This window comes from Hylobates moloch, unplaced genomic scaffold, assembly GCF_009828535.3.
Source record: "Hylobates moloch isolate HMO894 unplaced genomic scaffold, HMol_V3 SCAFFOLD_8, whole genome shotgun sequence".
Taxonomy (NCBI): Eukaryota; Metazoa; Chordata; class Mammalia; order Primates; family Hylobatidae; genus Hylobates; species Hylobates moloch.
Window position 1 is genome coordinate 43,104,692 of NW_026652283.1, and position 70,445 is coordinate 43,175,136.

The 70,445-nt window shown below is 52.5% G+C and overlaps 1 protein-coding gene and 1 long non-coding RNA gene across 3 annotated transcripts in view; both read left to right on the forward strand.

The window, feature by feature from the left end:
• LOC131384025 (uncharacterized) overlaps nucleotides 1–5,586 on the forward strand; it is a 94,008-nt gene extending 88,422 nt beyond the window's left edge. For both annotated transcript variants that reach the window (XR_009214500.1, XR_009214499.1), the window contains exon 3: nucleotides 5,484–5,586. This is a non-coding gene — a long non-coding RNA (uncharacterized LOC131384025). The remainder of the gene's footprint in view (nucleotides 1–5,483) is intronic.
• A 26,932-nt stretch (nucleotides 5,587–32,518) lies between these two features.
• Nucleotides 32,519–54,929, forward strand: FOXO6 (forkhead box O6). Its single transcript, XM_032160466.2, has 2 exons — nucleotides 32,519–33,429; nucleotides 52,764–54,929. Exons 1-2 carry the CDS (start codon nucleotides 33,016–33,018, stop codon nucleotides 54,018–54,020), a joined length of 1,671 nt encoding a protein of 556 aa, XP_032016357.1. The 5' UTR covers nucleotides 32,519–33,015; the 3' UTR covers nucleotides 54,021–54,929.
• The last annotated feature ends 15,516 nt before the right edge of the window (nucleotides 54,930–70,445 follow it).

A 70,445-nucleotide genomic window follows, 5' to 3' on the forward strand; every position in this document is an offset into this window, starting at 1 on the left:
GCATCCTTGGTGAAGCAAGGAGGCCAGCCATTGACTGACGGGGTCTTGCCTAATAAGTCTTGAAGAGACATACAGGATGGAAATAGAGATCAGGAAAGGCATTGGGGAGAAAGACAAGAAAACCCGGGACTATCTGAGTAGAAGGAGCAGTGTCTGCATGTCAGGGCACATATGTGTGTGTGTACGTGTGCGTATGTCCCTGAGAGCATGTGGACCGGTGTGTGTGTGTTCATTTGCATTGTAAGAAATTGTGTGTTTATTTCTGGGTTATCCATGTGGGCAGGGGGAAAATCTCTGCTGGCTCTGTTAGGCTTTGGCTTGAGTGTATGTCCAGTGTATGTTGGGGTGCTTTGCTGCTGGTGCAAATGTGGCACTGTTGTGCATACTGTACATATACAGATATGAGAGATAGGTGAGAGGTGTCAATACTGTGTGGCTCAGTGTGTCTGTGTGCTGTTAGGTGGTCTGTTCAACATGGGTAATGTCTCTGGGCTGTGTGTGCCTGTATGTGGGCAGGAGTCCATGGTGGGCATGTGCTGATGGTACTGAGTGTGAATTGTGTGTGTCTGTATGTGGGGAGGGAGCCCATGGTGGGCGTGTGCTGATGGTATTGAGTGTGGGCTGTGGGTGTCTGTATGTGGGCAGGGAATCTGTGGTGGGTGTGTGCTGATGGTATTGAGTGTCTGTTGGAGCCCAGGCTCCCCTCCCTTCCCCCACTCTTCTGATAACCCAGGCTGCCAGTCTCGTTTATTTCCATATGTTGTCGTCTCTTCCAGGCCTATGTCTGACTCTGACCAAGGGCTCTTATACATGACCCTTGGAGGTGGAGATTGGGACAGGCAAAGTCCTTGCTCCCTTCCTCTCCAACCCTCCCAGGCTCCAGTCAGCCCTAGGCTGCTAAGCCTCAGGATCCTACTTTCTGACCTGAGGAGGAAGAGGTCTTGTGGTTTAGGGATGGCCATTGCCAACCCATGTTCCCAGCTTACTTTGGTCCTGTAGAGGCTCCGCATGCCTCTCTGTATCCTTCCCATTCCCTGGCCCTGGCCAGCCTGTCTTTCAGCTTTCTCCTGGTCCCTGTGGGGAGGCTTGGGTCAGCCTGCTCATCTCCAGCCTCCTCCATCATCCTTCCTGCCAGCCCCAGGCCCCTTCTCCAGCTTGTTCAGATTCAGGTCTCTGGACCAGGCTGGCTCATGGGGAACAAGTGTCTTCCCCAGTCCTGCGCTTTCCACAGGGGCTGCTTGTCCTCTGCCCAGGAGCCTGCTGAGGGAGTTCAATGGAGAGAAAGAAATGCGGTGGGGATGAGACGGTGTGTACAATGTGAACAAGGGTTCCCCCATGAGTGGGTGTTTGTGAGGCTCTGCAAGTTGGGGCATAAGAGGGGGGTGTCAGTGCTGCCGCCAGGGCCCATGCATGCAGCATGTGCAGACAGACTGGGTGGGGGCGGGGCCTCACATTTATCCAGCGCTCACGCCTCGTCAGTCAGGATGCTAAGTGCTTTACTCAGATTATCTCATTTAATAAGTGTGACAGTGTGTGAGAGGGTGACCGAGACGGGGCAGAGAAGGGCAGGTGGTCAGGAGGCGGCTGCTTGCAAGTCCCTGGCAGAGTATTTCCTTAATCCATCCCAACAGTGTGCCCTGCTGGGTCTGACCCAGGCCTCAGGCTGGGGAGCAACCTCTTAGCCCCTCTCCATATGGAAACACAGGAGGTGAGAGCAGGCTATGCCCCAAGTTCCCGGCCCACCTCCCTGCCCCGCCCCCAGCCAGAGGATGTCCCCTCCCAGAACACAGGGCTGCCTGCTCCTTGCCTTTTCTCCTGGGTCTGCTCAGTACAGGGCCCAGCACAGCAGGTGTCTAATCAGTCCCTACCCCTTAGCAGAGGCCAGGCCGACCTGAGGAGTTGTCTGTACATTCAATCACCCCGGTCCCTACTCTGTAAATCTTACATGGAGGAAATGAGAACCCCCATGGCTCAGAGAAGCCACGCCCCAGATATGAAGGAAGCAAAGGGGTCCAAGCTAAGGCCAAGACAGCTCACCGGTCATTCCACTGGAGGGAGCAGGGCTGCAGACCCCACCAAGCTCTCGGAGTCCTGCCTCCGACACCCCCTGCTTCACTCACTCCAATTCGTTGCTGGCTTTTAGGTAAGCTATTATTTGCCTGAGGGTGCTTAGAAGTGAGGACTGGGGTCTCTTGTCACCCAGGTGGGATCATCGCAGAGGTCTGATGGCAAGGATGCCATGGATTTCTAGAGGAAGAGGGACAAGGAAGGAAGGGAGGAGGGAGGGAGGGAGACCATGAACATGAATGGACTCCCTCCTATGCACAAACTACCCCAGGGGACCAAGCAGCTACCCAGAGACACTCAGACAAGTATCAGAAGACCGACCCTGAGCCGCAACAGAGGGAGGCCTTCCAGGAGGAAGCGGGCCTGGGACCGCAGCCTGGAGGGATTGCCACGGTGAGGAACACTGGGGGAGGAGCTGTGGGAGTGGCAAGGCAGGAGGAGGAACACAGCCTTTCGGAAGAGCACAGCGCCCCCACCTTCCCCGGAGCTGCAATGATAACAGTAGCTATAAGCACCGAATATTTCCGGGAAAACAAAAATATTAGCCATTATTTAAGGAGTATTTTGGGGAAAATGCCATTGTTATTCACCCAAAGTCTGTGGCACCACCAGGTACTCAGGCTGAAAACCTCAGTGACTGTCCATGTCCCCCTCCACAACCCACTTCCACCCACTTCCAAGCAGTCACCAGATCCTGAGTATCCTCTTTCTCAGGGATTGGGGTCAGACAGACCTGGGTTCCATCCTAGCTCCATCACTTGTCTGCTGTGTGATCTTGGGCAAGTCACTTAACCTCTCTGTGCCCCAATTTTCTCTACTGTACTGAGAGGATGATAACAGTACTTACAGGTTTGTTGTGAGAATTCAACAAGTTAATGTGTGTAAAGAGCTTAGCACAATGTCTAGCAGAATAGACACTTAGGAAACATGAGCTATTTTTATTTCCACTAAACTATGTGTTTCCCCAGATCAAAACTGTGCTTATAACACTGTCCTGCTGAGGAACCTGCCAGTCCTGCCTTGCACCTTGCAGCCCAGCAAGGTGGAACAGCCAGGTCTTCCTAAATGCATCATGCTACCTATATTAATTAGTCTTCCACAATGAAATAACACAGGCTGAGCAGCTGACACAACAGAAATTTATTTTCTCACAATTCAGGAGGCTGGAAGGCCAAGATCAAGGTGTTGGCAGGTTTGGTTTCTCCCAAGGCCTCTCTCCTTGGCTTGCAGAGGGCTGCTTTCTCACTGTGTCCTCACATGTTCTTCCTCTGTGCACACCCAGCCCTGATATCTTTTTATGAGTCCAAATTTCCTCCTTTTATAAAGACACCAGTCAAGGCCAGGCACGGTGGCTCATGCCCGCACTCCCAGCACTTTGGGAGACCAAGGCGGGTGGATCACTTGAGGCCAGGAGTTCAAGGACCAGCTTGGCCAACATGGCGAAACCTTGTCTCTGCTAAAAATACAAAACTTAGCTGGGTATAGTGGTGCATGCCTGCAGTCCCAGATACTTGGGAGGTTGAGGCACAAGAATTGCTTGAACCGGGAGGCGGAGGTTGCAGTGAGCTGAGATCGTGCCACTGCGTTCCAGCCTGGGTGACAGAGCAAGACTCTGTCTCCAAAATAAATAAACAAATAAACCAGTCAAACTGGATTGGGGCCCACCTTAGGGCCTAATTTTAATGTAATCACCTCTTTAAATGCCCCATCTCCAAATATAGTCACATTCTGAGGAACTAGGGGTTAGGGCTTCAACAAATGATTTTTGGGGCTGGGCATGGTGGCTCACACCTGTAATCCCAGCACTTTGGGAGACTGATGCTGGCAGATCACCTGAGGTCAGGAGTTCAAGACCAGCCTGGCCAATATGGTGAAACCCCGTCTCTACAAAAAAATACAAAAATTAGCTGGGCGTGGTGGCACACACCTGTAGTCCCAGCTACTGAGGAGGCTGAGGCAGAAGAATTGCTTGAACCTGGGAGATGGAGGTTGTAGTGAGCCAAGATTGTGCCACTGCTCTCCAGCCTGGGCGACAGAGCAAGACTCTGTCTCAAAAAAAAAAAAAAAAAGATTTTTGGGGGGTCATAATTCAGCCCATAACGCCACCTTCCTTCTCTGCATCTTTCTGTATGTTGCTGTTCTCTCTCCCTGAAACACTGTCCACATTTTCTCTTCTTCTCCAATGAAGGTCTCCTACTCATCATCTAAAACCTAGACAGAGCGTCACCGCCTCCAGGAAGTCTTCCTGGCTAGACTGCTGCCTCCTCTGGGCTCCCACAGCCCACTGTGTTGACCTATATCATGACATGTATCACACTCTAAGAACTGTCATTTGCTGGGGTGGATGCCTGTTGTTTTGATCTGTACAGCATCCCATTCCCTCTCTGATAACAGCATCTTCTTCTCTTTGAAGAAGTGACGCCCCCTCACCCCCTCCACTCCTGTGACTGTGGCTCAGATGACTCAGTAAATTACAGTTGCTGCTTCTTGCCACAGGAATGAGCATGTGATGAAGCAGAGCCAATCAGTGTCCTTCCTTGAGATTTTTATCTACAAACGCTGGGCAGGAAAATGCTGATCTTTCCTCTGGGGTCCAGAATGACGTAAACTTGGAGCTTTGTGTGGTCATGGCCCAGTCTTGTCCTGCCAGGAAGGACGTCTATCTGCAGGGGAAAGAATCAGGCCTATGCTCAAGGGAAGCACCTATGAAGAGCTGGTCACTTTATGTAAATTTTAAGCTTTTCATATATAATTTTTTGTGTGTTTTGGGCAATACATTTAAAAGGTTCAAAAATCAAAATAATACACAAAGCTATACAATAAAAAGTTTCAGTTTTATCCTTGTTCCTGTTAACTCACCTCCTATCACATGGGTAATCATATTTTAATATTTCTTGTGGGTCCTTCCTATGGTTCTTTATGAAAATATAAGTTGCTGGTCACGGTGACTCATGCCTGTAATCCCAGCACTTTGGGAGGCTGAGGTGGGCAGATCACGAGGTCAGGAGATCGAGACCATCTTGGCCAACATGGTGAAACCCCATCTCTACTAAAATACAAAAAAAAAAAAAAAAAAAATTAGCCTGGTGTGGTGGTGCATGCCTGTAGTCCCAGCTACTCTGGAGGCTGAGGCAGGGGAATCACTTGAACCTGGGAGGTGGAGGTTGCAGTGAGCCGAGATCACACCACTGCACTCTAGCCTGGTAACAGAGCTAGACTCTGTCTCAAAAAGAAAAAAAAAAAAAAGCAAAGAAAAATATAAGCAAATAATAATCTATATTATTTTTCTCTCTTCTTGGAAAAAAGAAGAATATTATGCATTCTGTTATACACCTTGCTTGTTTTTATTCATTTAGCAATATACCCTGGGGTACTTTTCATAAATTACTCTGTGACCTTTCTCTCTCTTTTCACAGCTGCATAATATTTCATTGTATGGATAAACTACACAGTTCCCAGTGATGAAGACCAAGATTGTTCCCAATCTGTTTGCTACTATAAACAGTGTTGCAACAAACAGGCTTTGTGTGTATCATTTCATATGAGTACAAGAGTTTCTGTAGACTTGACAATAAAAAGATAACCCAATTGAAAAAACAGACAAAGGATTTGAACAGACATTGCTCCAAACAAGATATGATGAGTACATAAAAAAGATGCTCACCATCATTACCCATTAGGGAAATGCAAATCAAAACCACAGTGAGATACTGCACATTCACTAGGATGGCTATAATCAAAAAGGCACATAATAACAAGTGTCTTAGTTCATTTCAGCTGCTATAACAAAATATCGCAGACTGGTTGGCTCAAAGGACAGAAATGTTATTTCTCATGGTTCTGGAGGCTGGGAAGTCCAAGATCAAGGGGCTGGCTGATTTGGTTTCTGGTGAGGCCTCTCTTCTGGGCCTGTAGAGGACCACTGTTGGACTGAGTACCTAGGACCTTTTTCTTCCTCTGCATGTGTAGAGAGAGAGAGACAGAGGGACAGAGAGAGAGCACACAAACGTATGCTGGTGTCTCTTTCTCTTTTGTTTTTATCAACTTACTTTAATTTTTAGATTTCAAATTATGAAATATTTAAAGAATACAGTAAAGTACAGAAAAATATAATTGACCTCTATATAGCCCATTCACTTGATTTAACAGATGTGTGGTATTTTGCCACGTTTACTTCAGAACTCTCTCTTTTTGTAGAAAATAAAAATATTAAAAGCATAGCTAAAGCCCAATCTCATCCCTTCCTGCTCCCTCTCCTCGTGTTAACCACTGACCTGAAATTACGTTTTTATACTTTTATTGCATATTTGAATGAGATCATAAATAATATATTGGCAGCTTTTTTCCAATGTTTTTATTGTGCTAAAATACATACAACATGAAATTTACCATGTTAACCATTTTAAAGCATATAGTTCAGTGGCATTAAACACATTCATAAAGTTGTGTAACCGTTACCCCCATTCATCTCCATAACTCTTTTCATCTTATAAAATTGAAACTCCATTAAACAATAACTCCCCATTTCCACTTCCCCCTAGCCCCTGGAGATCACCATTGTACTTTCTATCATTATGATTTTGACCACTCTAAGTACCTTATGTAAGTGGAATCATACAGAATTTGTCTTTTTGTGGCTGGCTTATTTCACTAGTATAATGTCCTCAGGGTTCATCCATGTTATAACATATTGCAGAATCTCCTTCCTTTTTTAGGGTTGAGGAATATTCCATTGTATGGACATATCACCTTTTGCTTATCCATTCATCCACTGATGGACACCTGGGGTGCTTCCACACTGTAGCTATTGTGAGTAATACCGCTATGAACATGGGTTGATAAATATCTTCCTCTTCCTATAAGGGCACCTGTAAGAGCCATATTAGGGCCTCACCCTTATGATAAAGGTATAACTTTTATCACCTTCTCACAGGTCCTATCTCTAATACAATGACATAGAGCTTCAACATATACATTTTGAAGGGACACAAACATTTAGTCCATGACAATGGATGAGAATACGGAGAAATTGGAACTCTAATACATTGCTGGTGGGAATGTAAAATGGCACAGCCACTTTGGAAAACAGTTTGGAAGTTCTTCAAAATGTTAACATAGGGTTATCATGTGACCCAGAAATTATCCTGGGTATACAACTAAGAGAAATAATAACATGTTCATAAAATTGCACAAAAGCTTGTACATGATTGTTCATAGCAGCATTATTCATAATAGCAAAAAATAAAAATAATCCAAATGTCATCAACTGATGAATGGATAAACGTGGCATATCCATACGATGAAATATTATTTGGCAATAAAAAGAAATGAAGTACTGATACAGGATACAACACAGATGAACCTTAAAAACATTATGCTAAGCGAAAGAAGCCAGTCATGAAGGATCACGTATGATTCCATTTATATAGAGAAAGTAGATTAGTGGTTGCCTAAGGCTGGAGAAATTGGTAGAAAATGGAAGTGACTCCTAATGGGTATGGAATTTTAGGGGAGAGATGAAAATGTTTTAAAATAAATTGTGGTAAAGGTTGCACAACTCTGAAAACAAACTAAAATTTGTTGACTTATACACTTTAAATGGGTGAATTGTGTGGTATGGGAATTAGATCTTAGAAGAGCTGTTAAAGAAAAAAAGAGTTTCTTGTAGAATAAACTCCCAGAACTGGGACTGTTGGGTCAAAGGGAAAATGCATTTAAAATTTTTTACATTTTTACCCTCATCAGCAATGTATGAAACAGCAAGGCAGGTACATTTCATTCAGGAGGAAACCGAGGCATGGACAATCCAAAATCACATAATTAATAACACCCGAGCTGTAACTGAAATCAGGTCTGTTGGACTCCAAAACATGTGCTCTGCTGCAGACAATTCACTTGGTATTTTTCCAATAGTCATTTGATCTTCTTTAAAAAAAAAAAAAAAAAAAAAAACCACGTAACTTTTGATTGCATTGATTTTCTTTGTTGCTTTTTTTATATCATTTATTTCTGCTCTGATCTTTATTTAATTTCCTTTTTTCTGCTGATTTTGGTTAAATTCACTCTTCTTTTTTCTATTTCTTAAGATAGAAGCTGATAACACTATTTGAGACCTTTCTTCTTTTCTAATATAGGTGTCTAGTCCTATAAATTTCCCCCAAGTGCTGCTTTAGTGGTATCCTACAAATTCCGATACTGTTGCATTTTTATTTTCACATGGATCAAAATACTTTCTAATGTCTCTTTTGATTTATTTTTTTTTTTTTTAACTTGTAGGTTATTTAAAAGTGTCTTATTTTGTTCTCAACTATTTGGGGATTTTCCAGATCCCTTTTTGTTATTGATTTGTAATTTAATTCCACTGTGGTCAGAGAACATACTTTGACTAATTTTAGATGTATTGAAATTTGTTTTATGGTCAGAATATGGTCTATCTTGATAAATGTTTTTATGTACACTGAAAAGTGTGTATGTATTCTTCTGTTGTTGGGTAAAGTGTTTTATAAATCTCAGTTTAGTTGGTTGATAGTATTGTTCAAGTTTACTATATATTCTTGCTGATCTTCTGTCTGCTTGTTCTATCAATTATTGAGAGAGGGACATTGAAATATCTCCAACTATAATTGTAGATTTGTCCATTTTTCCTTGTAATTCTATCAGGTTTTACTTAATGTATTTTGAAACTCTGCTATTAGGTATATAAATGTTTGGCACTATTATATTTTCTTTATGAACTAAACACTTTATCATTATGAAATGACTATCTCTGGTAATATTGTTTACTTGAAATCTACTTTGTATTATATTAATATAGTCATTTCAGTTTTCTGTTGATTATTGTTAGCACAGTACATATTTACTCATAATTTTTACTTTTAACTTATTTCATATTTAAAGTGGATTTCTTTCTTTCTTCTTTTTTTTTTTTTTTTTGAGAGTGAATCTCGCTGTGTTGCCTAGGCTGGAGTGCAGTGGCACAATCTCGGCTCACTGAAACCTCCACCTCATGGATTCAAGCGCTTCTCCTGCCTCAGCCTCCCAGGTAGCCACCACACCTGGCTAATTTTTGTATTTTTAGTAGAGACAGGGTTTTGCCATGTTGGCCAGGCTGGTCTTGAACTCCTGGGCTCAAGTGATCTGCCCACCTCAGCCGCCCAAGTTGCTGGTATTATAGGCATGAGCCACTGTGCCCAGCCTAAAGTGGATTTCTTATAGGCAACATAGAGTTGAATCTTGCTCTGTATAAACAATCTGACAATATGGCTTTTTAATCGTGGCATTTAGACGATTTATATTGAATGCGATTAGTGATATGATTAGGTTTAAATCTACCTGCTTGCTATTTGTCCCACGTATCGTTTCTTCCCTTTCCCCTCTTTTTCTGCCTTTTTTGGATTGGATACTTTGTGCCTTCATTTTATCTCCTTTATTAGCTTAATTAGATACAACTATATTTTAGTGGTTACTTTTGGGTTTATAGTGTACATCCTCAATCCCAAACCACTTTGAGTAATATTATACCACTTCACACAGAGTAAGAACCTTGCAACAGCATGCTTCTCCTTCCTCCTTCCCAACCTTTAGGCTATTGTTGTCATGTGTTTAATTTCTGTATATGTTATAAACCCAGAATACTTGTTGTTTTGCTTTAACCAATAAATTATCTTTTAAAGATACTTTTAGAATAAAAAAGTGTTCAATGTTTTCTCACATAACTACTTTTCCAGAGGCCCTTTATTCCTTGGTGTAGATTAGAATTTCCATCTGGTGTCATTTTTCCTTCTGTCTCGAGGACTTTAACATTTCTGGTAGATCAAGTCTGCCAGTGATGAATGTTTTCAACTTTTTATGTTGGAAAAAGTAATCATTTCTCCTCTGTTTTGAAATATATTTTCACTGGGTACAGAATTCTGGCTTGACATTTTTTTCATTTTTTTTTTACCTTCTGTACTTTAATGATGTTATTCCACTGTCTTCTTGCTTGAAGTATTCCAATTAGAAGTCTGCTGTCATTCATTGTTCTTTTGTATATAATGTGTCTCTTTTTCTCAGCTACTTTTCAGATTTTCTCTTTATTACTGGTTTTAAGCAATTTAATCATTACATGCCTTGGTGCTTGATGTTTGTTGGTACTTTTGAATCCATGGTTTATGGTTTGTATCACATTTGGGAAATTATTGGTTATTTATTTAAATATTTTTATGCTCCCCTCCTCTTTAAGAGACTCTAACTGCACTATGTTAGACTGCATAAAATTATCCCACAGCTCATTGATGAGCTGTTCATTTTACATATACATATATATCATTATATATATTTTTCTGTATTTTATTTTAAATAGTTTCTATTAATATGTCTTCAAATGTACCAGTCCTTTCTTCTGTGTTAATTCAAATCTGCTGTTAATGCCATCCAGTGTCATTTTTCATTGCAGACATTGTATTTTTTTACATCTAGAAGTTTGATTTGGGTCTTTTCTCCCCTTTCTCTCTACTTACATGATCAGTCATTACTCTAGTTTTCTGAGCTTATGGAATACAGTTATTATAATTGTTTTAATGGCTTGTATACTAATTCTATCTTCTGTGCTATTTTGGGGTATGTTTCTTCTTTTTTTTTTTTTTTTTTTTTTTTTAGTTGAAGTCTCACCCTGTAGCACAGGCTGGAGTGCAGTGGCGTGATTAACTGCTACTTCCTGGGTTCAAGCAATTCTCCTGCATCAGCCTCCAGAATAGCTGGGATTACAGGGGTGTGCCACTGCACCCGGCTAATTTTTTGTATTTTTAGTAGAGACACGGTTTCGCCATGTTGGCCAGGCTGGTCTTGAACTCCCGACCTCAGGTAATCCACCTGCCTCGGTCTCCCAAAGTGCTAGGATTACAGGCGTGAGCCACCACACCTGGCCAGGTATGTTTCTATTGCTTAATTTTTTATCCTCATTATCAGCTGTATTTTTCTGTTTCTTTGCATGCCTAGTAGTTTTTTGTTGGATATGAAACATTATGAACTTTACCTTGTGTGCTGACCATTTTAATATTCTTAAATATTCTTAAACTTTGTTCTGGGACGCAGTTAAGTTACTTGAAAAGTTTGATTTTTTGAGGCTCACTTTGCAGCGTTCTTAGGCAGGACCACTACGTTTCCTCCCTCTGTTAAAGCAATGCCCTTTTAAGGACTCTACATGACGCTTTGTGATTTATGAAGTTTTCCACTCTGGTTGACAGGGACGCAAACCACTCCAGGTCTTTGGAAACTGGTTCCTCTGCTCCTTTGGGATATTCTTTTCTTAAACCTGGGTAGTTTCCTCACATACAAATACTGTTCAATATTCCCCTGAAGGCTTTCAGGGGCCGCTCTGCAGATCTTTGGAGCTCTCTCTCGGAGAAGCTCTCCTCTCCAGTTCTCGGCCCTGTGAACTCTTGTCGTGTTGGCCTCTCAGACTCTCTGTTCTGTCTCCTCCACTCAGGGAGCTCTAATAGCTTGGATGCTACTCCTGTGCTGCAGCCTGGAAACTCTCCCCAGGTAGAAGCTGGCAAGTGTAGGGCTTACCTCATTAGTTTCTTGTCTCAGAGGAATTGCTGTTTTGTATTGCCTTATGTTCAGTGTCTGAAAATTGTTGTTTCATATATTTTATGTAGGTTTTCAGTTGCTTTAGGAGAGAGGGTGGATCGACTCCCTGTTATTTCTTCTGTCCAGAAGCCCTGTAACTACATTTCCACACTTAATTATCACAACTATCTTGTATATTAGGTATGACTATCCCCATTTTATAGATGAGGAAAGTTGAGTCTTAGGGATTAAGTTGTAGTATACTAGAGTTGAGAGGTAGAAGAATGTAACAGATAAAAAGATGGACTGTGTGGCCAATCAATCTGGGTTTGACTCTCAGATTTCCCACTTCTTAGTTATGTGACCTTGTGCAAATTAACCTCTCTGTGCCTCAGTTACCCCACCTGTAAGAATTGAGATGCTAATGATAGAAATGACCTATAGGATTGCTCGGGGAATTAAATGAGTAAATATATAACTGGCTCATAATTACTATATGTTAGCTATTATTATCAGAGTGAGTAGTTAACAATCTTCAGCTGGGTGACAGGAACACCCATTTTGAACTCCAGCTCCATCACTATCTTACTCTGGAAACTTGGCCATGTGTATCAGTCAGGTTTCAATCAGAGAAACAGAACCACTAGGGGATTCTAACCTGAAACATACAGGAAAGGGAATTCTGGGAAACGTAGTTCAGCTGAGCCTAGTTGACAATTACGAAGACATCACACCATGCTACCTAGCTGCTCTGAGAGCTTATTTCCTTGTTGGTGAGATGGGACAGTAACACCTCTCTGGATTAAATGGGATAGAACACATGAAGCATTTGGGTCTGGCACAGGGAAGTGTTCAATAAATGGTTCTTAGCATAGCTGCTCAGGATCCTACAGATAATAACTGCCAGAGGAGTGATCTGAACTCACAGTTGTTGTCCCTAATGCCTAATGCTCCTCCCACTGCACCCTGCCGCCTCCTGTGCTGGGCCTGAGAGTGTGGAAATGAGTAAGACAAATCCTGGCTCACAGGATCCCATATTTCAGTAGGGGGTAAGCCAGGGACACAAATAAATACAATATATGTCAGGAAAAGGAAGGCAGACACCATTAATGGGGGATTTCTACAAGACTAGCTCTGAACTGGACTCCCTATACAGGGGAAGGGAAGGATGCAAGGGTGGCGGGGGGAATGGTTTGCTGCATAGATCCTCTGTGCCAGGCTCTGTAGTAGGAAGTTTACGTGATGATCACATTTAGTCTTCACAATTAAAGAATGAGCTAGATATTATTATCCCCGCGATACAGATAAGAGAACTGAGACCCTGAGAGATTAAGTCATTTGCCCTAGGTCACAGAGTGACCAAATGACAGAACCCCTGCATCCCAGGAGATGGCTAGAGTGCAGTGGAAGCTGCAGCTCAGGGTCTGTCCCCGGGTCACTGCCAAGGAAGGGTACTCCCCCTGAGCTCAGAAGCCAGGGCTGGCTGTTTAGCCCCCTCCCGGGCCTGCCCCTTGCACCTGTGTGTGCCCGTGGGCGGTGGGCCCGTGGTGGCTGCAGTGCCGTGGTGGTGGCAGCAGCGGCGGGCGGCAGCAGGGAGACAGTCACACCTCGCTGTTTTGTAAACTGTTTCTCACAGCTTGTTTGTTCCGGGTTAGGGCTGGAGCGGCACCGTATGGAAGTGTGACTCATTGTTTAATGTGGCAGCTCATTAGCAGAGCTTGTTGCTGCCTCTGATTTCTCTGCTCTTGCTAATTGGAGAGCCCAGTGGGGCCCTGGCTTCCCGTGAAGAACCAACCCAGCTTCCCCAGGGCTCTAGCTGGCCCTTGCCCCTCCAGGCTCCCTGAGGAGGCCACCCCATGCCTGTGGGCCCTGGGATCAGCCAGACTGGGTTCAAATCCCAGCTCATCCTGGCTGTGTAACCTGGGATAAAGCATTCCTCCTCTCTGAGCCTCAGTTTCCTTATCCACCTAATAATTGGGAAATAGTACCCACTTCCTCGGGGTAGGCGAGAGACACAGTAATAATATGTGTGAAGTCCCGTGGTATGTAATAGATGCTCAATAAGCAATTGTGTAGTGTTATTATTACTAGGCTGAAACCTCAGAGAGCCCCTCTGTTTGGCCTTCCTGGGGCAGCCACCCAGCCCAGAGGTGCTCCAGAGGCTCAAGGTGAGGACCTCTTCCACTGCAGATAATCCAACACATTTCTTTCTTCCGTGCTTCACCCCTCCCAAGGCAAATCGGCCAAGGGGCCCCAAATGCCATTCCCTCTCTGTGACCCCAGAAAAGGAAGCACAGCCTGGCTTTGGAGGGCCCTGGGCCTTCCTTAAAGTGGAAGTCTGCTCCCTGGAGCTCTCCCTCGAATCTCAGCTCTCCTCTTTGAAGCCACACAGAACACATCTGTCCCCAGTGTCCCGTGACTGTCCTTTGCTATTTGAAGACAGTGATCACATCCCCTCTCCAAGTCTTCTCTCCAGGTGGAACACGTCCAGTTTCTTCAACTGTCCCTTACATGACATGGCTCATATGCCTGCTGGACCATGCCATCAGTGGTGCCCTTAGAGTTGTGTAATGCTGTGACCTCATTCTGAGTCCCTTCCCCACCCTCCTCATGCTCTGAATCTACTCCTCTTTGCTTAGGTGCCTCCTGAGATGTGCAGTCTAGGATTCAGTTCAGTCCTCTGAACAGGATAGGGCAGCCCCATCTCCTACTACACCAAGACCTGTGCTGTCCAGTGATCATATAATGTGAGCCACGTGTATAATTGTAAATTTTCTAGTGGTTACCTTAATAAAAGGAGCTGGGCATGGTGGCATGCGCCTATAATCCCAGTGCTTTGGGAGGCTGGGGTGGGAGGACTGCTGGAGCCCAGTAGTTCAAGGCTACAGTGAGCTATGACTGTGCCACCGCACTCCAGCCTGGGCAACAGGGTGAAATCCCATCTCAATAAATAAATAATAAATAAGCATCCATCTTTTTTAAAAAGTAAAAAGAAATAGGTAACATTAACTTAAAAATATTTTCACTTAACCAAATGTAGTCAAAATGTTATTTCAGCATGTAATCAGTATCAAAAATCATTTATGAGATACTTGAAACCTTTTTTCATACAAAATGTTCAAATCCGGTGTGTTTTTACACTTAACAGAGCATCTCATTTGGACTAGCCATGTTTCAAGTGCTCGGGAACTCCACAGAACTAGTGGCTCCAGTGCTGGGCAGTGCAGTCCAGGCTCTACCTTTGTTAACATGATCTGAACTGCTGTGGTGTTGTAGCTGACACATCACTCTGGTTCAGGAGGAAGGGGTCATCAAGTGCCTAAGGGTTGGGGCCTCTGGGTGGTAGGCAATCGGGATCACTAGTTCTCTATGTATGTGATGTTGCTCTTCCTTTCCAGGCCTCAGCATCCTCATCTGACAATCACGAGGTGAAAAGAAGAAAGCAGCGCCTGCTCGGTGCCAGGAACCCCCCGGGGTGCTCCCCATGTGCTGTGTTACATGTTTCTTGGAAAGCCCACTGTTTCAGGTTTTCTTATGTCTGTTTCATTCCCACTTGACCCTGAGACTTCCTCCAGGGCCTTGTGGACTCATAGCTGGTGTGTTGGTTGCTTCTGCCCTCCTGGCCACCATGGATACCAGTGGGCTCAGTTTTAGGCATGCAGCCCTCAAACCTCTTCCCTTCCTTGTCGTGACTCCTTCCCTAAGTCGTAGACTAAGGACAGTGATGGCAGTGTTTTGATACATGTCTGCAGATGGTGGGCTCCTGCTAGATGGAAACGCCTCTGCCTGCCCAGGTGTCTGGTCTGTCACTTGCAGAGCGGTCCCTTCATGGTGGTGGTCGTGAGGCCAGGTCCCAGCCCCTCCCTGTGCCTGGTACTGTTCTGCTAGAATGTATCAGAGTGAAACCCAGACATCACGTTGCCCACAGCTTCCTCCCTCATTGGCTTCCTCCCCAACTCCTCACATCCAGCTTACTTCTCCTTCCTGACCACAGGCACTCGTTCCCGTCCAAGAGCCACCTGCGTGACTTTGAGAAAATCACTTCACTTGACAGAATCTCCATGTCCATGTGTGAGATAGAGGAGAATTCCATCTTCCTCCTGAGGTTGGTGAGAGTGACAACTGAGACCGTGTGATACGTGATATGTGACCGTGCCTCGCTCAGTACTTGGAGTAAATGTTAACTGTGACTGAATCTTTACCAGTCATTTTAAGAACAACTTAGCCTTACTCTCCTAACCTGAACCCTGTCTGGGGCTGCTCTGTGAGCTTCTGCATGGCTTTCCTCTCATTCCCCAGCCATCTGGATCTTTCTAGACTAGCCGGGAAAGCTCCCCATCACTTCTGAACAGGGAGCTAATTGGCAGATGCCCACTTCCTTCCAGCAAAAACCACTAAATCATGGTGCTGAAGGGGAGCTTGGTGGTCATGCCAGGGATACCCCATCACCAAGACCAACCGTCTTCGAAAATAAGACAGATGTGACTTCTACTGTGAATCTTTCTTTTCTTTTTCTTTTATTTATTTTTATTTTTATTTCTATTTATTTATTTATTTTTGAGACAGAGTCTCACTCTGTCGCCCAGGCTGGAGTGCAGTGGCGCAATCTCGGCTCACTGCAAGCTCCGCCTCCCTGGTTCACACAGTTCTCCTGCCTCAGCCTCCTGAGTAGCTGGGACTACAGGCGCCCGCCACCATGCCCGGCTAATTTTTGGTATTTTTAGTACAGACGGGGTTTCACCATGCTAGCCAGGATGGCCTTGATCTCCTGAGCTCGTGATCTGCTGGCCTCGGCCTCCCAAAGTGCTGGGATTACAGGCGTGAACCACCACGCCCGGCCTACTGGGAATCCTTCTAAAGTCCATTGCACCCTTCCCCGTGTTTCCAAAAGAAGCGTAACTGACCTGAATGTAACTTTTTCTTGGTGATTCAGGACCATCATTAGGGATCAATATTTTTATATTAAAATAGTGGAGAACACTAACCTTTGAGTGCCCATTGTATACTGGGTATCTTATGATGTCATCCAATTCTTATACAACCCTCATATGAAGTTTGGATATTATCTCCTTTTTGCAGATTAGGAAACTGTCTCAGAGCTGTTTAGAGGCCTGCCAGGGTTTCACGGTCTCATACAGAGTGGTTCAGCCCCTCTCCTCCTCTACATTGCCTTTCGAGAGCCTTGAGGTTCCGTTTTGAGGGCCCCTGGCTGACTCACAGTTCTTACGTGAGCTTCACAGGTTGGCCTTGCTTGGCTGGGCACTGGTAGTCCATACTCAGGGCAGTCACTGCTTCACTTTTTGGCCTGCCCTGGCCTGAGAAAGCATGTACTGTAACGTGCTTTTAGGCCTTTGATTTCTTGACCTTTCCATGACATATGTGCTATTTACTAGTTCCTTCTTCTTTAACCACTCTCTCCTGGTTCTCATGAGTTCACTCTTTCTGAGCTCACTGGCTGCTCCTTTCGAGAAGCTTCCAGTCTGCCCTGACTTTGCTCCCCCTAAAATCTTGGTGTCCTCCAGCAGCCCCCTTTGGCTCTCTGTTCTTTTCATATTCTGCTCCAGCATCACCCCTGGGGTCTTCACTCCCCACCAGCTGTGGTTTCACCACCTCTGTGCCAAGGACTTCCAAATTTACATCTCCTGTCCAGACCTTTGCCCAGAGTTCCAGACTGTGGCCTCACGACCACCACCATATCAACTGCCTGCCAAATGGACTTCTTCCCTAGCTGACCCACTGGCACACAAACTCAGCTCCCCCAAACTGAATCCATCATCTTCCTCTGAAGCATCCACCCCTTCTTGTGATCTCTGTCTCAGTAACCACCCCTCCCCTCTGCCCCATGCCTTATAATAATACGGGCTAATATTTCTCAAGGGCTTATAAAATGCAGCCTCCATGCTAAGTGATTCCATGGCTCTCACTTGATCCTTCATCAGTCCGGAGAGGTTGGCATTATTTGATTGTCATCCTCATTTCACAGATGAAAAGAGGGAAACAGAAGTTCCTGGCACATGGTAGGCACTTGATAAGTGCTGGTTCTTTCTATGGCTTTTGGTTTCCCAACTATCTAAATTCATAAATTAAATCCACTATTCTCTTTTTTTTTTCCAGGTCTGTTTTTTTATTTTATTTTAATTTTTGGTTCTGGGGTACATGTGCAGGATGTACATGTGCAGGTTTGTTACACAGGTAAACGTGTGCCATGGTGGTCTGCTGCACCTATCTAGGTATTAAGCCTGCATTAGCTATTCTTCCTGATGCTCTCCCTCCTCCAATCCACCCCCTGAGAGGCCCCAGTGCATGTTGTTCCCCTCTCTGTGTCCATGTGTTCTCATTGTTCAGCTCCCACTTATAAGTGAGAACATGCGGTGTTTAGTTTTCTGTTCCTGTGTTAGTTTGGTGAGGATAAGGACTTCCAGCTCCATCCATGTCCCTGCCAAGGACATGATCTCATTCCTTTTTATGGCTGCGTAGTATTCCATGGTGTATATGTACCACATTTTCTTTATCCAGTCTATCACTGATGGGCATTTGGGTTGACTCTATGTCTTTGCTGTTGTAAATAGTGCTGCAATGAACATATGGGTGCATGCACCTTTGTAATAGAATGATTTCTATTCCTTCGGGTATATACCCCGTAATGGGATTGCTGGGTCAAATGGTATTTCTGGTCCTAGATCTTTGAGGAATCACCACACCGTTTTCCACAATGGTTGAACTAATTTATGTTCCCACCAACCATACACAGCAGTTGTTCCTACCTGGGACATCTCTAGGTGTCCAGCTTACTCAGTGACTCTAGCCTGGCAAATGGATCACCCAGGCTGGCTTCTTGTTCTGAGATATCTCATCCAAAGACCTTTCCCAGCTGAACTGAGACTCTGCCTCAAGAGGCAGCTGCTGTTGGTGAAGACAGACAATGTGCAGAGAGTTACACAGGACCCCAGTTTTAGGCATGCAGCCCCTAAGCCTGCCCTTCCTCACTGCCACTCCTCCCTCAAATAACACCCTCAGGCAGGTGATAGCAGTATTTGAGGTGTTTTTTCAGGTGGTGATCTGCTAGATGAAAACCATTCTACCTGCGCAGGTGTCTGGTCTGTCACTTCAGAGCTGTCCCACCCCGATAGTGGTCGTGAAGTCAATTCTCAGCCCCTCCCCTGTTATTATTACCACTATTGTCATTGTCATCCACACGACAATCCTGTGAAGTAGGTTTTTTTTTTTGTTTTTTGTTTTTTGTTTTTTTTTGAGACAGAGTCTCGCTCTGTCCCCCCAGACTGGAGGGCAGTGGTGTGATCTCGGCTCACTGCAATCTCTGCCTCCTAGGTTCAAGTGATTCTCGTGCCTCAGCCTCCCGAGTAGCTGGGACTACAGGCATTCACCACCATGCCCGGCTGATTTTTTTTTGTATTTTTAGTAGAGATGGGGTTTCACCATGTTGGCCAGGCTGGTCTTGAACTGCTGACCTCAAGTGATCCACCCGCCTCAGCCTCCCAAATTTCTGGGATTACAGGTGTGAGCCACCGTGCCTGGCCAGTTTAGATATTATCAATGCCACCTTATAACTAAGAAAATGAGGGCTCAGAGAGGCAAAGTGACTTGGCCAAGGACACGGAGCTAGAGCCAGGATCTAAACCAGGCCTGTCAGGCTCAGAGTATGTATGCTTTCCACATTAAGTTTCAGGGAGTTCGTTTGGTCAAGGAAAGTAAAGCTAAATTATTCTTAAACTGACTGTAAAATGTAGACATCCAAAAAAAAAAAAAAAAAACTCTTGTGAAGAAAAAGTCACAATGAACATTTACCCTAAGACGAGCGTTGTGCAGACACTGGGCAAGGCACGTTCACACATAGTGCCTCACTTGTCACTCCCACCAGCCCTGTGAAGAAGGAGAAATTCTTCTCCATTATCCCAGGCCTGGAAATGGAGATTCTGTCAAGCGCAGAGATTTGTTCAAAATCCCACAGGTGACAGGGGATGCCCCGGGATTGGAAGGTGAGTCTTTGAGACTCCAAGCCCAGTGCTCACTCCTCCCACGAGACTGTGGTCAGAAATGAGAAGCTATGGCAAGTAAAGATGAAGGGGGGACGTTGGGGTGATGTGGTATCTGGAGTTTTACTTTATTACTTTTTAATTTTTTATTGAAGCAGGGTCTCACTCTGTTGCCCAGGCTGAAGTGCAGTGGCACAATCATGGCTCACTGCAGCCTCGCCCTTCTAGACTCGGGTGATCCTCCCACTTCAGCCTCCTGAGTAGCTGGGACCATAGGTGTGTGCCACCATGCTCAGCTAATTTTTGTAGAGATAGGGTTTTGCTATGTTGCCCAGGCTGGTCTCAAACTCCTGAGCTTGAGCGATCTGCCTGTCTCAGCCTCCCAAAGCACTGGGATTACAGGTATAAGCCACTGTGCCCAGCCTAGAGTTCCACTTTAATATATCTGGTAGAGCAGGAACAGGCACAAAAATCAGCTTTTTTTAGTTAGGGAAACTGAGGCTTAGAGAAGTACAGCTGGAAAGTAGAGATGCTGGTATTTTGCTTGAATCTGTCTGACTTTTAGGCCTTTGCTCTCTTCACCACTCCACACTGTGGTTGCCAAAGCCAGATATCTCCTCCTTCGGACAGTCTCTTCTCCAAGCCACAGCCTGAGGTCCACTGGGAACTCTGGGTCCTTTTCTCTCAGGTGGAAAAGATTTGAGCCTCTTTGTCTTACAACCCCTAATAGTGTCAGGCACTGTACTAGGTAATTTACAAGCATTTATTCATTTAATTCCCATAACAAGCCTGCGAGGTAGAAACTACTATTATTCCCATTTTTATGATGAAGGATCTCAGGCCTGGAGAGGCCATATGATTAGAAGTGAGGGAACGGAATCTGCATTGGAGACTGACTCCAGACCAAGTTCTTAACTGCTGGGGTTGCTGTAGATTTCACTCTCTGAGGTACATCATGCATGAGACCTAAAGACCAGAGTCCAAAGCCCCAGCTCTCTTGTCCCTATCCATGAATTCCCACCCCCTCCTAAAGACACCCCTCACGCCCATCTTACACCATGGATTAAGTCCTACTTCAGTTAGAGACTTCCTTTGGCCACCTTCGTACCTAATCCAGCTTTCACAATTACCCTCAAGAGAGGCACTATTGCTTCTGTTTTCCTGAGGAGACAATTGAGGCCCTAGGGTCTCACAGGGTGGGTGTCAAGCTCCGAAAACACCTGTGTGTCTCTCTAAGACTCGTGCTCTCCCTACTCAGGCTCTCCCTGCTGGGGAGCCATGCAGGAGCCTGGGAAATCAGCTACTCCAAATCACGATTCCTGAATTCTGCCCCTGCCCATGTGCCTGACCCCCTCCCCACACTGGAGGAGGGGCATTGGCTCAGTGATGTCCAGGGCTCCCTCTTTATCTCAGAGCATTGGGTCCTGTCTTCATGACTCCATCAGGGCCCAGCTCTGGCGGAGGACCAGCCTCCTGAGTACAGGGCTGACCTTCAGGCAGCTCTGGCCACCCCTGTGGCTCTACAGGGGTCCCAAGTCACATCCCTTCTCAGGGGAGGCCAATTCCCCTACCTCTGATTTCTGTGGGACCCTGGGACCTTCTCCAAGGCCCTTTCCGTCAGACTCCATGTCTTCGTATCCCTTGCACTCATCAGGCCTGTCCTGGGGCGGTGGAAGTCATAAGGCCAGGCTGCTGGACCACACACTTCACCAAGTCACTGGGATTTTCACCAAGGCTCTGGTTGGGGCACTCATTCCTTCATTAAAGTATTCACTCAAGTATGTGCCTTCTCTAGCAACTCTTCTTTTTCCCTTCAGTATTTTTAAATTTATTATAAAAATATTCAACAATATAAATCTATGTAAAGTAAAAGGGGAGGCTTTCCTCAATCCCCAATATCACTCTTGATTGGAACTAACTACCCTTAACAGATTTGGGGAATCCTTCCAGAAATGTCTATATGTGTGCATATATATGTGCAAATATAATGCACATGTGTAGTATTTACAGACATGCAATCATATGACACACGTTACCTAGCATGCAATAGGCACTGTGACTTTTCCATCACTTCCTTTCTTCCTGAGTGTTGTCTTAGAACCACCTTTCTGTGTTAGTCCACAGAAGCCTACCTTATTACTTTTGAGGGCTGTGTAATTTTTCTCTGTGTAATTGTGCCAGTAGCACAATCTCCTTCAGATGACCGTCAGTGTTTTCCTATTACAACTATGGCCGTCACTTCCTGAGTTCCTATCATGTGCCTGTCACTACGGGAGGCCCTTTATGTACTCTGTTTTTTTTGAGACAGGGTCTCGCTCTGTTGCCCAGCATGGAGTGTTCAGCAGCTCACTGCAACCTTGACCTGCTAGGCTCAAATGATCCTCCCACTTCAGCCTTCCAAGTAGCTGGGACCACACGTGCGCACCACCAAGCCTGGCTAATTTTTGTATTTTTTGTAGAGACAGAGTTTTGCCATGTTGCCTAGGCTGGTCTCGAACTCCTGAGCTCAAGGGATCCACCTGCCCCAGCTTCCCAAAGTGCTGGGATTACAGGTGTGAGCCACCATGCCTGGCCTACATACATTTTTTTAATGATATGGCATTCTTATTCTTGGATACTTCATGCCCAGCATATAATAGGTGCTCAGGAAATTACTGGAAGACCTAGCTCAAATGTTTCACCTCTGTGAAGCCTCTTATATTCCCTTTCCCTGTTCCCTCCCATCTCCCATTCAGGTCCTGCACTGGGCCTGACAGAGGATTGAGCGAGGCAAAGACCCTGGCTAGAGAAACTCACAGACTATAAACAGGCCTGGAAACAGATAATTACAGCAGAGAGTGGGAACAAGAAGCATACACCAGGAACATAGGAAGAATGACTGACACATTTGTGATGGTTTCTCGTATGTGTTAGCTTGACTGGGCCAAGGGGTGCCCAGATGAGATGTTATTTCTGGGTGTGTCTGTGAGGGTGTTTCCAGATGAGATTAGCCTCTGAGTTAGTGGACTTGGTAAAGTAGATTGAGCTCCCAAATGTAGGTGGGCATCGTCCAAACTGTTGCAGGCCTGATTAGAACAAAGAGGAGGGAAGGAGAGGATTTGTCTCCTTCCTGCCTGCCTGCTGCTTGAGCTGGGACGTCGGTCTTCTCCTGCCCTTGGACTGGCATTTATACCAGCAGTTCCCCTGGTTCTCAGGCATTTGGGGTTGGGCTGGAAACAATATCACTGGCTCTCCTGGACCTCCAGCTTGCAAGGGCAGACTGTGGAACTTTTTAGCCTCTGTAACTTCTCAGTCTCCATAATTGTGTGAGCCAGTTTCCTCATTATCTATCTATCTATCTATCTATCTATCTATCTATCTATCTATCTATCTATCTATCTATCATCTATCTATCTAATCATCTATCTATCTATCGTCTATCTATCTATCATCTATCTATCTATTCATCAATCAATCTCCCTAATCTATCTCCAGTTGGCTCTGTTTCTCTGGAGAAACCTAAGGCATCATCCAAAGTGATCCAAGGAGGCTTCTTAGAAGAGGTGACAGGCAAGCTGACTTTCAAAGGCATCGGTCAGGGATGCGAGGAAGCTGCCTGAGTTCTGTCTCACCCTATATGTGGATTGACTTCCTGTATCTGTACTACTTTTCCTCCCTCATAATTTATGCCTCTACTTCCATAAAAAGGGATTTGGGTAGATTCTGATTTTTATAAAATCATACAATAAAATACAACCATTAAGTAAGGAAAAGAAGTAAGAACTTTGTAATACAACGGGAAAAGAGAATGAACTACAAACCTACACTTAGAATAGTTCCTGTGTTTGATACAAGATTTAACTCTGTGCTTCTCAGCAGGCAAGAAGGTAGCACATCTGCACACATTGCAGTGTGGGGACGGAGGGCCCATCCAGTGACATCAGGAGAGCGCTTGCTCGCCCACCCCCTCTCTATTGATTTGTTCATTGTGTTTATGGCTCCCTTGTGTGTTTGGCTGGTCAGTGTTTCGAACTGGTCTTTAGTTATATCTCATCCAAATGACTAAGGCATATGGAGAGGTTGTGGAGCCAAAAGTTTAGAAGCACCTATTATGTGCCACTCCTACTACTCTTCTCTGCAACATAAATAGAGGAAACTGAGGCTCAGAGGAGTTAAGTAAAACACTGGTTAAGGTGGCCCAGGGGCCCACATCTCCTGACCCCAGCATAGGCTCTTTATGAGTTTGGATGGATGAGATCTTTGGATGAGATATCTCAGAACAAGGAGCCAGCCTGGGTGATCCATTTGCCAAGCTAGAGTCACTGAGCAAGCCAGACACCTACAGATGCCACAGGTAGGAACAACAGCTGTGTACTCTGGCTCAGCTTGAGAATAGTTGGTTTAATTTATGAATTTAGATGGTTGAAAAACCAAAAGCCATAGAAACAATCAGCACTTATCAAGTACCTGCTATGTGCCAGGAACTTCTGTCTCCCTCTTTTCATCTGTGAAATGGGGATGACAGTAAAATAATGCCAACCTCTCCTGATTGATGAAGGATCAAGTGAGAGCCATGGAATCACTTAGCACAGAGGCTGTACTTAATATGTTCTTGAGAAATATTATTGTTATTTTCTTTTGTCTTTTTTTTTTTTTGAGATAGAGTCTCGTGGTCACCCAGGCTGGAGTGCAATGGCACGATCTCAGCTCACTGCAACCTCTGCCTCCCAGGTTCAAGTGATTCTCCTGCTTCAGCCTCCCGAGTAGCTGGGATTAGAGGCGCCCACCACCACGCCCAGCTAATTTCTGTATTTCTAGTAGAGATGGGGATTCACCTAAAGTGCAGGCATGAGCCACCGCGCCCGGCCCACCTTAGCCTTCTGAGTAGCTACGACCACAGGCGCCGGGCACTGTGTCCGGCTAAGTTTTTGATTTTTTTGTAGGGACATTGCCCAGGCTGGTCTGGAGTTCCTGGGCTCAGGTGATCCTGCTGCCTCCAGCTCCCAAAGTGCTGGGATTATAGGCGTGAGCATGTTGGCCAGGCTGGTCTCGAACTCCTGACCTCAAGTGATCCACCTACCTCGGCCTCCCAAAGTGATGGGATTACAGGCGTAAGCCACTGCATCCAGCCTGTCATTATTATTATTATTATCGTCCTCACAATAGTCCTGTGCTGTTGCTGCCAGTGCCAGTGCTGCCTTACTGCTAAGGAACTGAGGCTCAGGGAAATGAAATGTCCAAGATCAGCGAGTTAGAGCCGGGATTCTAACCCAAGCCTTTGGGGCTCAATTCCTATACTCTCCATGTTAAGGGACAGAGGCCAGGAGATCAGGAGATAAAAATGAAGGTTCAGGAAAAGCATGTTAGGCAGGTAGGCTTAGGATAAGCACGCATGGCATGAGGTCTTTCTGCTGGGTGAGAGGGCCTCTGAACGGCAGCTGCAGGGAGAATGTGGGCGGCACACGTGGCTGGCCTGGGCCCTGCGGGTAAGAGCTGTGGTCATTGTGGTGGGGCCCTGCTCAGGCCATGCCTAGCACCCAGAGGAGCAGCAGAGAAGTGACTGCAAAGCAGCCTGGGGCCAGAACCAGGTCCCAGGGCGGTCAGGCCAGCTGAGGGACTATAGGCTGGTTGATGAGAGTTTACAAAGAGTAGGATCACAGCATTGGTGGGGACCACATTTTTGGCTTATCCTCACTTACTCTAACCCAAGTATTAAATTGCAGTAATTAAAAGTGGAAGTTAAGGGTGTGGGCTAAGCATGTTTCACACAACACAAAGGGGTGAAGAGGGCATGCTCCCTCCCTGCCACCCTGTCTGCTCCATTTGGCCGGTGAAGTCTGTGCCCCACTTATTTGGCATCACCCACCTATGCAGGCAGCAACCAGGTGAGAGAAAGCAGCTGCAGTCATGAAAGCGTTGGCTTCAGGGCTGGAAAATCTGGGCTGAGGTTCTGACTCTGTGACCTGGGGAAATTTATTTTACTTCTCTGAGCCTCTGCTGTCCCTTCTAAAATAATCCCAGGCTCTAGGGTTAAATTTAGGATCAAGTGAGAGCCAGGGACTCACTTAGCATAAAGGGTGCACTTAGTAAGTGCTTTGATGCATTATTTTCTTCGTCATTGTCTTCGTCACTTGAGCTGCTATAACTGGGTAGCTTATAATCAACAGAAATGTGTCTCTCACCTTTCTGGAGCCTGGAAAGTCCAAGATCCAGGTGCGGGCAGATTCAGTGTCTGGTGAGGGCCTGTATTCTAGTTCATAGACTTCAACTTTTTGGTGCAACCTCACATGACAGAAGGGGCAGGGGGTCTCTCTAGGGCCCCTTTATAAGGGCACAAATCCCATTCATGAGGGCTCCAGCCCCAAGACTTAATCACCACGCAAAGGCCCCACCTTCTAATACCATCACCTTGCAGGTGAGGATTTTAACATATTAATTTTGGGGGGGACTTAAACGTTTCAACCGTAGCAGTCATTATTATTATCATTCTCACAATGGCACTGTGGAGTTTCCTCAGGAGTGCTGCCTCAGTTTCCCCATCTGCAATGGGAATAGCCGTGGCTACTCCAGAGTGTGGCTTTCAGGATTAAATAAGACGGAGCACACAACACAGTGCCTGGCACACAGGAGGCCTTTCCTCCCTCCCTCCGTCAGCCACTTCTGCAGGGCTGGTTGTTCTAATTATCTTAATTCACCAGGAGGCGCCAGCCTCTCTATCAGGGTTCCCTGTGCGGTGGGGCCCTGAGACCAAGAGTCAAGCTGAGGAGGTGGTGACGCTGGCCATGTATCTAGAGGACATAGGGCAAGGCCAAGCTGTCAGCCAGAGAGAGAAATACTTACAATTTTTCAGAGGCCACATAGCTCCTTCCCTACCTCATTATCTCCTTTTATTCTTGTACCTCCTCTGGGGGAGTGGGATAGATGTGATCTTCATTTTGCAGATGGGGAAACTGAGGTAAGTAATCATTCCATGGCCACACATTGGGTCCTTAATGGAGCTGGTACTAGCTACCTCCTTCCACAGTCACCTACCAGCGCTGGGGCTATGGCCACCAAGGGGAGAAGCAGCAAGTCTGGGGGGTCCTCACAGGTGGAGGCTTACTGACTCGGGAAAGACCACTGCCTCCATGGCCTGGTGGGGATTGGGAGGGCCTGGTGGGAGGAGGGAAGCTGGAAGGGGTAGCTTTCTCCTAGAAAGCTCAGTCCCTTTTCAGTGACTTCTTACGTTGTGTCTTTAGAGTTCCGAACTAGTATTTTGCAAGGAGGTCTCAAGACTGTGAACATCACCCTCAGATGGAAGCTTCAAGAGTATCTGCCTAGGTCCTCCACCCATTTGACTGATTAGGAAACAGAGCTCCAGAGAGAAGTGACTTAGCCAAGGGCAGGGCCAGTAGCAGAATACTGCAGTCCAGTGTTTTCACACCACTGTTGGAGGCCCTGGGGACAGAGCAATCCAGAGGAGAGGACATTTGGGCAGGACATGGTAGGCAGTGAGGCCACAGTGAGATGCTAGGTCTTATTCTGCTGGGCACTGCGATCAAATCATCACTTATCTTTTCCCTGCAACAACCCTGGGCGGTCAAGGTTGTTGTCCTCACGTTACAGGGTAGGAAGCAAGACTTAGAGAAGGCCAAAGTCAAATAGCTTCTTCGTGAAGGACGCAGAATTCAAATCTGGACCTGCCTGTCTCCAAATCCTACACGTTTTCTATTACATCTCTTGCACTGGGTTCCATAGTGGCCCCCCAAAATTCATGCCTTTCCAGGAACCTCAGAATATAGCCTTGTTTGAAAATAAAGTCTCTGCGGATATAATTAGCTAAGTTAAAATGAGGTCATTCTAGAATGGAATGGGCCCTAAGTCCAATATGGTGGGTGTCATTATAAGAAGAGGAAAGATACAGAGACAGACAGGAGACTGCCATGTGAAGACACAGGCAGGGAAGAACACCATGTTGGGATCGAGGCAGAGACTCAAATGATGCGTCTACGAGACAAGAAACATGCAGGATTGCCGGCAACTGCCCGAAGCTAGAAGAGGCAAGGAAGGATTCTCCCCTAGAGCCTTCAGAGACAGTGTGGTCCTGCCAACACCTTGATTTCAGACTTCTAGCTTCCAGAACTGTGAGACAATAAATTCCTATTGTTTTAAGCCACCCAGTTTGTGGTACTTTATCACAGCGGTCCTAAGAAATTAATATACCTCCTTCCCATGGTACAGAAGGGGGGTGACATACAGGCATCATAGCTCCCAGGTGTGGTCCTGCTGAAATTTAGACTCTCAGGACAAACCCAAGGCAGAGGAGGAGGATGAAGGACATGTGATGTTTGACATTTACTATTTGCAGGGCTTTGTGCTTGGCACTTCACATATGGGATCTTGATGTAAGTACAGCCATTCCCATTTCACAGATGAGGAAACTGAGACTTAGAAAAGGGAAGTTATTTGCCCCTAAGCTCATTTTTTCCCTGCCCCTTGGTGCTATGCAAGGAGCAAACCCAGACTGTAGTTTGAGTTCCAGGGAAGTAAGTTACTCACTTCCCTTCTCTCAGCCTCACTTTCCTCATCCAGAAAATGGGAATAATAGTTTCTGCTTCTTAGGTGGTTGTGATTTCTTCTCACATCCCTTCACTCAACAGCTATTTACAGACGGTGTCCTCTGTGTCAGCCTCTGCTCTAGGCTCCAGAGACACAGCAGTGAACGAGATGTGCCCAGTTCTTGCTCCTAGGAGTCTGATTCTTTTGGGTAACGCCTGTCAGGTGCTCCACAGGGGCCAGCACTTAGTGAGTGCTTGGGGAACGTTATGGGGATAAGAATATAGGATCGAATGGGATGGTGTGCAGAATGGGCTTGGCCTGTAAGAGGAGCTCATTTTGGCATTCATTCTCTACCCTGCCAGTGGTGGTACAGCCTCCTGGACAAGGAAGGTACAAGGTCCTTTGGGCCTGGGCTCCATGTTCTTGGGCACCCAGCAGTCGCTGCTGTAAGCTGCCTCCCCAGAGCCAGCAGAACTCTCTGCCCAGGCCTGGTCTGTGGTCTGTGCAGGCCGCCGAAGGGGCCTTGGGTCTTCTCATACGGTCCTCATTGCTGCACTGTCCCCCTCAGCTGAGCCTCCTCAGCTCAGCCCCACGCACTCCCTGACACCGTCCCTGCAGGGGCCAGGCCTGAGCCTGTCCTGGAGGCACTCCCAGCTGTCCTGATATCCCCTCTGGCTTCTGCAGACACTCCCCCTTCCTGCCCCTGGAGGCCTCCTCTGGTCACCAGCCCCTTCCCCTCCCCTCGAGAGGTGTCTCCAGACATCACCTCTGTGCTATTCTTTTTTCCTGGCAACAGTGGCATTAAATATCAACTAGGCTCTGCTCAGTGCTGGCAGGGTGGGGGTTCTTGATAACCATGTGGTTTAGGGGAGGGTCTTCTCAAGCCCCTGCATGATGGGCTAGGAATGATTGGGTTGATTGTGGTCTGGCTCTGTTCCCAACTCACTGCGCTTCCTTGAGCAAACCTCTTCCTTCCCAGATCTGGATTTCTCTGAGAGGCAGCCCTCTCTGCTTTCAGCCAGGGGGGGTGAGAACCAGGGCACAGAGGTGAAACCTGAGCCACTGGCAGCAGCCAATCCCAGGAGGGCTGACTTCTTCCAGGTGGGCTCTGGAAGGGGCTCTGGGGATGCAGCGCAGCTATGCCCATCAGGCCTCAGAGAAGCTCGTCCTCCTGTCCTCACTTGCCCTGAGTGAGCCGGGAAAGCTGGCAGCAAGCACTGGGAAGCGGGCTCTGGCGGGCCCTGATGGCTCAGCGGTGGCAGCAGCAGTGGTGGCAGGGGCTATTCTGAGCGCTGGGAGGGGCTGGGGAGCTGAGACTGGAGGAGGGGAAGTGACAGGGAGGAGACAGTCTCTTGAGGGCGAGGGGAGTGCCACCGTAGCGCCGGGTGGGGGGGTGTCTGCCGATGGCAGTGTGTGTTGGGAGAATTGTGTGGTGTGTGCTCCTCACTGGGAGTGGGCGAGCCAGCTGAGGTATTGAGGCATGCACTGGGATTGTTTGAGTGTACGTGTACAAGTTTTGTGATCCAAGCACGAGTTGAGTGGGTAATGCGTACATCCATTTGCCTGCGGGCAAGTGAGTGCGCGTGCACTGGAATGCGAGCATGTTCCAGTGTCCAGGGAGGTGTGAGTGAAGAATATGTGCCTGTGTGTGGAAAAACGAGGAATGAAAGGGGAAGCAAGTGGGGGCTTGTTTGTGAACAGAAATGAATGTGGGCATGGTAGGGAGGGTGGATGGGAGCTTGAGAGCCAGCCTGGGGGAGCGGGGAAGGGTGAGAGTTGGTGGTCAAGGGAACTGTAGGTAGAAACCGTGGGTCTGTGTAATTGGGACACAAGTGTGAGGCACGTGGCGAGTGTGCTTGTGAGTGAGCCTACGTGTGTGAGCGGCTGTGAGTGTGTGAATGGTAAGAGCAGGTGGGACTGTATGAGCTGGACAAAGTAGGAAGAGAAGATATGTACAAACAACAGCAGCAGTAAAAACAGCTAGCAGTTATTGCGCGCCTACTCTGAGCCTGGTGCTCACATTCATAAACATATTTAATTTTTCAAATATCCTGTGAAGGTAGTGCTATTATGGTAGTCATTTGTAGAGTAGGAAAGAGTGGCTTTGAGCAGTCATGTAACTTGCCCATGCTCTTAATCACTATGTTATACTGCCTCAAAATGAATGTGTGAGCAGGGGCCAAGTTGTGAGTGAGGATAATGTGAGTGTGCGCCATTGGGTGTGAGTTTGAATGTGTGTGTGTGTGTGTGTGTATAGGAGCTGAGTGTGCCAGACATGGGCCTCAGAGGAGAGTCCAGGCAGCAGCTGTGGACACTGGGCGGGCAGGGGCCTGAGTCAGCCTCTAGTGCATCTCTGCCAACCTGGCTTCCCAGACCCACGGTGGCAGCCTGTGCCAGGGCCCCCAGCTAAGGATCCTCCCAGCACTGGTATGGCCCTCAGCAGGCCTCTGTCTCACAGCTCAGAGCTGGGCCAGGGCTGCAGACTGGCGGGAGGCTTGCTCGGTCTCCAGGGTCCATTAGGGGAGCAGCTCCCAGTATGGACTCCCCAGGCATGGAGGGCATATGAGTGATGTGGTGGCGGGGGGTGGATTCAGCAATGATTTCAGGCTCCTTGTGACGCTAAACAGAACTACCTGCAGGATGTGTGTATGTGTATGGATGGGGGGGGGTCGTCAGCCAGCACTTCCCATGCCCACCCTTGCCTTGGGATGTGACTCAGGCAAATGCCACACCAGGCATCTGCAAGCAAGGCCTGCTCCCACCCTGGGGAATGAGGAGGGGCTCCTCCAGCCCCACCGCCACCCTCACCCGTGGCCCTGCTCGTCAGGTCCTAAAGTGGAAGGAAGAAATTTTTGAGAAAGGAGGCCATCTCCCATGGCCTGCGCTCAGCCCTCCCACTGCCCAGAGACCTTTGCACCTCCAGCCTCCTCAGGAGCAAGGTACTGGCTGGTAAAGAAATCAGGAGCTTGAGGTTCCGGTCCTGGCCATGCCACCAGGGCAATCACCTGCTCATTCTGGGTCTCAGTTTCCTGATTGGCAAAATAAGAATATTGTGCTAAAGGGGCACTAGGTGTTGCCGGCAGCTCAACAAGTGGTCTGGGCAAGCAGAGAACAAAAAGTGTTGGGAGTTGGGGCTAGAGAAGGTGTCAGGGTTAAGTTGACATTTGCACGGAGCTTTGAAGAGTGGGAGAATCTCTGATGAGGGCCTTGCGGAGGGGAAACGGTGTTCTAGTCAGAGGGGATAAATACCCTGAGCAAAGGCCAGCAGGTGCAGTGGTGACTGGGAAACCTAGCTCAGCAGCCTGTAGGATGAGGCCACGGACTGCCCAACCTCTCAGCTAGCCTCGCCCTTCTGAGCTCATGTGATGATCTGATTAGCATCTGACTCCTGACTAGTCTATGCAGTAGGGGACCTCATTTGTTTCAGTTGCTGCTCTCACCGTAGAGCCCTGGACAGTGCCTGGTGCGTCAGAGGTGCTCAATAAATATCCAGGAACTGAAAGAGAAGCATCTCCCCAAACACTGTGAACTTTAGACAAGTGCTTGTTCCAACAACCTCAGTAAGACCCTCCCACAGACTCTAAAACAATGGTTTGCAAAGTGTGGCCTCTCATGCATCACCCGGAGCTGGTTAGAAACGCAGAGTCTGGGGCCCCAACCCGGACCTGCCGAATCAGAAACTCTGGAGTTGGGGTCCAGCAATGTTAACAAGCTCTAGGGGATGATTCTGCTCTGCGTCAAACTTTGAGAACTGGAGCTCTAAAACTATGCCCACAGGCACCATGAAGAACATGTTTGCGGATGGAGCAGCGAAAATTGTGGCAAAGCCTGGCCTAGAACCCAGGTATTCTTGACCCATTCTTTTTCCCCAGCCCAGTCCAGGGCACAAAGAAGAGCAGAGTTCGATCATCCTCCCTGTCAGATTCCTGGAACGGAGACTTGGGAACGTCAGGGGTCTAGAAACAGAGGGCGGGGCAGTCCTCTCCGGAGTAGAAGGCGGGGCCAGTGCCCTGAGCCCCGCCCCATCCCGTTGCCCCGGGAAACCCCGGGTTGTAACAATAACCGGTGACGCGCTTCTGGGAGGGATCCTGTCGAGCCCATGGGCGGGACAGTCCAGCCGCGGACCAATGGGAGTGTTAGGGCCCCGCCCCCCAGTCCCCCTCCGCGCCGAGCAGGGGGCGGGGTCGCGCCAGCCGCTCCGCCCCTGCTCCGTAGGCGGCGCTGTTGCTTGCAGGGGCTGCGGCGGGGTCGCCCCGAGCTGGGAGCTCCGCGCCCAGTCTCCCAGCCCGCGGGCGGGGCACCTGGGCTGGCTGAGGATTCCGCGGCCAAGGGTGAAACGCCCCGCCCCCTCCTAAGCCGGGCCCGCCCCCTCCCCGTCCCCCGCCCATCCCGAGGTGCAGCCGGCGCTGAGCGCGGCAGGCGCGGGAGCTGGCGCTGGAGCCGGAGCGGCGGCGGCGGCGGCATTCACCGGGCGGCGGCGGCGCGGGCTCCGGCACCGGCTCGGGCTCCGGCATGGTGCAATCCGGCCTCGTCCCGGGAGAGCGGGGCCCGTGCGCAGGGCCGGCGCCCGGGGAGCGGCGGCAGCGGCGGTGGCGGTGGTGGCTGCAGGCGCAGGCAGGCGGCAGGTGCTAGAAGCGGGGCTGGGCGAGGTGTGTGCCCGCTGGGCTCCCGGGCCGCCGCCCCCTCACTGCCCAGGTCTTTCCCTACCTTCGTGCTCCCCAGCGTGTCCAGCCCCCTGCCTCCGCGCCTCGGCCCATGGCGCCCCGCGGCTGAGACAGCGCCGCCAGGGACCTCTCCCGCGGGCCTCCCCGGGGCGTGCAGATCCCGGAGCCGCCCGCCCACCCTCCGCGAAGCCTCCCTCCCCTCCTCGCCCGAGCCGGGCGGGACCATGGCTGCGAAGCTGCGAGCGCATCAGGTGGACGTGGACCCGGACTTCGCGCCGCAGAGCCGGCCGCGCTCGTGTACCTGGCCCCTGCCGCAGCCTGACTTGGCCGGCGACGAGGACGGAGCGCTGGGTGCAGGGGTGGCCGAGGGCGCCGAGGACTGCGGGCCGGAGCGCCGGGCTACGGCCCCGGCGATGGCCCCAGCGCCGCCTCTGGGCGCTGAGGTCGGACCGCTGCGGAAAGCGAAGAGCTCTCGGCGGAACGCGTGGGGGAACCTGTCCTACGCCGACCTCATCACCAAAGCCATCGAGAGCGCCCCGGACAAGCGGCTCACGCTCTCGCAGATCTACGACTGGATGGTCCGTTACGTGCCCTACTTCAAGGATAAAGGCGACAGCAACAGCTCGGCCGGCTGGAAGGTGGGGGCGTCCGGCTGGGGAGGGGGCTGGGGACGCCGACTGGGGCTTCCAGGGGCTGCTAGGTGTGCTGGGCTCCAGGCGGGCCGTCAGGAGGAGGGCTCTTTGGCACCCCCAGGGGTCACAGGGTGTGCGCCCAGGGCGTGGGGCCGGCCAGCGGACGGGCGGGGGCGTACTGGGAGCAGCTGTGTACGTGCTCCCTTGCGGGAAGGGATGCGGGGTGGGAGGTCTGGTGGGGTGACAAGGGACTGCCGCTTTGAGGCGTCCCCGAGGCACGTCCCCACCCTGTCCTTGGGGGCATAGCAGAGGAACCCATTCCCAGGCCGCGGACATTGGGGAGCCTCCCCGTCCTCCCCCAAGTCTGCTTTGTGTGACTCTTGTTTTACCCTTTCCACCAGGGTACCCTTCTTAGAGCGCTGGAATAATGACTTGGGGCCAATGCCGGCTTTCCCTCCCAAATCTCTATCATTGCCCTTCCTGGAGCTGTCCCCAGAGTGACGAGTGTGACCGTGGGCCCACAGTTCTTCTTGTGGTGCCAGAGTTCACCCTAGGGCACCAACCAGCCTGGAGTGGGGAACTCAGCAGGTGACCTGAGATCTGAGTTCTCCATGGGGTGGCTGCTGCCCCCCTTACCTAGATCAGGATGGGGGTCACTGGTGATGGCCCCTGCTGGTGTGAGGACAGGGTGTTGAGAGCTGGGGATCTGTCCATACCCACCCAGGATGCTTTTTTCCACTTCCCTGGCTGTCGGAGCCCAGATCCATTTAGGGGCTGGGGGAGGGGCAGGGTACCCCAGGGAGGCCTCAGTGCCAGCCAGTGGAAAGGGGGGAGCCATCTTAGGAGGGGACAGGGGCTTGCTTGGATTGTGGCCTGTCGACCCAGCTCCTCCCCTGGCCATCTTGTTGGAGAGTGGGGATAGTCTATGCCTTTGGGGGAGAGGAGGCTGGAGACCCCTTCAGTGCCTAGGCGAGCTGTCAGCCTCCCTATGGGAGGGGTGGCCTCTGTGAGGGAGGCATGCCTATATCAAGGGAGGGGGCTGTGCCCTGTGGTGCCTGCAAGCTGGGTCAGAGGAAAGAGGTGTGCCAGTGGAGGAGGGGAAGACTTGTGGGCATGAACAGCTCTAGATACCCAGGGGCAGCATTGTAGAGCCAGGGTATCCTGACCCGGGAGCCCACGGCTCTCAGGGTTACTGCTGGCAGCTTCTGTCCCTCACGGGCCACTGTGGGGCAGGAACACAGGCTGGAGTAGACCTGGGTCTCTTTCCGCATCCCCTCTCTCATCCCCTTGGGCTCAACCCCCACCAGAACACATTTCCCCCAAGTGTGTCCTGCACTTGGGAATTGCTCCCGCCTCCTTGCTCCCCATGCCCTGGCTTACTCCTCCCTGTAGATGTATTCACTGTCCTCAAGGGTACAGAGTTCAGATGCCTCCTCCAGGAAGCCTTCCCTAACCCTTTTTAGCTAGCTTAGGACTCCCCCTTCTCTGGCCCTCTCCCTGCTGGTAGCAGGTTTTAGTCATTTGTGTTCTGTCTCATTTCCCCTCTCTACCCTGCTTTTGGAAGACAGTGGCAGTGTCAGAGCCATTCTGTGCCCACAGCACCCAGCATACAGTCTTGACACCAAGAAGCCACCAGTGTGTGTCTAGAGAAAGAGTAGGGAACTGAGTGGATGGTGCAGGATGTGAGGCAGGGGACAGTACATTGGGCCAGAGTGGCTGGGAGGGCTTCTTGCAGGAGGTGTAGCTCCAGCTGGGCTTGCTGCATCAGGCAGCGTGGGGCAAGATGGGAAGAGGGAATATGAGGCTGGAAGTCGGGAGAGAACTGCAGTTCATTGAAGGTCTTGGGGCCAAGCACTGTGAGAGGCACCTTCACACATCTGCCTTTAATGCTCTCAGCAGTCCCTGAGGTGGTTTTACTGTGACCAAATGGTCTCCCTCCAGGGTCCCCAAAGCTGGCATTGGCCCCAAGTACAAGGAAGGCCCTGAGGCCCGTATTTAGGAGTGAACTGGTCACACAGTTAGTAGATGGGAAAGCTGGAATCCAGCCTACACGTGTCTCCCTCCAGGGTCCCCAAGTGCCTCTGGAACAGTGTCCTGCTGGCGGGGGGTGGGAGGGACACATTGAAGGCTTTGAATATGGGCAGGTATAAATCCTAAAACGTGATTGAGAATATGCTTGGAGATAGTTTAGACCCATGAGTTCATTTCTCAGATGGTGAGACTGAGGCCCTGGAAGGGGATAGGAGTCTTGCCAGGGTATCACTGAGCAGCAGGCCATGGATGAGGGCCCAGGCCTCCCGCCTGCCCATTAGATGCGGTTTCCACTGCACCACACTGCTAGGGACACACCGATTCTCCCTGTGCCTGGGCTCCCAGTCATGGGCTGGGTGTTGGAGACGGAGCCTCAGGCGTGGGCTCCTGACCTAGGTTTTGGCAGAGACCACCCAGGCACTGGAAAGGGGCCTGCCTGATGCTGTCCCCTTCCACCTCACCCTCTACCCAGCTCCCCAGGGAGCCTACTTCCCCACTTATTCCTGGAGCTTCCTGCACGGTGCCCTTCCCCATTCCCAGTCGTTTCCTCCAGAGGCCTGGTGAAAGAGCCGTCCCAGCTCCCAGCCAGGCTCAGGTTGACAGACAGAACACCTCAGGTGCCAGGCTTGGGGCCAGGGCCCACTGTTCTCTGCTCATTCCCCTCCCCTACAAATATACTGCAATTGAATCCCTGGGGTGTATACCAAACCCTGCGTTAGATGGTGCAGGGAACCAAAGGAGAAGGCATTAATTGGATCTATTTCAGAATAATCAGGACTTAGCCAGTTCCACACCCAGGCTTGTGTTTTGTAGATAGGAAAGGCTGGGGATGGGGACAGGGGTTAGGGGAAGGGGAGTTAGATACCCTGGGGGAGCCAGGGAGGTCCTCACAGAGGAGGTGGCGCTTGGTCTGCACTGCCTTCATTGGGGAGGGGAGAATTTGGGAGATAGTCTTCCAGGAAGTATTGACTGCATTCCCAAAGGCAGGGAGGTGAAATTGTGCATGTCTGATTTGGGGACAGTTTGGGTGTGCCAGGCTCAAACCAAGGGTGTCCAGGCAAGACAGGGAGGTGGCATGGGAAGGGTGAAATGGGCCAGATCAGGAAGGGATGACATGCTTGCCTTATCCCTGTGGTCACATCTATGATGCAGGGAGGTAGCTGAGTGGTGCAGGACGGGAATTGGAGAGACAAGACCAGCAGCAGGCTTGGGGATACCCAGACCTTGCTGAGGCCTAGAGAGGCTGGGCTCATTGCTGGGAACCCAACCAAAGGGGCTGGTCGTGTTCCCCTCCAGGCCTAGGACGGGGGCTTGGATAGGCAGTCCCTCTAGTGTCCCAAGACTGTGAATTTCCAGGTAGAGCCTCCTACTTTCTCTCAGATGCTCCACTCTCATTTTCCCTTGGCCCTGGACTCCTCTGGGAAGCCTTTCAGGCTGCTCTGAGTTCTGGCACACCTTCCACTTAGCGCCCCTGGAGTTGTTCTGCCTGCTTTTGTGTTTCCTGGCTGCCAGCTCCATTGGGAGCTCCCAGGCCAGGCCTGGGCGCCTCCCATTCCTGTCCCCAGAAGGAGCACACTGGATGGGAACTTCCCTTCTCTCCTAGGGGCTGGGGCAGCCTGGCTGATGAGAGGTGGGATCAGGAGGGGTGGCACCACCCCCATCTGGCCCAGTAAGTTCCAGGTGGGGTGGGGCTGGAAGAGAGGGACTCATCTGAGAGGCTGGGGGCAGGGTCCTGCTACAGCCCCGAGCAGCGGCTGTCAGCTGAAGCCACCCCCTTCCTCTCCCCTCAGCCTGCTCCAGCAGGGCGCCCTCCTCCTCCTTTGTCCTCCGGGGATCCCCAGCCCCAAGGGCTGATGGGGGTGCGGGAGGAGGCGGTGTGAGCCCCGGTTGGGGGGTGTCCTCACCCCCCTCACTGCATGAGCGGGGGGCTGGCAGCTGCCCGCCTCCTGGGCACGAGCCCGTGCCAGCCGCTCCTGGCACAGTTGCTGGCACGCCCGGCAGACTCCCACGGCCACCTGCTCACACCCACCCACGAGCGCTGGCGCGCTTCGGGCCCTTCCGGCTTCCCGGGCCTCCCGGCGCCCCTCCCCCGCCGCCGTGCCCAGCCCCCCCACCCCGCTCTGCTCCCCGCGGACCCCCTCGCTCCCTTCCGGCCCCACGGCGGCCGCCCCCGCCACACCCCGCGCAACTTAGGGAGCTGAGGAGGCGGGGCTCAGGGAGGCCCCTGGGGCAGCCACGCGGCGGGAGAGGAGGGGGCCTGGAGGCAGACAGACCGACAGACAGGGTGAGGGCCCCGCCTGCCACCTGGCGCCGCTCCAGCGGGACGATGGCGGGCAGCGCCGTGCCAGGCGGTAATTGCAGACAGACTAATTTAAAGAGATGAGACGGTTATTTTTAACTCGCGTTAAGGTAATGAACGGCGCGGGGGGTTTGCGGGTTCGAAAGTTCAGCGCCCCCAGCCCCTACTTTCTGTGGGTCTGGGGGGCCCCCTCTCTGCACGCCCCGAGGGCTCCAGCCAAGGGACTGACTAGAGGGAGCAGGGAGGTTGAGGAACTGGAGAGGCCCTGCCAGAGGGGCGGAGGGCGGAGGGGGCCGGGACAGAGGCGCCCGCTGGTCCAGAGCACTCCCATCAGACCCTCATGGCCACCCAGGAGGGCTGGCACCCCTGTGTTCCAGGTGGGGAAGTGATTTTCCCTGAGGTCGCTACCTGTGAAGTAGTGGACCTGGGAATTGGACCCCAGGCTCAAGCTGTTTCTGTGCCATTGGGTAGGATTGAGGTGGGGCAGGGGCTGGAGGAAAGGGCTGGTTTTGGACTCTGAAAGGCTTCAGGGCTTGTTCCCTGCCGCCTACCTTCCCTGTCTTTGAGTGGCAGCTAGTGGTGACCACCACATGGGGTCCTATCTGTGACTTGTAAGGATTGAGGGGTAGTCAAGTACTAGGTGGGATGTGGGTGCATCAGCTACAGCAGGGGGACCCCCTTCCTCACCTCAGTTTCCCTCACCTCCCAGCAGACTCCCTAGATCCCCTTCCCAACTCCCATTTACCCGCAGCGGGGGGTGCCTGGGAAACAGGAGAGGGTGGGGCTGGGCCTGCCTATGCATTGGTGCCTGCTCCCTCACGTTCAAATCAGACTTGGGTTCTCCAAAGAGCTGGAGAGTCCTGGAACCCAGTCTCTGCACCCCTGACTCCTCCCCAGCTCAACCCCGTCTGACACACTCCCAGCGACTGGAAACTCACCGTCTCTGGGATTGCCCATTCTGTTGCTAGACAAGTCTTTTTTTTTTTTTTTTTTTTTTGAGACAAGGTCTCACTCTGTCACCCAGGCTGGGGTGCAGTGGCAGAGATCACTGCAGCCTCGACCTCCTGGGCTCAAGTGATCCTCCTACCTGGGCTTCCTGAGTGACTAGGACCATGGGCACAGGCCATCCCACCTGGGCTAATTTAAAAAAGGTGTTTTTGTAGAGACAGGGGCTTCCCTATGTTGTCCAGGCTGGTCTTGAACTTCTGGGTTCAAAGGATCCACCTGCCTCAGTCTCCCAAAGTGCTGGGATTACATCGTGGCATAAGCCACGATGCCTGGCTTCTAGATGAGTCTTAAAGCTTTTAGGACTTATTTCCTTCTCCCCAGCAGTGCCCCATCCCCTTTCAGCATCACACAGGGTTTCCTAGTCCAGCCCTTTGGTGTCATTTGGAGTCAGCTGTGGAGTCAGGAGTAGGTGAGGGGCTGGACAAAACACCTACCTGTAGGGAACCTGATCCATTGCATGTGTGAGCTGGAGCAAAGCTCTCTCCCATTCTGGTTCTCAGTGTTCTCATCTGTGTCCAAAGGGCCTTAACTCAGTCTCTTATTGGTTCAGTGTCATAACTTACAAGCCCACTGGTTCTAGGAGCCATGAGGGGTTCATTGGACAGAGGGCACATAGTACTGAGAGGACTTCTCCCAGGTGGACACATGTGAGTACAGGTATGGGTGGACTTGAACTTGGGACTCCTGTTTAAAGATGGCTGTCCTGTCTGTGGCAGTACCCAGGTGGCAAATATGCTCTGGGTACAATGAAAGGAGTGTTTATGGCAGTTCCAGCTGGCCCCCAGAGCAGGCAGATGGGGGTTCAGGGTGTTGGGTGGGCATGAGCTCAGGCTTTGAGGCCTGGGTAGGGTTCTCAGGGGGACAGCTGGATCTGGAGCACCCCCCTTCTCCTGGCACCCTGGTTACCATAGAAACCAACTCCTGTTTGGGAGGGTTTGGCTGTTTGCTGCCTCTCCCCACCCCCCAACCCATATGTGGAGGTGGGAGGGGGGCCAGGTGGCGTGTGGGGGAGGGGCCTCCCACACCCTCCCCCAAGGGCCTCCCTCTTTGCAGAGAGAAACCTTTCTGGTCTCTAAGTGGGGGTGCTTCTTATGGAAAGGAGAAAGAGAGGTAAGCGAATTAATGTCTGGGTGCTACGCAGTCAGTTGGGCAGTTCACATAAATTCTCTCATTTCATCTTCCCTGGACCCCGCTAGGTACACATTAATAACCCCATTTTGCAGTTGAGGAAATGGAGGCCCAGAAAAATGAGGTCATTTGGCCAAGGCAGCATAGCTGGGACAGGCGGAGCCTGGATTTAGCCACAGACCCGTCTGTCTCTGCCACATTTCTGCATCTCCCCATGCTGGTGCTGTCAGCTCCACACGCCAGCCAGCCTTCCTGCCCCCAGGCTCTCCTGCTCCAGAACCCTCCTGGGCTCCTTGGTTCACCTGGAAGTCAACCAAGTACCCAGACTGCTCTGCTGGGACCCATAGGCCCTCAGCCCACCTTGTCCAGGCCCTGCCCTTCCTCCCACTTTACCTGCTTCCTTTGATCTCAGGTCGCCCTGGCATCTCCACCTTCACAACTGACACTGGAATTCTCAACCCACACCCCACTGCCGTTGTCACACGGTCACCAAGGCACCTATAGATTCTCCTTGGCTGATCCCTCGGGATACCCCTCAGAAACTAGGCGGGGTCTTGGGTGCTTTGAACAAAGCCCTACCTTCCAGGTGATTCTGGAACCCAACACTTCTGATTGAGAATTCCTGCCTCAAGTCCTTAGTTGTTTGTAAACCTAGCTGATGATCAGAGTCGCCTAGAAGCTTTCTGACAACACAGGCTTCCAGTCCCCAGCTCAGATCCTCTATATCAGCGTGGGCTCTGGAATCTGTGTATGGCTGGTGACAGGTCATTCTGAACCAATGCCTTAGAGGGTGGCTTCTTGGCCTCCTGCCTGTCCCCCTGTCTCTTCCTCCCAGCGTGGACCAGCTTCTTCTCCAAGCAGGCTGCCCAGGTTGAGGCTACGCCCCTCTTCCTCACTCCTTTTGGGTCCTCCAGAGTTCTGAACCCCATGCAGTCAGCACCCAGGGACTGGGCCACCACGTCAGCATCATGCAGCCACCCCATGGCTTAGAAATCACTGTGTAGGACATGGATGAAGAGAATGGAGCCACAGCCAGGGCTGATATGCTTTGCTACTAGGAGCCTTTGCTGCCGGAGGGAGGGAGGGCTGCCCTGGGCTCCTGTAGTCCCTTGGCTAGGGGACAGAGAGCCCAGGGCAGCCCCTGGGGACAAGGCCAGAGTCTGTGTGGTTGTCAATACTCAGGAAGCCTCTCTGGAACTGGAATGGTGAAGAAACTAAAAGTCACGGCCGGGCGTGGTGGCTCACGCCTGTAATCCCAGCACTTTGGGAGATGGGCAGATCATGAGGTCAGGCGATCGAAACCATCCTGGCTAACACAGTGAAACCCCGTCTCTACTAAAAATACAAAAAAATTAGCCAGGTGTGGTGGCGGGCACCTGTAATCCCAGCTACTGGGGAGGCTGAGGCAGGAGAATGGTGTGAACCCGGGAGACGGAGCTTGCAGTGAGCTGAGATTGCGCCACTGCACTCCAGCCTGGGTGACAGAGCAAGACTCCGTCTCAAAAAAAAAAAAAAAAAAAAAAAAACAGTCACAGCCCCTGCTGTCAGAGAGCAGAGAAGAGGGAGAGAAGAGGGGCATGTGTATAGCTGCTTAATCCAGTCCTGGAGCCTTAGTAGGACACTCAAGGCCTGGCCACCAGCACTAGTCAACCTCTCCAGCCACCCTCCCATCTTCTGACCCTTGCCTTGGCCACACTGAACTATTCTAGCTCAGGATTCAACCTGCCATGTGCCATTATGTACATTCTTTCATTTGATTTCCCAGCAAGGCTGTGAAGCTGGTAGGGTTACTTTCTCCATTTTGCAGGTGAGGAAACAAAGAATGAGAAAAGTAAGCAGCTTGAGCGTACCCGACTCTAAGTGGCAGAAACGAAACTCTCCAGGGCTAAGTCCACCCTAGCCCAGGGCTCTGACCTTCCTCCCCTCTGCCCCTCCCCCCTCCCCCTTCCCAATCATTGTATCTCTGCTATCCCTTGGAGTTTGGCCCTCAGACTTCTGGCCTGTGGAATGGCCCTGGGGTCCCTGGCTCCCATTCCCAGATAGAGAGCACCCTGAGGGTGGGGGCAGACCAGCCTGATGTTCCCCTGGTCTGCAGCCCCCAGGGCTGAGGCAGCTCCCTCCATTCCCTGTGATCCAGGGCTACATCTACTGGGTACCTGTTATGCAGGGCTGCTGGGTGGGGACTGGACTAGCTCCTTGACCTTGAGATCCCAGCCTGCAGGGGTCAAGCTAGGGAGATAAAACGAAGACACTGACTGATGCAGGGTTAAATCTGCTCAGGGTCGTGATGGAAGGCCAGATAATGAGCTGAGTGTTTGGAGGTAGAAGAGGGGAAGGGAGACAAAGCAGACAAAGAGGGTCAAGACCTCAGGACTGTGTGGGGAGCCGCTGAGGGTCTGGCTGTGCTTATGTGGGGCCCAGCAGGTGTTGAAGCTGGGAAAGCAAGTGAGTGGCCTGAACAGCATCCCAGGCTCTGGGCTTCTCACTGCGAATTCTCCATGGGAATGACATGGGCAGAGGTCACTCAAGGGTGCTGTGGGGAGTGGACAGGAGGGAGAGGCTGGCCCAGGCCCCCAGTGTGGGCCTGCTACTGGGCTCCAGGGGAGAAAATGAGCCTGAGATAGGGCAGAGGCCCAAAGAGTCCCAGATGCCAGGCCTGGCATAGGCAGCACCCCTTGGTGCCTTGAGAATCCCTTAGGTGAGGCCAAGCTGTGTGGTTAGGAGTCATGGAGGCAAACAGGCGGGCAGAGCCTAGCTCTACTTAACCTCTGTGTAGCCTTGGGCAACTGAGCCTCAGTTTCTTCATCTACGAAATAGGGTAATAATAGGGTCCTTCCTCTAATGCTTCCCTTTCTTGTCCCTGAGACCGAGGTGTCAGATATTCAGAATGTCCAAGCTCCCTCCTGCCCTTAGTTGGGCCCGCTGCTTTCTAGCCTCCAGAGCCTTCCCCATAGCCTTGGATGACAAACAGAGCAGGTTTGAGGCACCCCATTTTCACAGATGAAGGACATGACTTGTTCAAGGTCACCCTTGAACCCAGGACTGCCCGCCCCTGGACATTGGCTCCTCTTTGCCCCACTGGCAAGCTGTGTGACCTTGGGCATGGCCCTTCCCTCTTCGGCTCTGAGTTCCCCTCCCCCAACACTCTGGGAAGCTGTGAGGCCTCTTCCTTCTCTCTCCTGTCCCCTCCCTCTGTCCTCAGCTGGCCTCCTCCTCCTCCTCTTGTAACCTGAGCTGGGGCCCTGGGGGAAGGGGCTTGCCCTCTTCCTGAGGCACCTGCCAGCTGAACAGATGTGCCGAGATGGAGGGCCCCGGGAAGAGATTGAGGACTCTTCGCCGGACAAGGCTGGGGCCGGGGCTGGGGGAGGCAGTGTTCAGCACACCCTACCCTGGCCTCTGGCCTCTGCCCCTAGGGCTTACTCTGATCACTTGTTCATCTTCCAGTGGACATTTGAGTGCTCCAACATGTCCTGCAAGGACCTTTCAGTCTCTAGGAGAAGACAGATGGCAGATGAGGGCTGGTGCCCCGGTCTGGGTGGGCCGCCATGGGCTCCTGGAGCCCGTTGGCGTGGGGACAGGGGGCCAAGGGCAGCCCCTGGGGGCAAGGCCAGTGTCTGTGCGGGTGGCCGTGCCCCTGGGAGAGCAGATGGTTCTCTTGGCACCATGCCCACTCTTCCTCTTTCTCCCCCAGGAGCCAGCCTGCAGGGCTGGGGCACAGCTGCTGGGCCCTCCCCAGAGCTGGGCTCAGGGCAGGGCTGGGTGAGGTCACTGCAGCTGCTCCCAGGGCCTGGGGCAGGGGAGTGGGGAAGTGCTGCCTGCAGAGGGAGGGAGGGGCTCAGACTGAGAGGGGAGATGGAAAAGTCTGAATGCTTGGCATTTAGGAGTTCTTTTTAATCCTGAATGAAGGACGGTCTGTGAAGGGGTTGCTGAACTAGTACGGAGAGTCCCCTTGCCCCTACCCCAGGCTCACTCTGGAGCTTCTGCTTGGCTTTGGCTCCTCTCTGGAGGTCTCTCAGGGCAGGAGAAAGAGCCAGGGCCCTGGGTGTAAATTCCTGCACCACCACTTACAGTGTGCGACCCTGGGCAAGTCAGTTTGTCTCTTGGAACCTCAGTTTCTCATCTGTAAAACGGGGACAATAAACCAACCAGAGGGTTGTTACAAAAATTCAATGAGATAATTTTCGAGCGGCAGCACAGGGCGTGGCATGTGATCAATGTCTCAGAAGCAGTAGTCCTTCCCTACTCGCTGCCTCACTTTCCCAAGGAGGCAGGAAGTACTGAGGACAAGTAGGGAGGTGGCAGAGGCAGCAGGAGCTGCAGGAGAAAACAGCGGGGAGAAGGGTCAGACAGGCCCCTGGTAGAGGGTGGGCAAGCCTTGAAGCTCTGGCCTGAGGTTTTGCTGAACAGAAACTACACACAAATGCCAGGCACGAGCAGCTTGTGGCTACTGAGGGCTCCGTCCTATCTCTTGACTTCTCGTGAGCCAAGGATTGCCCCACAGAGTTCGAGTAGGGAGGCCGGCTCAGACACCACTTTGTTCTGGTTTGCTGTTAGATCTCTGCAGGAGCACTGAGGTGGGAGCATCTATCTTTGGGGCTTGCATAGGGGATGAGGAAGGTGCCACAGAGCTAGCCTTGATGGAGGAACAGGAACTGATAGAGCAGAGAAAGGGACAAGAGTAAAGGGAATAGTGTGCAAAGGCACAGGGATGGAGACATCCAAGGTGGCTGGAGGCCCAGATGGCCCTAAGGGAAGGGGGCGATGAGGCTGGAAGACATCAGAGGGCTCTTTAGTATCAGCCTGGGTTTGGACCCAAGCCCACGGGTGACAAGGAAGAATGGGCATTGGAGCAGTGTGAGGCTGGACTTTCGTTGGTGGTTTATTTGCTGCCGAGCCTGGGTGTGTGAGCTCTGCTTTCTCTGGGGGGTGCCAGAGCCTCATGCCTTGCTTTGGATATTGGTTCCTCCTGGCCCCGGGCTGCCCACTCTGGGATCCACTGCTGATCCTGAGCCCACTCACCCGGAGACATCTGTGCCCCACGGCCCCCACCTGCCCTTCTATCCCTTCTCCACTGCAGACCCTAGTGCCGAGGATTTGCACATGGCCTTGGGTCCCTGGCATCATCCAGGTCACCTCTTTTGCCAGGAAGAGGCCTGGACTGAGAACCTGAACTTCACCCCAGATGGCAGGGCAAGTGACTCTCAGGGAGTCTGTGGCTCTGTCTGACACAGGTGTGTGTTCCTAGGCCGGGCTGGGGCCCCAGAGTTGGGTGGGGGCAAGGGGTAGGATGGGGAGGCTCCTGGGGCTCTGAGACAGGGATGGGATGACATTCTTGACATGTGAGGTCTCATCCAGGTCCCATATGTCCCTGTGGATGCTGGGATTGTTATCTCCGTTATAGTGGAGGCCCACTGTCACATGGATGAAGTTGGGATTCTGCCCCCGTCTTTGACCTCTCCGTATGCAGGAAGGAAGGCCAGGAGGGAAGGAGGAAATGGGAATCATAGAGGGGATCAGAGCCCTCACCACAGCCCCACAGGAGGTCACTGCAGTAACAGGTGCTGGGTCATTTTCCCCATCAGGTAGTCAGGGTCAGTCTCCTGAGGGAGGGGCTGGGCTGAGCCTTTGACTGTGATGCAACCTGGACAGGCATCCACACCTGACCTTGGGCTTGGGCTGCGATGGGTGGACACAAGACCCAGGGCTGCACTTGGATCCTGGAAGACCCCAGGTACCAGGGAGGCCAGGAGGTAGCACAGGGTTGGTGGTAGGTGGGGGCACAGTCCTTGTCTCCTGTCTCTGATGAAAGCTAGGAGAGCTTGGGCTTGAGCGTCAAGATGGAGGTGGCCACTGGGGTGGACAGCACAGCAGAGTGTCCCCTGCCACATTAAGGGTAGGTGTGGGAAGAGCCCTGGCTTTGGAATCCAGCAGCCCTAAGACCCAAGCCTGGCTACATTATTTCCCAGCTTTGTGGCCTCAGGAGTCATTGAACCCACCTGACCTTCAGTTTGCCCCCTTTGTAAAATCGCAGTACCTACTCACAGGATGATTATCAGGATTAAAGGAGCCTAGCCTATGTTGGGCATGTAGTAGGTGGTGCCCTTCTCTTGCTTCAGCATTTGAAGGACTTGCCAGTGGTGTGCGAGAGCTGGCTTGCACTGGCTGATGAGGGCTGATCGTGCACACTTCTTCCCAATTCTGCACTCAGTGACGTCATGTGGCAGTTTAAAATTGGCTATGATGTGAGTATCCATACCACAGAAAGCAGCAAAAGCTACAAATCCAATCAGGTGGGTTTTTTTTTTTTAACTTCCAGAAGAGCTGGTGGTTAAACATTGCCAGCACACCACTAAATGTGCCCCAGAAAAGGTAACTTCCCCTAGTCCCACTGCCCAGGATCAGAAGAAGATGGCACAGAGATGGCCAGGCAAGTTGGCTCACACCTGTAATCCCAGCACTTTGGGAGGCCGAGGCGGGAAGATGACTTGAGGTCAGGAGTTCGAGACCAACGTGGGCAGCATAAGAAAACCTTCTCTCTACAAAAAATATAAAAATTAGCCGAGTGTGGTGGCGCACACCTGTGGTCCCAGCTACTTGGGAGGGTAGGGCAGGAGGATCACTTGAGCCCAGGAGGTCAAGGGTGCCATGAGCTATAATTGCACCACTGCACTCCAGCCTGGGTGACAGAGGGAGGCCCTGGCTCTAAATAAATAAATAAATAAATAAATAAATACCCTGGCAAGAAAGAAAGAAAGAAAGAAAGAGAGGGAGGGAGGGAGGGAGGAAGGAAGGAAGAAAAGAAAAGGAAGGAAAGAAAAGAAAAGAAAAGAATGAATGAACCTGGCCATAAATAAATAAGATGGTACAGCAACCATGAGTCCATGTCCCAGAATCCATCCTGTGGGCCCTCTGTAGCCATGGTGGGGACAGAACGGGGGCAGGGCAATAGTGGAGTTCTGGCTTGCCAGCCTAGAACTCAAAGTCCATGGCCCCTTCTGGGCCTGGAGAAATTGGATGGTTATAGCACCAGGCAGCCCTTGTAGGTGGGGGACAGCAAATGAGGGGACCTCTTTTTCTCTACACTCTCCTTTGGCTCCCGGAGATCTGGCAGGCCCTGGCTGGAGGCATAAGATTAGATAAGGTTGAGCTGTCGGAGAATGAAGCTGTGTTGGGAGAAGAAATGAGGTTGTACCGGAAGATAAACGAGGTTGTACTGTCAGGGAATGAGGTGGTACTTGGAGGCAAGGTGAGGCTGCATTATTAGATAAATGAGGTTGTACTGTCAGGGGATGAAGTGTACTTGTAGTAGAGATGACGTCCCGCTGGATCAGCCGGCTTGCTCCGTCAGAGAACACAGCCACACCACAGGAGGAAGGAGGGTGTCCAACTCAGAGGATAAATGAGGGGGCCCGTCAGGTGAATGGAGTGCTGTTAGCAAATGAGGTTGTACTTGCTGGATAAATGGGACTGGTGTGCTGGATAAATGGGGTTGTGCTGTCAGGTGAATGCATTACTGCTTGTGGGTGAAGGGCATCCTGGGAATAGATGAGGGTGTCCTGCTGGATAGATGAGCTGCCACCACCAAATGGATCAGACCTTGTCCATGAGGGAGGCACCATCAGCAAGGACGAGGTTATTCTGTTCCCACTGGGGCTCCTGGAGTGTCTTCTGGCCCAGGGGAGACCTCGGTGTGTGCCAGCCCTGGGTTATCCAAGTCTCTCTGGGGAGTGGGGGTGGGAGCTGGGGAGGGCAGGCAGCTGCATTGTGCACCCTGGGACCTCTCCTTCACCCCCAATGGATGCCCTACCCCTCTCCTTGGCACCCCTCAGTGGGTCAGACTGCTGCGGACATTCTCACCCCACTGCCTGCCTCTCATCCTGCCTGTGTCTTCTTTCTGCCCAGTTTGGAAAAGCCCCTATTATGTGCCAGCCACTCTGCCCAGTCTTATTCATCTCCCTACAACACAGTATTACTCCTCCTTGCACATACACACTTTCTCTTATTCATTCATCCATTCATTCATTTGACAAACATTTAAGTGTCTAGTATGTACCAAACACGAGGTACAGTTTAAAAAAGGACAAAAATCACTGCCCTCATGAAGCTTATATTCTAATATAAAGATAGGATAAATAATGTATTAATTTAGAATGTGAAAATGCTTTAGAAAAACATAGAGCAAGATCCAGGGGGCCAAGAAATTCCAGGGAAGAGGAACAGTTTTTAAGAGAGGTCAGGATGGGCCCCGTTCCAGAAGATGACATCTGAACAAAGACTGGAAGGAGAGGAGCGATCTCTGTGGATATCTGGGGGCAGGTGGGACCGTGCCTGGCAGGTTTGAGGATGGGAGGGATGGAGCGGGGTACCTGCATGGTCACTGTGGGTCTTGTGGGCCATGGCAAGGCCTTTGTTCCTCACTGTGAGTGAGATGGAGGGTGTCGGAGGGATCTGGACAGGAATGGATGTGATCTTGGTTATTTGAAGGGTCACCCTGGCTGCTGTGTGGAGTGCTATAAGGAGGTGAGGGAGGGAGCAGGGAGCCATTTGAGGAATGGAGCTTGAAAGCATCTCGCCCCAGGGTCATAGCACTCATGGGTGATGGGGCTGAAACTGGAATCCAGTTCCAACGCTACAGCTGATGTACTTTGCCCTACTCTAGCCTCCTCCCTGCTGGGGGAATCCCTGGGGTGCTGGGCTCCCTGGCCCAGGTTCTGAGGGAGAACGGGGTAGGCATGAGATATAACCCAGTCCTTTCCCTCTGCCCCCAGATGGTCTCCCTCAGGCCCTGAATCAGGTAGGTCCTGACTCCCCTAGCAACATGCTCCAGGTCTGGATGTAGGTGTGGGAGGCATGAGGCCCCAGAAGCTGGGCCCAGCTCTGGGCACCAGGGGAGCCCGGGCATGCCAGGGCCGTGGCTGTGGTGGTGGGTTGCTAGGTGACTCTAAGAGGGAGCCCTGGTTACTGCTGCCTGGCAGAGGCAACTCCCTCCTCTGCCTCTTTCACCTCCTCCATGGCCTCTGGCCTCCCAGGAGGCCTTGTGGTGTGAGCCAGAGCTGTGATCAGTGCTTGCCACTGGATCTGGCAGGGAGCTCTGATTGGTACCAGGTGGCTGGGCCCTGAGGAGCCAGACTGGGCTGCAGGGCCTGAGCTTCTCTCATGGGGCACAGCCCTGGAGCACACCTGGTTCAGAGCCCAGCTCAGCAGTCAGAGGCCTAGGTCCTCGCTCAGCTCTGAGCCACCTCGTCTGACCCTGAGCAAGGCATGGCATCCCTCTGTGCCCCGACAACCCCATCCATCTGGCCTGCAGAATCCTCCCCAGGAGCTTCATTTTCTGTGAAAAAGGGTGCTGAGTGCACAGGGATCCAGGCACTCCTGTCCCCACCCCCGTTGGCTTGAGTGTGTAACGCTTAAGTTTTGCACTAAATCTCATTTACAGAAAGAGTTCCACTATTTAAGAAAAATGTTTGAAAACCTCTGGACTGAGTGATTCTACGGATTTTCAGTGTCAAACTGAAAAGGTCCCCAGAGTACAACTTGCCCATCTCCTTAGTTTATAGTTCAGGACACTGAGGCCCCCAAAGAAGGAGAAACTTCATCTACCTCAGGCTTGGTAGAGTGGGAGGAACACTGGGCTGGGGGTCGGCAGGCCTGGGCTCACATCCCTGCTCTGCCACCAAGTCTCGGACAGCCTTGGGCAAGTCCTTTCTTCCCCATGGGTTGGGTCAGCCATGGTTTCAGGCTGAGGCCTGAGCTCCAGGGGTACCCTGGCTGGATATGGGACAGAGCAGGGAAGGATGCAAACCTTCAGAGGCCTGGAGCTTGTCTTGGTGGTAATTCTAAAACATGTGAATAATGTGTATAAAGAAAATGTGGGTGGATTATGAAGTATATGCAAAATTTCCTTGAATTCTAAAAGGGAAGCTTAGACTTGCAGGAAATTTTGACCTGTGCAACATTCCCCCAGACTTCCCCTGCTGCCAGCTTCTAGGGATGTTTTACATGGAAAGTTTGAGGGGCACTGGAATACTGGCTTCCTAAGATTCTTTGGGATTCTGAGACCTGTTTCTGTCTTCCATGGCAGAATGTGATGTCCTTTAGACTCAGAGTAAGACCAACCTGTCATCCCAGCACTTTGGGAGGCCAAGGCGGATGGATCATCTGAGGTCAGGAGTTCAAGACCAGTCTGGTCAACATGGTGAAACCTCATGTCTACTAAAAATACAAAAATTAGCCGGGTGGCAGTGGCACGCACCTGTAATTCCAGCTACTTGGGAGGCTGAGGCAGGAGAATCACTTGAGCCTGGGAGGCAGAGGTTGCAGTGAGCCGAGACCGTGCCACTGTATTCCAGTCTGGGCTAGAGTGAAACCCTGTCTCAACAAAACAAAACAAAACACCAACCTGAAATCAATACCTGGCACAGCACTTAAGCTGTGTGACCTTGGCAACTCACTTAACATCTCTGAGCCTCACTCTCTGGTTATGAGATAGGGATCACAATCCCCGACTTGTATGGAGTTCATCTAATGATTACATTAGATAAAGTACTTAGAGTGCCCAGGGCTGAATGGGCAAGTGCTTGCTAGGTGCTGGTACCTGGTACTGTCCTTCCCCCAGGACATAATGACATTGATAAAGAGGTGTTGCCTGAGTGACCTCCTGCTGGAGAAATGGGTAGGTGGGAGGTGGAGCCTCTTATAAGCCAGACAGTCCTATGGGGGAGGAGAACTGAGGCCTCCTAGGAGCCTGAACACAGGTGTTGGGGAGGGGCTGGGGAGCCAGGTGCAGGGGTGGGAACAGGAAGGGGGTATCTACTTGAGGGAGCACTGCTCCCTGGGGGCCCCGCTCCCCTCCCCTCAGGGTCTCAGGAGAACCAGGCAGGACGAGGCTGGAAAGTCCCAGCTGTGGCCTTCAAAGGCCAGAAAGTGCCAGAGACAGGGAGTCTGGGGCCCTGAGGAGTCAGGTCAGTGCCTGGAGCTGGGAGTGAGGGGTGGGAGGGTACCCTGGGCAGCAGGAAGGACCCCTCCTCCCAGAGACTGGTGGGAAGGAGGCAGGAGGGAGAGCCTCACAGAGCAGTGGCTGTGAGTGTGGCTGGGTGGATTCACAGGTTAAGAGCAGGTCCATGAGCTGGGCAGAGCTGGAGTGGTACCTGGCATCATTGCCTAGCTGTGGGGCCATGGGAAGTTACATCATGCCTCTGGGCCTCCGGTCCCCAGTGTATGAAATTGGAGAATGCCAGCTTCCCAGAGTTGTTGGTGCCCAGCACAGTTTTGCACACAAGGCGTGATGTTAAAGAGATGGAAACAGAGCAGGTCTGTTGGGGGACCTAAGGGGTGAGAGCTTCTGGCCAGAGTGAGGATATAACCAACGTTTATAAGCACCTGGTGTGCAAACACTTATTCATGCACATGTAATGATCTTACAGCCTTAAGAGGTAGTTACTGAATGTAGCCCACTTTTTCAGAGTAGTTCACTGAGGCTCACAGAAACTGAGTAAACACCCCATGGTCACATAGCTAGGCAGCCAAAGAGCCAGGCATCCTGTCCCGCCCTCTGATACCCAAGCCCCTGCTGTTTCCATAGCAGTACCTGGACCAGGAGGTTGAGGCCACCAGGTGGGAGGCCCCAGAGGTGGGGTGCGGCAGGCCCAGCAGAAGTTCTACTCCAGATTCCAGTGGGGCCAGTGGACTCCCTGCCTTCCTCTGTCCTCAGAACAGGCCTGGCAAAAGCAGGCAGTGACATGGGGAGCACCGGAGACTGGCACAGCAGAATGAAAAAGAGGATGTATGGAGAGATGGCAGAGGTGAAACCCAGGGAGGAACCGAGGGACAGCAGAAAAGGCCACCTCGGGCAAGCCATTCCTCTCTGTGAGCCTAGGTCTTCTGGTGTGTGAATGGGGACTTTGCCACACACTGTGGGGATTTTGAGAAGGCTCCACCAGGAAGGGGCTTGGAGGGCAGGCAGGTGGGTCAGGAGAGGAGGGCAGGGTGCAGCCCAAAGGGCAGGCAGGAGAGCTGGGCTGGCCTGAAGGTGGGCACGGAAGAGGGTGAAGGCTGAGGTCTCTGTGGCAAAAGGATGTCTTTTGAGGGGCCTGCTGGAATCCAAGCCCTCTGTGGAGTTCACAGCAGCTCAGAGGAGTTGGGGTGATACCTCCGAAAAGTCTCAGGCCTGGACCCACCTTGGGGACCCCCAGCCTACTCTGTTTCCGCTGGCCAGGCCCTCCCAGCAAAGGGTTAACAGTCTTCTCTACCTGCAGTTGCATTTTAAAGACACGAAATTAAAGCAGGTAATTTATTCTCCCCACACACGAAAGAGCAATTAGTTCTAAACAGGGCTTAATCAGTCACCGCGAGATTGATTTCTGGAGCCCTGGGTTTTCGGGCTCCTGGCGCCATGCCAGGCTGGGGAGGGAGGGGGGCGGACAAATGAGCCGCGGCGGCATAAGCCCTTACGTAATCTGCTGGGGGCCCTGGCAGCCTGGTTAGCCCCGCGTGGGGCTTGGCTGAGCTGGGGAGAGGGAGTACTGCTCCCTGCTGCAGGCCCCCCGCAGGTTCAGAGTAGCCCACAGGGTTGGCCATGCCCCCAGGGAAAGGCTAGGCCCAAAGCTGTGGCCCCACCCTCTGGGCAGTCTCTGTGTGGGAGTGGGGAGGGATGGGGGTGCAGTTCTGGGGCAGAGGGTGGGTACTCTGGGTTTGTCCAACCCAGTACTTACACCTGTCCCCTCCCTCTCCCAATCCCCTTACCTCATCTTCATCTCTATCTTCCTCCTCCTTCTACACTCTCTTATCCTCCCCCTCTTCTTTCCATCACGTCCCCTCTTTCCCCATGGCCTCCTCACCCTCCGACTCCCACCCGCGTCCTTGTCTCTGGCCACAGAACTCCATCCGGCACAACCTGTCGCTGCACACCCGTTTCATCCGCGTGCAGAACGAGGGCACCGGCAAGAGTTCGTGGTGGATGCTGAACCCCGAGGGCGGGAAGACAGGCAAGACCCCGCGGCGCAGGGCCGTGTCCATGGACAACGGGGCCAAGTTCCTGCGCATCAAGGGCAAGGCGAGCAAGAAGAAGCAGCTGCAGGCGCCCGAGCGAAGCCCGGACGACAGCTCCCCGAGCGCGCCCGCCCCGGGGCCGGTGCCTGCCGCAGCCAAGTGGGCGGCCAGCCCCGCCTCGCACGCCAGCGACGACTACGAGGCTTGGGCCGACTTCCGCGGCGGCGGGAGACCCCTGCTCGGGGAGGCGGCCGAGCTGGAGGACGACGAGGCCCTGGCGCCATCGTCGCCGCTCATGTACCCAAGCCCGGCCAGCGCGCTGTCGCCGGCGCTGGGCGCGCGCTGTCCGGGTGAGCTGCCCCGCCTGGCCGAGCTGGGAGGCCCGCTGGGCCTGCACGGCGGTGGCGGCGCGGGGCTGCCCGAGGGCCTGCTGGACGGCGCGCAGGACGCGTACGGGCCGCGGGCCCGCGCCGGGACGCCCGCCTACTTCGGCGGCTGCAAGGGCGGCGCCTACGGCGGGGGCGGGGGCTTCGGGCCGCCGGCGATGGGCGCTCTGCGCCGCCTGCCCATGCAGACCATCCAGGAGAACAAGCAGGCCAGCTTCGCGCCGGCCGCGGCGCCCTTCCGCCCCGGGGCGCTGCCCGCGCTGCTGCCGCCGCCGCCGCCCGCGCCCAGGCCCGGCCCGGTGCTGGGTGCGCCGGGGGAGCTGGCGCTGGCGGGCGCAGCCGCCGCCTACCCTGGCAAGGGGGCGGCCCCGTACGCGCCGCCCGCGCCCTCGCGCAGTGCCTTAGCCCACCCCATCAGCCTTATGACGCTGCCCGGCGAGGCGGGCGCCGCGGGCCTGGCACCGCCGGGCCACGCTGCCGCCTTCGGGGGCCCTCCCGGCGGCCTCCTGTTGGACGCGCTGCCGGGGCCCTACGCGGCCGCCGCCGCCGGGCCGCTGGGCACCGCGCCCGACCGGTTCCCGGCCGACCTGGACCTCGACATGTTCAGCGGGAGCCTCGAGTGCGACGTGGAGTCCATCATCCTCAACGACTTCATGGACAGCGACGAAATGGACTTCAACTTCGATTCGGCCCTGCCTCCGCCGCCGCCGGGCCTGGCCGGGGCCCCGCCCCCCAACCAGAGCTGGGTGCCGGGCTGAGGGCCGCCTCCCGCCCCCGGGAGCCCCGTCCCGTCCCCAAGGGGCCTCTGTCTTCCCATCCCGATTCCCGGGTCCCCGCCCCCGACTCCAGCTCCCCAGGAGGCGGCCCCAGCCCAGCTAGGGACCCCTCTCGGAGGCCGGCCGCCGGGGAAGGGGAGGGAGGGGCCGGGGCACCCCACTGCTCCTGCCCACACTCCTGAGATCCACCCCCTTCTCCTGGGCAGGAAGCCTGGGAGAGGAGGCTGAATTCCAGGCTGGCTGGGAGTAGGGAGGAGCGGGGTGGGCCGCCTGGTGTGGACGGTGGTCGGGGAAGCCAACTAGGAGATGGGCCAGGGAGCGTTTACAAATCTTCAGTTTCATTTGCGGAGCCCTAGCCGTGACCCCGCGCCCACCCCAAATACGGATCTGATTCCCACTTGACACACTTTCCCACTGGTCTTAGTCTCACCCACCCGAAGCCAGCAACCCTCTGCTGAAAACTCACACCTACCTATATCCATCCACCCTGAGCAGCCCTCCACCCCCAAATCGCCCTCCGACGACCGCCACCCCCACAGTTCAGTCTCCCCCTCCCATCCCTGCCGGCCCTCGCTTCTCCCCTCCCCCGTCGGAGTCCGTCCCTCTCTTCAACCGTCCCCACCCCCCAGTACTGGTCTCAGCTTCTCCAGCGGGCCTCAGCCCCGTCCACCCCCAACCCCGACGCCCCTTTCTCCGCGCCAGTTCTGGCCCTTCTCCCATATTTATAAGTGTCCGGCCGGGACCGGCGGTGGGCGCGGCGTCCCCGGCGCGTATCGTAGGCAGTGTACCGTGGCCGTGCCGTCAGAGTGTGCGTGTGCGTGTGTGCCGTGTCGAGGCTGTGTAGAGTGCATTGTACAGCATATTTTCATGAATAAAATTGTTTTAAATATTTCCCGCGCCTTGGGCTAGAGGGAGGGGAGTGGTGGCGGAGGATAATTGACAGGGAACTTGGGGCAGAGGGAGGGTTCCTGTGCCTGAGTCACTGCTGTGGCTTTGTGTCTGGGTACTCGTTGGCCTTTGCTAAACTAATGCTCCTCTCTGCCTGGTACATATCGGTTAAGCGCCTACTGAGTCCCCCGTGCTGAAGATGTGCTTCGTCGAGCTCTGCACCTGTTTCTGTGAACATGTGCATGCACGAAGTTTTGGCCCAGGAAAATGCGTCCTAAATAAGCCTCAGAGATTGGGAGAGGATGCACAAATATTTACTGAGAACCTTTAGTGCCAGGCTCTGTGTTGGGCACGATTTTTGTTCCCATCGTACAGATGAGAAAACGAGGTCAGAGAGAGAAAATGACTTGGGAAGGAGGGTAGACATGGTGAAAAGAGAACCCTTTGAGGTGCACAGACTGCGGTTGGAATCCATTTCCTACAATTTGCCAGCTGTGTGACCTCGGGCAAATTTTCAACCTCTGAAGCCTTGTCTTCCTGGACTACACCATGGAATAGTAGCATCCATCTCATGAACTTCTGTCAGGCATGAGGAAAGGTCTGGAAAGTCTTCCGCACAGGTCCTGCACTCGTTCATTCCAGGAAGATTTGGTGAGCACCTGCTAAGTTCTTATACCAAGCATTGGGGCTGCCCTAGAGCCACACAGACACAGTCTCTACCCTTAAGGAACTTAGAGGCTCCTGGGGAGAACAGGCCAGCAAATAGGCGATTATAGATCAAAGCTGTGCTGATCGGAGGAGGAGCCGGACGCTGTCGTGGGAATGAATGATGGGGCAGCACTCATCTTGGACTTGAGTCAGGGAAGGTGCCTGGACTGGTGCTGCCTCAGCTAAGCTTGGTAGGAGGAATTGGCATTGGGAAGGGGATTTAGATGAAATCGCATGTTCAAAGGCCCAGAGTCAAGAGGCGTGTGGATTCCAGAACCAAAAGCAGTTGAGTGTGGCTAAAGTTCAGAGAGGGACAGATTACTGACGGCAGGGAGGCTAATGGGCCAGAGGGTTCAACAGTGGAAGAGGGACAGTGTGGCCCAGCCGGAGGTGCTGATGTGTCTCAAACCAAGGGATGGGGGAGGACAGCGGGGCTGGGAGGGAAAGGATGAGTTCACATCTACTTTGGATATGGAGTCATTGGGGACTTGGTTGTGGATTGGACCTGGGGGATGAAGGACAGGGAAGCATCAATTGATGCTTGGTTTTTGTTTGGGTATCTGGGGAGACAGGGCCATTCCTTGACGTGGGGCACACCAAAGCAGGAGGAGCCCTAGGGAAATGGATGTGCTCATTTGAGCTACAGTTCATGAGAATCTTTGGGATTTGGAGCAGAGGGAGGGACGTTCAGGAGCATACACACTGGGTGAAATGACATTCTGTGGCACTGGGCAGCATAGTGGCCCTGAGGTGTCCACTTGCATAGTGGGGTCAGAGCCCAGAAGGTGTCTGGGCCGGAAAGGGAAGTCAAGAATCAGGAGCACAGAAGGTGTCACTGAGGGGTTGGAAGTGGCTTGGGAGAGGGAGGATTGCAGAGTTGGAAGAGCAGGAAGTCCAAGTCTGCTTTGATGAACATCTTGGCACAGGAAGAACCCACTGGCTGAGAGGAGAAGAGAAGGAAAACCAGGACCCCAGGGAACTGGGGACGGTGTCCTAGAAAGGAATACCCAACATTCTTGCCTTCTGGAGCCTCACTTTCTCGGTCTGGAAGATGGGGCAGTAGCACCTGTTTCAAACATTTGTTTTGAGGAGCAAATAAGATAGGAATTATTGTCTGAGGTCACACTATTGGCAAGGGCCAGAGCCCCTGAGTGTGTACCTCCAACACCCAGGCTCTCGTGCAGCCCCCACTGCCTTGATGAGGTGGCTGAGAGCAGAGGAGCAGAGGAACTCGGAGCCAGTAGAATCCGCACAGATTCTGGGCTCTGAGTTGGGGCTGAGACCCAACCTGGTATGGCGGGTGTCCCTGCCAAGTGGGGGGCACATAGAGGCTGATGGCCCCTCCCCTGGGACAGATGCCCCAGTCCCACCCCACAGCCAGCCTCTGAGACAGCCCAGCTGGGTGTGGGCTCCATATGGGCTGCAGAACTGCCCCACCCTAGGCTGACGGAGGATGGGCTGCTGGTGTGTGTGTGCAGGGCTGTGTGTTTCCATGTAGTCCCATATGTGTCTGTCTGTGTGGGCCTGTGTGTGTGTGTGTGTGTGTTAGGGGTTAGTGAGTGTGCTGGGGGGCAGGTGGGGTGGTGCTCGAGGTTCTCCCTGCCGAGTGTGCACATGGCTGTGTGTGTGTGTGCGCACACGTGTGTGTGGTGGGAATGACAGTGGATCTGCCTCCGAGTGTGCCCACACAAGTGCCGGGGCTGTGCAGTCCATGCCTGTGTGAGGTGCTGTCTCTGTCCCCACATGTGCCATGCACACCCTCCTCTCTGGGTGTGCCTGCCCGTCTTGGCACAAAGCTCTCTCCGGGAGCACCAGCACTGGTGTTCCCCTGCCAGGAGCGTCTTCTGGGCTGCTCTGCTGTCTGTCGGAGGGGAGGGGAGCAGAGGGACACTCCAGACCCTGGGATCCAGCCCAGCTTATGAGCAGGGAGGAGTGGGACCACCTCAGAGCTCTGGCTGAGCTCTGCCTGGCTCAGGCCAGGGATCATTCCAGACACAGCTTCTGTCCTGCTGGGCCCCATCAGGAGAAAGGGGGCAACACCCCTGTGGCTGGGGGGCTGCAACTGGCTCTTCCCCATCAGCTTTGGAGCGCAGCAGACGCGCTCCCCTCTATGCCCACTCCCTGGGAGGCGTCTGACACATGATTTATTCATAAAAAGCCATTATTTGTGCCAAAGAAGAACAGAGCCGCTGGCTTTTTAAGTGCTGATAATGCTTTCAGCCTCCCTGCCTCTCCTCCTCTCCCTTCCCCTCCCGTCTTCTCTCTTCTCTCTCACCTCCTTCCTATCCTTTCTCTTCCTCCCCTTTCTTCCCCTTCCCCTCCGTTCTTTCCCTCGATATTCCTTTATTGTTCTCCCCACACCTCCTCTCCTCCCTATTTCTTTATAGACCTCCCCTCTCACGCCACTCAGCTCCTCTTCTCTGCAGTGAGGCTGGGTCAGGGAGGCTCAGAATCAATTGTCCCAAACTGGGTGAGGCCTGCACTAGCCTGGAGCCCCAAGGACCCCACCCCTCCACCTCATCCTTCACCTCCAAAGGACCAGAGGAAGGTTGGAAGGAGGGGGGCCAGGCTGAGAAAGGTGGCGGGGTGAGGGGGGTCTTTGGAGGCTGTCCTGACCAGCTCCCCCTATGCTAAAGGGTGTGATTTCAGCACTCTTATTAGCACCAGTACCCCAGACTCCCAAGTAAACATTCAGTCTTGGTAAAAACAATGCACTTGCTATACAGGTTCAAGGTAAGCCCCTTAGAATGCCTTTCTCCCCCAAAGAATGCCCCCATATAGGAATTCTGGAGTCACCATTATTGAGGTGGTGCCAGGAGAGGATGGCATCAAGGGAGGCACTTGGGCCCCATGACAGAGCATCCCCTGTTCTCAGAAAGGAGGCAGCAGAAGGAGTGTGTTCAGAGAGCTTGAACATGGACCCAGGAAAGGTTCTTAGAAGCAGACATCATAGACCTACATGTGTGTGGTTTTGAATGTGCACATGCACACACAGACCAGCATGTGCATAGCTGCATACTTGCTCTACAGATGCAGAGCCATCCCTCACCCCTTTCCAAAGTTTTCCTCCCCTGAGCACCTGCAGCAGGGGCTGGAACATTTTCCCCATTCAGACACTTGCTCATTCATTCATTCATTCATTCACTCCATGAACTTTGGTTTTATGCCCCCTCTGTGCCAGCCTTTGTGCTGGGCACTGGGGAGGCAGAAATGAACATTATTGGGCCCCAGGGAGGGGGACTGGAGCAGAGAGGGCACTACAGGCCCTCCCCTGCAGCCTTGGGCTGGGGGTTGGGGGCCCAGCAGGCGAGGGGTTAAGTCATTTGGCATCCAGAGCTGGAGCCATTAGGCCTCCTAATTATGAAATTATTGAGGTCCTCAGGTGACTGCTAATTTCACACACACTGTTCCTCTCACGGCTAATGAATGCCCGCAGAACCCACACCTTGTCTTTCCTGCTGAACGGTGACCTGCAGTTAATGAGCTCAGGAAGGCAGACAGGCCGCCGGCTGGGTGGGTGGGGCACCAAGCCTGAGGAGGGGGCCACTCACCCCTCCTTCCCCTCCCGGCTCCCTTTGCTGGCTGCCTGCCCCAGTGAAGACTCCAGGGCCAAAGCCCAGCCCGCAGTTTCTGCAGGACAGGCTAGGCCCAGCGCTCTTGGGAACAGGGAGGGATAAAGATTTGGGGAGGGCTTTGGGTCATATGATCCTGGAATGAGCATGGGCATAGTGAGGGAGGGACGAGGGGGCAGTGAGAAACGAAATGTGGATGGTGGAAGAGGACCATTTCTGCTTGATTCTTGGGCCATGTCAGGGACATTTATGAAGGGTTAGGGAGTCGTGACAGCTTAAGGGGTAGGGATTGGCGGGCAGGGTACAGTCATACCCTGGTGCTGGAGATGACGATGACTTTGGGGGATGGTGGTGCTAATGATACTGGGGATGTCAACTGGTGAGGCTGCCATGCTGCTGCTGGTTGTGATTTGTAAAGTTTAAATATTTTAAATTTAAAAAGTAACATAAAACATGTACCCTGCAAACTAGGAAGGAAAAACAAGGGACACATACTAGTTGCAATCTTGGGTGGGGCAGTGTGGGAGCCCAGGTCTAGAGGCTGTGTCCCCCAAATGGAGGCACGTGGATCCTCTGGGCTGACCACCAGGTGGGTTTGAAGGTCCTGTGGCCTGCCCATGGGGAGAGCCCTGCCCCAGCCATGACCACCAGCCAGGTCAATACCGTTGAGTGGCGGCATGGTGAACGAGGACAGCAAGAGAGTGCGAACCCCAGTCTGGGACATAAGCAGCCTTGTTCTAGCTTTCTCCTGCCCTGTGGCCTCGAGCCAGCTCCATTCCTTCTCTGGCCCTCTGTTTCTTGGTGAGTAAATGATAGGGTTAGACTAGAGCTGTGTGTTTCAATCTGTGTTTACAGAGGGGCAGGGCTGGGTTCCCTGAGGTCCACACTCAGCCTGCGGCAGGCACCCCGGGCCGGGGTCAGTGGAAGAATCCCAGGTTTAGGATTTGTGCACGAAGTGCATGAGAAAGGTGAAGCTGCCCCTTCTCCCTCAGGACTCAGAAGGACATCCTGGATTCCCACCAGCCTGGTTGTAGGCTGTGTCCGCTGACAGCAAGTTTCCACTCTGCCACCAGCTTGCATCTACCTCTGCACCTCAGTTTCCCACATGTCAAAGGTAGGTAATAAAGTGAGAACTCACTTTGGATGCAACAAAAATCTCAGAAGTCCTGGCTGTCACTGTGCGACCCGGGCCCAAACAGGCTTTTCTCACGATTCTTCCAGTTCTCTCCCCAAGTGCCCACAGGGTCTCTTTCGGGCAGCTAGCTACATGATGAGGCCAGGAAAAGTGTCTGCACCGTGGGTGTTCCCAGGGAGCGGGGAAGCACAGGGAGAGAGGAGAGTCTGCCTGTCTGCCCACAGGCTCGCTCCTGCATCCTGCCAGCCCTTGAGATGTATTATCCCATTTGACCTGCACACCAATCAGAGGAAGATGCTTTTATTATCTCCATTACAGATGAGAAAACTGGAGATTCGAGAGGTTAAGTGACTAGCCCAAAGTCACAGAGCTAGAAATTGGTAAAGCCAGGTCTCAAACCCAAAGCTGATGGGCCATTGACCCATCTCTCCATGCCAGACCCAAATGGCCAGGTACACATATGCTTGTATATACATTCACACTAAGATACAGATAGACACAGAACTTCACTCATTGCCACATCTTCCCTGTATGTACACAAACAAGTTTGTTCTCCCCTGTGCTAAGGCAGGCAAACCCACACACCCATGGGCGCAGTCAGACATGAATATATTCCTCATTCGTAGACTTGTAAAAATTCACATGTAGATGCCCCCAGGCAGATGTTTGCACACAAACATACAAAGCACTTCTGCACATGCCTAAACACACGAAAGCACTATTGCATGTGCATGCAAACACTACCTAGGAAAGTGTGCATACACACAAGTTCACACTCCCACGTGCACAGATGTTAGTGTTCACCCATGCACATGCACTGACATACAAACCCAGAGTTGTACAAGAAATATCCTCAAGGGAGCATTTATACACACAGGTGCACACAGGTGTGCCCGTACAGGCACATATTCTGCACATATGAAGGAAGGCATATGAGTACTCTCACACGTGCATGCAGGCATGCACACACTTGCACACATGCACAGAGCACACAGGCCTGGGTACCCCGGTACAGCAAGGTGAGCAGCTTCCCTGTACCCTGGGTGTGATGGATGGACCCACATTCTAAGTGACTATCAAAGTGTCGTGGTGTGTGAGGTGCAAACACCAATTAGTGGGGCCTTTGAAAGCATCGGCTTGTTAGAGGGGAAGCAGAAGAGGCTGGAACTGGCATAAAACACGGAGCTATTTAACTCTCACAGGGCGGGGGTGTGTGCACTGTGGAAAGGCCTTTGGGCAGAACTCCCCCCTCCATTCTGCACTTGTTACTGGAGAAGGACCCTCACGAGAGGCCTTGGCAGCCGGCTTTGATGCTCCTTGAAAGTGGGGGGTGGTGGGGGAGCCTCCTGCCAGCACTGGGCTGGCACTGAGCGAGCGGGGGCTGCGCCAACTGGCGATCAATTTCATGCACATCGTAAACCTAAGTGCTTTCTGGAGAGTCGGGCAGATTGCACATAAAGTCCCCCTTCTGTCCCTAGCACACGGGTGGGCGGGTGAGGCAGAGGCTCACCCTAGCAGACAGACCTCCACCAGGCTGCAGGAGACCTGGGTAACCTGGTCCCCAGTAGGAGGTGTCCTTGGGGATGTGGGGAGCTCTCTCAGGAGGGCTGGCACTCTGGGGGCAGCTGGAGATGTGGACAGTGCATGAACCCAGAGTCTATAGGATTCTACTACTTGTTGGCTGAATGACCCTGGGCAATTAGCTTCTCTGACCCTTAGTTTCTTCATCTGTAAAATGGGTTTATGTAGGAATTAAATGAGCTCATGTCCTTGGCATGAGGTGCCACAGAGCTGCAGAACTGATGAGCACAAGTAAGGTCATATTTACATTTATTCTTATGCCCAAATGATCCAGGATCAGAGTCCCCCCATGCTCACTGCAGGGGCTTTGGCTCCCACCATTCCTGGCAGGCTTTGGGTGGTATGGGTGGGGATCTCCCAGGGGGGCATAAACCTGTCTTTCGTTACAGGAACCCACTTATTCTTCCATTCTGTTCCTGCCCAAACTCCTAACTGCTATCCTTGAACATGTCTGGAGAAGCCATCTCTCCCATCATGAAGTACTAATGCCAGCATGTTCTCCAAATACCCTGCCCTTTGGATGCCAAAGAGCGGTTCTGGGCTCTGCATCAAGGCCAGGGCGGCAGGGATGGAGCAGGACCCAGTCCAGAGCTTGGATCCTCCCCCAAACCCAACTACTGCCACCCCAGGGGTCAACCTGAGTGTAGCCATGCAGATGCCTGGGCCCCACGCTTTCTGTGGCCTGAGAAGGAAAGAGAGGTCTGCAGGGCCTTTCCTGTACTTCAAAGGCACCGGTCACACCCCTCAAAGCAGGGTCTAGGCAGAGGGAAGCCTGGTTTTCCCTGGGCAGTCCAGGCCTCTGGTCACACAACAAGCACTGGAATCTGAGCATAGACCGGCCCAAAGGGAGACCAGGATTGCAGCCAGGCCCCCAAGCCCACCCCTCACAGTCCCAGCTCCAGGCCCTGGTGGCCCCTGCGGGGCCTAGGCCACCCTGACATTCACCTAATTGTATTCCTGCTTTGATGAGTGGCTCCGCAGAGGCGCCGCCACGGATCAAATTAAATGTGAGCCAAGCCGGCAGCCCCGATGATGGCAGGGAAATACCACATTTACATAGCCCAGCATGGGGGCGGGGAGACCCAGGCCCAGAGTGACAGAGACCATGGACCCAGGAGGAGGCAGGGGAGGAAGACAGAGGTGGGGCTGAGGTAGGGTGGGCAGAAGCATCCTCCCCAGGGTCGCTGTCACTGTTGAATAAAGGGCAGGTGGGGAGGGAGGATCAATACAGAAAGAGGCTCTTCCCACCTCCAGGCAGGTGACTGCCTCCCTGCCAAGCCCAGCCCGTTGGCCTAGAGGTGGGAAGGTGGGGCCCAGGATGCAGCCTTGCGCCCCTCCTACGCCAACTCCAGTCTGGGTTTCCACACAGCTCCCTTCACCCCAGCCCAGACCCCACAGCTGGGCTGCAGCTGCCTCCCTCAGCACAGCCCTGGTGGGTGCGGCTTTGAGCTTCTCTTAGGTTCACTCCGGGACATCCTGGCTGCCTGTCCTGGGTGTGCGAGAAGGAACGGGCCCAGGAAGGGTGCGTGGGTGTTTGTGTGTATGTGTGTGTGTGGGGGGGTGTTTGTGTGTGTGTATGAATGTGACAGAGTGATCATGTGTGGCACCTGCATGAGACCTTTGTGCAGGTGTGTTGGCTGTCACCAGGCCTGGGCACCTGTTGGACATTAGTGAGCTAGGTCTTCCCTCTCCTCGACGTGGAGTCAGGCCTGAAGGCCCCAGGTGGTCTGGAGGCATCCACCTGTAGGCACTGAGTCTGCGTGCGGGACGTGTGTGGTGCTGGTGTCCAGGTCAGAGTGATTGTGCCAATGGCCCCTCCACCCCAAAAGCATGTTCCCAGGTGCAAAGCGCTGTCACAGCCTGCAAACTACCCTGGGAGGTAGGTATTACGCCCGCTTTACAGAGAGGAAAACTGAGGCTCAGAGAGGGGAAGTGGAAGCATCCTGATTCATACCAAGGGCACAGCTTTGACACAAACCTAGAACTGTCACTCTCAAACCCAGTCGGTCTTTGCCTGCTCTGCTGCTGCCTGTCTTTCTGAGTACGAAGCCTGGGCCTGATGGGTCCAGGCCACGCAGCACAGAGGGCTTGTGCTTAGTAGAGATTGACAAATGCTTATTCATCACTTCCTTCAACTTCCTAAACCTATTCCCTCCCGAAACAGCCCCTACTTTCCCCCTTTAGCCTTGCAGGTATGGGCTGGACACCTCGTATAGTATTTTCATCATTAACACTATTTACTGAATGCACGCCATGCAGCAGGCAGGAGCCATGCCCTTTCCACATGTGTCCTTGAACCCTATGCCGTAGGCACCTTCATCAGCTTCCTTAACAGATATGGAAATGGAGGCTCACACAGATCAAGGAAAGGTTTTTTTTTTTTTTTCTTAGACGGAGTCTTACGTTGTCACCCAGGCTGGAGTGCAGTGGCGTGATCTCAGCTCACTGCAGCCTCTGCCTCCCCGATTCAAACAATTCTCCTGCCTCAGCTTCCCAAGTAGCTGAGATTATAGGCTTTCACCACCACACCTGGTTAATTTTTGTATTTTTAGTAGAGAGGGGGTTTCGCCATGTTGGCCGGGCTGGTCTCCAACTCCTGACCTCAAGTGATCCACCCGCCTTGGCCTCCCAAAGTGCTAGGATTACAGGCGTGAGCCAGCATGCCTGGCCCATTTTGTTAAGAGTTAGGCTGTGCACCCAGATGTGCAGAGGCGTGTGGAAGGAGAGGCTTCCCATACGTGAATGTGTGTGTGGGCTTACATATTCACACAGTCGTATGTCAGCACGTGCGCCATGGTGTGAGAGTGAGGCCAGGGCAGGAGCAGGCAGGACCCCCTGCCCTCTGCCAGTCGCTGTGAGATGCTCCCACCAGCTCGCATCATTGGCTCCTCACAGCAACTCCACTACCTGAGAATTCTTAGTCCCCCTTTTTTGGAATGAGCAAACTGAGGGTTGAAAATGGGAAGAGATGGCAAGCAGTGCCAGGGCTGGTCCTGAGACCCAGTAGCAGCCTTTAGATGCTGGTTCTTTCCAGAACTCCAAGGCTCAGCAAGGTGTGCCCTTTCCTTCCTGCCGTCTTGGTGGTGCTGAGCGCTGGGGTGGGATACATTCCTCTGTCTCCACCACCTGCTACTTGGTGCTCCCCCACCCCAGCTTCAGGGGAGCTAGGCCCACAAAAGTGCCTGTTGGCTCCACTGAGAAGCCCTTCCCCCTCACCCACGGGGTCCAGGGCGGCTTTTACTGGGAAAATAATTAGAAATCTAATTCTTATTTCTCCCACTCTGCTAATTGTCTGTGGACAATTTGATTGTAACAGTCGTCGCTGAAGCAGAAAAACCACCTTATTTCTGCCAGACATCCTCCCTGCAATTAACACCAGCAACTGCTTTGCTCTCTTCTCACCTGCAGAGACCCAGGGCCCTGAGGTGCCCTCACCTTTCTGCCTCCCAGCTCTGGTAAGCGCATCTGGGGACCAGGCGTAGCCACAGGGTGGGGGGATGGGGCAGAGGGAGGGTGGGTGTCCAGAGACCAAGGGTCAAGACGACAGAGAGAGAGAGAGAGGAGAGAGAGAGAGAGAAGATGAATAAATATGAATATTTGAGCATTTGGATAAAAAAGGAAGAGATGGAGGCCTAGGCCCAGGGGGAGACAGAGTGTACTGGGCCAGACCCAGGTCAAGAGAGATGGGGGGAGAAGGGAAGGCAAAGGAGGGAAGAAAGTGCCCAGTAGGGGCCAGGGTGACAGGGCAGGAGCCCAGACTGTCCCTCTGCCAAGGCAGGGGACACGACTTCTCTGAGACAAAACCAGACAGTGTGTTGAGGAGCTGGCAGTGGAGGGCTCCCCAGAGAGCCCAGCCCCTGTGGGATGTGGCTGATTAGGAAAGGAAGGAGCTCGGGAGGAGGGGATGGGGCACGAAGGCGATGGGGGGATGGGAAGGGGGAGGGATCCAGGCCCAGACAAGACTGTGAATGGCAACGGCACTGAGAATGAAACAGCACAATCCTGGACTGACCTGTTGATCAAAGCTGCGAGGCTCCACTCTCCGCCGCCACCGCCCTTCCCTCCCTGGGAGCACAGCCCCTCTGGGGAGAGGGTGGTGGGTGCCCTCCACTGTTATGACCCCATTGTTACTCCTCACACATCATATCTTCAGAGCCCCCAGCCCCGTCCCGGTCCCCCCCTCTGCCTCATATCTCCCCTGTTGGCAGGACTCCGGCAGGGGTTACCACATGGGTTGAGTCTTCCCTGTTAGGACACAGGGCAGGCTGAGAGCTTAGCAGTCCCCTAGGCCTCTGCTGAAGCCTGGCGCAGAGGGCAGGAGAGAGCCTGCTGTGTCGGCACCAACCTGGGCACCCTAGTGCCTGCTGCTCTCAGATGCCTGGGTGCCGTGGGATGACTTGCTGCATGTTCTGTGAAGGGGGCAGGTGTGGGCAGCTCAGCTCAGCTCATAGAGGAGCCCTAAGCAGCGTCCCCTGCCTTCACCCCAGGGCTGCCCATGCCTGGTGAGGGCTCTGACCCAGCCTTTTCTCCCTTAGCTCAGAGTCTTGTGGGGAGAGTGGAGGGAGAGTGTGGGGGCTGGCAGCTAAGTGGAGGGGCCTGGGGCCTGCAGAGGGGTGGTGGAGTGAGAGAAAGAGAAAGGGGAGCTTCATCCCAGAGCCTCCTCTGTCTCTTCTTCCCTCTGCCGTCTCTCAGCCCTCCCCACTCCTCGCTCCCAGTCTTGTCAGGGGAGGATGGGGGTGCCGGGGGCTCCTGTCAGTCTGGAGCTGGAGAGCTCCCCGGGCTTCATTAACATGCAAATTAGCAAGTTCTGACTGGCTGTGGCAGCGACAGGCAGCCACCCCTCCCAGCCCCAGGAGTGTGTGTGTGTGTGTGTGTGTGTGTGTGTCTCCTCTGCGGCAGGGCTGGATGGAAGTGGGGGAGCAGCTCTCATTGCCCTGGTCTCCACAGACCGCAGTGCATGTGTGTCTAACACACATACACACACCTATACACACATACCTACAGAAAGACACACACACACATAATACACAGCTATATACAGCCACACATCACACAGTCTTAGGGACATTCATGGACACACAGTTACGCATATAGCATCACATACACAACTTCACACACAGTGGTCACACCCTAAACTGTCTCAAATAGGCATACCCTTTCCAAACTCACACTATTTTTCATACCCTCGCCACAACCCTGCTGAGGAACAAACCCACAAACACACCACCCCCTACACAGCCACACACATACACACATAATCTCAGTTACACAAAATCACACACAGGCACAGTCCAGGGAGGGAGCGGGGCTGAGGCTCCACACTCAGCCCTGGAGAGCAACTGCCTCCACCTGGACGCCCTCCATGCCCACCTCACCCAGCTTCCTTCCACCTGAACTGGCCAAGATCAGCCTGTGTCTCCCCCCGGTCAGCTCTCAAGGTTGAATACTGTCTGGCCCCTCTGCCTCGATGCACCCTGAACTCCCTCACCCGGTCCACTTGCACTGTCTTCCAGCCATCACCTCTCCTGGCTGCCTGCCCTGACCCTCTATCCGTGGGGCTGGGCCCCTGGCTCTGGCCGCCCAGGCTTCCCTTGAGAGTGGCCCTGGTCACGCTGCATTGAAATTGCCTGTTGATGTGTCTGCTTCCATCAGGATGGGAGCTCCAGGAGGACAGGGCTGGCGTCAGTCAGTCTTGTTTATGGCTCTGTCCCAGCGCTCAGCTCACTCTGACCTGTCCGTGCTATTTCTGCAGTGGATGGAGAGGGGGCCAGCAGTGTTAACAACAGGAATGGCTAAGATTTTTACATGGCATTCGCTCTGTGCCGGGCCATATACACAACAACCCTACGAGAGAGTTTTTACTATTCACCCCATTGTCACAGTCAAGGAAACTAAGGCACAGAGGGCTTAAGGTGCCTGAGCAAGATCACCCAGCCAGAGCTGCGGTCTGAACTCTGGTTGCCCAGCTCAGAATAGCCCTGCACATGCTCTTCCCAGGACTCTAGGCAGAGATGTGGGGTGTTGAGGGCCGTCACAGGGGGGCCAGAAACATTCGTTGGAGAGGGGAAGAGCAGCAGGAGGAGATCTCAGTTCCTAGGAATAGACGGAGGACACTAGATCTCTGAGTGGAAGGTCTGTGGTTACTCACCACCTGCACGGAGGCCCTGGCCATGGGATCCTGGGGCATCAGGGTTGGGGAGATCGAGCAGGACACCCATTTTAGAGAGGGGTTGACTGAGGCCAGAGAGGTCCTAAATCACACTTGCCTTCCATTTCTCGAATATCTGTAAAGTGTGCCAAGCAGACTTGTTTATCTACTTTAACCCTTGAGACAGCCCAGTGAGGTTGGCACAATAGTTAGCTCCATTTTACAGGTCAGAAAAGTGAGGCTCCATGTATCTCTATATGCCCAAGGTTGGTGTGGATATCTGTGGTTTTATCTACAAGGAACCATTTTCAACCTATGTTAACCCTGATTTTAGAATGGAAGCTGCCATCTTTTACAGAGCCTACCCTCCTGGGCAATGTTGATTGGCTCAGTGAAGGACACGTGATTCACACTGGGCCAATCAGAAGTCCTGGCTTGAGTTTTGTTTTAGTTTTTTTTTTTTTTTTTTTTTCTTTAGACAAGAGTCTCACTAGGTTGCCCAGGCTGGAGTGCAGTGGTGCCTTCTCAGCTCACTGCAAGCTCCGCCTCCCGGGTTCAAGCGATTCTGCCACTTCAGCCTCCCGAGTAGCTGTGATTACAGGCATGTGCCACCATGCCCGACTAATTTTTGTATTTTTAGTAGAGACAGGGTTTTGCCATGTTGGCCAGGCTGGTCTCCAACTCCTGTGATCCGCCCGCCTCCATCTCCCAAAGCATTGGGATTAGAGGCGTGAACCACCACACTCGGCCTTGGCTTGAGTTTTGAATTTAGGGCCAAGGTGAGCCTCTGGAGTTTTCAGCAGCCTGGATACTCCTCTGCAGTAGGAAAAGGGAAACGCAAACACGCTGAGAGCAAGGGAGGGAGGTCCATCTATCCCCTGCCTGTACTGGGGCAACTTAGGGTGCTTCAGCACATGTTTTGTTGACTGGGCAGTCTCCCAACTAGCTCAATCTTCCCACGTCTCTCCCCCACCCTTCCTTGTCATCTCTCTGCTTGTCTAGGGCCCCACACTTACCCGGGGGCTCACAACAAGTGTCCTAGAGTGCTGAAGAGGGGCAGGAGGGGGCTGTGCCCATTGGATAATCCTGGTGGGCCCTGAGCCAGGATTCAGGGCACAGACCACCTCTCTCCTGCTGGATGACTGGCGAATAGCCAGCTTCAGTCACTGAGTGGTCCCCATCCTCACACTGCCCAAGGCCCAGGCCCTTGTCTGCTTGTTCACTCTGCCCAGAAGAGTGTCTGACATACAGTAGGCACTCACTGTCCATTTTGGTAATGAATGGATGGATGGATGAATGAACGGACTGACATATGTCCCTGTCCCAGGCCCTGGCTGGGCCACAGAGCTCACTCAGCTGTGTGGAGTGAGCCTTGTCATTGGGCACACTTGGTTCCCATGCGGCTCTCTGGCTCTGGAAACCACTGGAGCTTGTGGGTGCAGCTCAGCAGGTGGTCCTCCCTCTGACCTGTCTGTCTCATCCCTTTCTTCACCTTCCTTCAGGCTTTGGAGTCTTTTATCCAGTCTAGAGTGCAGGGATGTGGAATCTGTGGGTAGCACTCTCAGTGCAAGCTGCATCCAATTTTTTTTTTTTTGGTCTTAACTTAGAAGAGTATCTTTTGAATGTAAAAGGCCAACAGTACACACTTTTGTTTCTTTTGTTCCATGCAGGGGTGACCCCAGTGTCACTGTGTATGGTGGAGCAGGCTATGAATGGCACCCCCGTGTTGTGTAATGTAGCAGGCTCAAGAACGATGGCCTCACTTCCAAGGCTGGGAAAGACCCGTGGGGAGCAAGTAAAGTCGTTTGGTGAGAATTGGTGGGAGAAAGAGTGGCCTATTAATTAATAACTCAAAATGTCATAAGGCCACATCAGCTATTGAGCTAGGGACTCCAACCTAAGGCTCCTGACAACCCAGGACTTCCAGGCCCTTACAGTTGCCTTTCTGAATTCCCCAGAGAGCATTCTTAGCAAATTTGACCATTTGCTTCTGAAGTTAAAATTGTCAGGGCTCCCTGAACATGGCTGGATGCATCTTGCCCTGTCCCCTGGGCCCTTGTCTTTCCCAGATCCAGTGTGAGGCCCATGTAGGGCTCGGCTGTCACCTACCCTCCCGGTCTGAAGGCCACTGTTAGGCCTGTCTCTTTTGTTCAGAGCTTTTTGAGCCAGGAGAGGATCCTAGGTCTCTAGAGAGAGAAGAAAAGTCCAGGCTTGCCTGTGGGCCAGAGTCCTGAGTGTCCTTCAAGACTGACCCCAGATTCCACCGGGTGGAATAGAGGTGCTTGCGTTTCTGGCTCTGGTTCCTCAGCTTGGCAGCTGCCATGGGCATCTGGCACAGACAAGACAGAAGCCAGCATGGCCGGCACACCATGGCA

Bases quoted from the DNA above. Each gene is read 5' to 3' on its own strand.
- FOXO6 (XM_032160466.2), top strand. From the start codon at position 33,016: ATGGCTGCGAAGCTGCGAGCGCATCAGGTGGACGTGGACCCGGACTTC. The intron at 33,430-52,763 runs GTGGGGGCGTCC...CTCTGGCCACAG, and splicing joins ACAGCTCGGCCGGCTGGAAG to AACTCCATCCGGCACAACCT.